Source organism: Pararge aegeria, chromosome 19 (assembly GCF_905163445.1).
Source record: "Pararge aegeria chromosome 19, ilParAegt1.1, whole genome shotgun sequence".
NCBI classification, from domain to species: domain Eukaryota; kingdom Metazoa; phylum Arthropoda; class Insecta; order Lepidoptera; family Nymphalidae; genus Pararge; species Pararge aegeria.
Genome location: NC_053198.1, coordinates 3,930,780 through 4,002,868, shown reverse-complemented (window position 1 = coordinate 4,002,868; position 72,089 = coordinate 3,930,780). Strand labels below are relative to the sequence as shown.

The 72,089-nt window shown below is 35.2% G+C and overlaps 4 protein-coding genes across 10 annotated transcripts; 2 read left to right on the top strand and 2 right to left on the bottom strand.

Annotated features, from left to right (window-relative positions):
- Positions 1 to 19,651: 19,651 nt before the first annotated feature.
- On the bottom strand, positions 19,652 to 31,660 carry LOC120632330. Its single transcript, XM_039902178.1, has 12 exons — positions 31,526 to 31,660; positions 31,116 to 31,230; positions 30,003 to 30,766; positions 28,965 to 29,186; positions 28,367 to 28,533; positions 27,539 to 27,651; positions 25,060 to 25,300; positions 24,653 to 24,821; positions 23,246 to 23,353; positions 22,419 to 22,508; positions 21,028 to 21,152; positions 19,652 to 20,209 (listed from the first exon to the last, which is right to left on the bottom strand). The coding sequence occupies exons 2-12, from the start codon at positions 31,145 to 31,147 to the stop codon at positions 20,156 to 20,158; spliced, it is 2,085 nt and encodes a 694-aa protein (XP_039758112.1). The 5' UTR covers positions 31,148 to 31,230; positions 31,526 to 31,660; the 3' UTR covers positions 19,652 to 20,155.
- Positions 31,661 to 32,528: 868 nt separating this feature from the next.
- LOC120632282 (serine/threonine-protein phosphatase 4 regulatory subunit 3) lies at positions 32,529 to 50,233 on the top strand. 7 transcript variants are annotated; one of them, XM_039902111.1, is made up of 10 exons: positions 32,529 to 32,572; positions 32,977 to 33,391; positions 34,194 to 35,129; positions 36,009 to 36,201; positions 36,897 to 37,039; positions 37,618 to 37,793; positions 38,326 to 38,516; positions 39,114 to 39,323; positions 39,919 to 40,043; positions 42,074 to 50,233. In XM_039902111.1, the coding sequence occupies exons 2-10, from the start codon at positions 33,095 to 33,097 to the stop codon at positions 42,191 to 42,193; spliced, it is 2,391 nt and encodes a 796-aa protein (XP_039758045.1). In that variant the 5' UTR covers positions 32,529 to 32,572; positions 32,977 to 33,094; the 3' UTR covers positions 42,194 to 50,233. The 7 variants fall into 7 exon arrangements, with proteins under 7 accessions (XP_039758045.1, XP_039758049.1, XP_039758047.1 ...); XM_039902115.1 differs by having other exon boundaries at positions 32,542 to 32,608; positions 39,129 to 39,323; positions 39,919 to 40,016; XM_039902113.1 differs by having other exon boundaries at positions 32,542 to 32,608; positions 39,129 to 39,323.
- A 1,078-nt stretch (positions 50,234 to 51,311) lies between these two features.
- Positions 51,312 to 56,185, bottom strand: LOC120632080 (cilia- and flagella-associated protein 36). Its single transcript, XM_039901858.1, has 7 exons — positions 55,988 to 56,185; positions 54,434 to 54,510; positions 53,803 to 54,006; positions 53,382 to 53,518; positions 52,782 to 52,968; positions 52,094 to 52,220; positions 51,312 to 51,472 (listed from the first exon to the last, which is right to left on the bottom strand). The coding sequence occupies exons 1-7, from the start codon at positions 56,094 to 56,096 to the stop codon at positions 51,312 to 51,314; spliced, it is 1,002 nt and encodes a 333-aa protein (XP_039757792.1). The 5' UTR covers positions 56,097 to 56,185.
- A 2,950-nt stretch (positions 56,186 to 59,135) lies between these two features.
- LOC120632079 lies at positions 59,136 to 68,129 on the top strand. Its single transcript, XM_039901857.1, has 4 exons — positions 59,136 to 59,489; positions 61,110 to 61,234; positions 64,446 to 64,532; positions 67,085 to 68,129. Exons 1-4 carry the CDS (start codon positions 59,213 to 59,215, stop codon positions 67,253 to 67,255), a joined length of 660 nt encoding a protein of 219 aa, XP_039757791.1. The 5' UTR covers positions 59,136 to 59,212; the 3' UTR covers positions 67,256 to 68,129.
- Positions 68,130 to 72,089: the final 3,960 nt, after the last annotated feature.

Genomic DNA, 72,089 nt, shown 5'->3' with positions numbered 1-72,089 from the left:
AAACAAAGGCCGAGGATCGAAACTGGGGCCTCCACTTATAAAGCCACAGTGTTCATCAGTCACCTTGTGGCCAGGGAGCATTTTCAGTTATTGCTGACTTCTGCAACGCTAATGTACGAGAGTGACATATTGTGAGTTATGGCTGCCTGGTACAAAGCCAAGAACTGCCGCCCCATTATTTTAAGAAGCTGTGACAAACAGATCAAAAGAGTTACATAAAAAGGTTTCTATTTCCTCATCGAATTTATGGAATACTTAAAATTAGTAAAATTTCGAGTAGGCTCTGAGCATTGAATTTACGGTAGTAAATTCTAACTTTCATTGTTTTCCGGACAGATTGCGGCCACGGAGGGTGTCAATTTGGAGGGTGATTTTCGACTACGCGGGAGATAGTGCAAAAGTGTGCGCAATCACAGGTGCACTCTCTATACCCTCACCCTCTTAGTCCGACGGGCTGGATGGACTGATCCGACACGGCCTGAAAAAGATCAGGCGTAGGATCGACGGCTTCAAGTGCTCACCGAGGCATGCGGGAAGTGGCGTGCATTTCATACACGTAAAATAAAAGCCGTAAAAAAAAAGTAAAATTGAAACATAGCCCGTATAAGAGGAGGATTTTTTTCCATTTTACGCAATTTTCCTGCTGTATGCATACCTTGGTAAGAAACCCAATGCACACCACTGCATGCGGGGGATCACTGCTAATTTACAAACTCCGGACTGTTACTTTCTAAGAGTTTCTTAGTATTATTGTGTTATTGGTAAATAACTAATTCCGATATACTGCCATGTTAAGCCTCGGGGTTGCAGCTCACCTACGCCGACTACATGTCACTGACTACATGACAAAGTGCATCTTAATATTTCGAGGAACAAGGTAGGTTTTGCCGTACATTAGGCTTTAGATTCACAGGAGTATATTAGGCTAGACTAGGCCAGCTAAACGACCTGGATGGTTAGCTCAACGATCAAGATTTGCTCGCTCGCAATCGAGACGTCGTTTCCGCACATCAAAGTATTATCGTCACAGTAAAATGTACCTAATTTTACGCGTTTTAGAGTCACAAATCTTGTTATTAAAACAAAAATCAAACATAAATGTTGAAACATAAATGGTTTACAATTAAACTCTTACTCTTACGCTGACAGGCATATTTTATTGTTATAAATAGTTTTTTTAAGTAAGACACAGGCTATCCTTTCATTACTTCTCTCATACTGTTTCCACTAAACACACTATTGCGTACGCAGTGGCGTGCATAAAAGGTATGCCAGGTAAGCGGATGATATAAAAGGAAAAAAATCTCCCGTACGAGTTATAAAAAACTCAAGGATATGCATTGTAAGATATATAAAAAGCCTACCCTTATGTATTTAGTACTAGTAAGTCGAGATTTTCTTAATTTTAATATCATCTGCATACCCTGTGCATACCCTCTATACACGTCGCTGTACGTATGGACTATGTATATAACATATAGCGTGACGATGCTTCATGTATCACCACGCCAACAATAAGGTTTACCCTCGCCTATAGATTTTTCACATAAAAAAAAAAATAAGGTTTGTTGCATGTTTTGTTTCACAAAATTTGTCATAAGACCAGGTAAAAAAATGTAGGCAATTTGAATTTTTGCTTTACTGCAATGCAAATTAGATCCGCTAGATGCATTTGAGTCCGTAGTTACGTATTTAGGAGTTACATAATTATTACTAAAACGACTTCACAATTTTGAGTTTTTAAATAATACCAATAAGATCCATTTCACTCCGATGTTCATGTAATACTCGAAAAGGGCCCCTGGATTGCCAGCTAGCAAATCTTGTACTAGGACTTCAGAGGTTATCCGAAGATTTCAAGAGAGAAGCTGTACAGGACGTCCGCACTGGCAGTGTGGTTAGCTGGTTGTTTAGTGCACCACAACAGCCAGTAACGGCACTGCCCCTGCGTACTCCTTTGATCCACTGAAGAACAGAAGACCGCACCTGAAGATTTACAAGATTAATATATAATGTGTTGTTTTTATCTCAGAACTTTGTTATTCATTACCAGACTAAATTTTTTTTTTTTTGTTTGATACGTTCTACTTCCCATGTGTATGTGATCCTGGAGAACTAGAGGAAATTCTTCTAATATTATAGACAAGTAACTTGTGCATTTTCTTTCGGAAAGCACCATTTAGTCAATTGAAGCTCATAATGAAAATCGGGCAGGATGATTACGCATCTCACGACAGGTTTGCGACAGGCGTTAAACTTACAATCTTTGCTGTCAAACGTCATTTTAGTATATTTTTTCGTATGCAACCGCCAGTCGCTAGCCTATCGTGAGTTGCGTACACCCTGCCGGATTTTCATTATCAGCTTCGCTTGACTAAATGGTGCTTTCTGAAAGAAGAATTTATACACGGGTTGCGAATCGATAATGAAATATTTTTGGTAAGCTATGTGATCACAATATAGGAGCTGATGGTAAAGTTCCACAAGAAATCCTCAACATTAACGCCTAATTAATTAGGTATTATATATAATATATATATATATTATCTTCTTTCTTAACTTCACTTTCTCTTAACTTATAAATATATATATTTCGTTAGGTGTAGTGCTTAAATTTTAAAAATAACTTAAAATTAAAGGTCCGATTAGATTGAAGTAAAAAGTACTACCGGTGCTACCAAATTAATACCCTTCATTATAAAACCATATATTTGAATAGGAATTATTACTGCGATACAAATGTAACCCACTTTTGTTACTACCGACTAATTCATCAAATTTTAGAACACAAGCTGCTATTGTGACTTAAATATGATAGTTAGATAGATCCTCGCGGACTACTCATGTGGTACATAATTTTTATATAACCAGTCGTTTTCTCAGTTCAATTTTCTTAAGGATCTCCAATTTTTGTTTCAATAAATTATAGCCTATGTTACTTCAAGGTAATTAAGCTTTCTTTTGTTGTAGAAATGGTACAAATCGGTCCAGAAATTTTGAACCGTATTATGTACTAACAAACAAAAAAATCTTGCCTCTTTATAATATAGAAATACCCACTAAATTACTTCTTAAAATAATACTTAATACCTTCCCGCGTGGTAACTTACTCGTACATCACAAGAAGCTCTGGTTACAGCCAATCTTTTATTTGGTCCTAAGTGTAACGCCAATTTCTAGTTCAGTATCAGCGGCTTACATAAACATACTGCCCATTTAGGTTTCTCTTCTGGTGAAAAATATGTATTAAATGAATAGGTATATATTATTTTATTGTATATATATAAATAATGTTGTTTTTAAAGTATGCGCTATGATATATGTATAGATTTAATTTTTTTCTTTTAGGTATGTTTATATAATATATACATTGTAAAACCTATTTATTTATTTATTATTTATGTACAATAAATTGTGATTGTGAACATATGATACATGAACTGTACAAAGGAAAGCTTATCTCTATATGAGATCTCTTCCAGCTACCCCAGGATGTGGGATGATTTTTAAACCTACCATGCATCTGAAGCATTTTCTGTTTAAGCGTTTTTGGTTGAGATCGCTCAGTAAGGATAAGGCCGCAAAATAATACCTTGTTAGTTATCGCTCTATTATATTAGAATTTTTGTAAAATTTGTACTGTTGTATACAATAAAAGTGTATTCATTAATTAATTCGTTCATTCTATTTATTAATTTGTTTATTCTTCCACAGAACATGGGTTATTATGTATATCTACGCGTCGCGAAGCTGAAGTGGCAAGGGCAAGGCGGAGAGATGTAAAACTCATGGGCGTTAGGGTTCCAAGGTGCTGAAATGGCGACCCCGCACTGAAAACCGCAGAAAGTTAAATGGACGACCTCGAGCAAGTCGCTGGGAGCCGCTGGAAACAGGCGGCCAAGGACCGTGGGTTTAAGAACGCCCTTCAAAAGACCTACGTCCAGCATCATGTATACTTTGGACTTTTACAAAGTAAAGCCTTCTACCCAATCCGAATCATAATATTATAATGACCTAGAATAAGACACGTAGACGAAAATAGCGTTAAATTAGCACGTAACACTCAGCCAGTAGTGCACTGAAATAAATGCACATCGCCTTCAGGTATACATTAGTGGGATGTTCGCCAAAGCGTGCCACCGACTGCTGACTACTGGCACGTGGGGTGACAGTTTAATTAGATACATCCTTATTTATGCACCGTGTCTTGACTCTTGTATGCTCCACATTAGCGCTGCACATACATTGTATTAACTTTTTTTAATTCTCGTGGGGAAATCTTCATGGATACTACTGCACCACAGAGGTGCAGTGTTGGACTCTTACCGACTAAAACCCCACGGTGTTTAGACTCGTCGCCTAGCGGCTGGATCACGGGAACGCTTCGCACACAACCTCAAGCCAACCAGTGGCGCCCACCGAGGCAGAGCCACCTCAGAGACCACTACAATATCCCTAAACACTGGCAGAAGGAGACCACTGCTTCCCAAGACCTGTCACTTTCTACCATGGCCTTAACCAAGGCTGGAAGGGAGAGGTGGTGCCTAACCGTAGCTACGAGTGCCTTGCTCCAAACATTACAGGCAGACCGTAATTAGCTTACGTATTCTGTTCCGTCTCCGTACCACGGCAAATACATTATAGTTCCTACATTAACGTTTAAGAAGTAATGAGCTTTTAGTGACAGAATTGCAGGGTGATTACGTGTGCCACAATAGGTATGCAACAGGCGATAATCTCGCGATCGCTGCTGTCAAAAGTTGCAGGTGAGATAGTTGCCGTTGAAGAATAATTGTGAAGGCTTTCACCGCCACAGATGTATGTAGTCATTAATCGAGGGCCACACCTTACCCTTAGCGAGGTTCCAGTTCGCGTCTTGCGTAAGACCAATCACAAGCCACGATCGAACACGCGCTTCCTGTGATTGGACTCTAGGCCAAGTGATACCTAGGGCAGCGAAACTCTGAGATCAAATTATACAAAAAAATACCGAGAGATAGGTTGAACTAGTGGTCGACTACGATTCCCTCTATGTTGGTCAATGACTAATGTAGTTACGCTTAAGTTTATAGTAAGTACTCGTTAAGTTATAGACTATAATCTTGATATTTTGAAAAGCACCTCATTGTATTATTCCAGACTATCTATGGTCAAAACTTTACTCCCTAAATCAGAGCCGTTTTACCATAGCGTGGATTATTTTATCATATTATGCATAGAATAATACTGTGGTCTTTAAACATGATGATCTGATAAACATATTCGGTCAGAACACGTTCACAAATTCGTGAATAACACCTAATTTACTCAAAAATAAACACCCTGTGCATCATGTATCTAACGACACGTATCGAGGATAATTTTTTCATTGACAGACTTTCGTTAATTTAAAATTTAGCCTAATTCCTGAGTGGTAAACTTCCATAGACCCAAGGCAGCCAGCGTATCCGCCCTAAGCACCCCATTGCCCCGGAATGCATGTTTAGCTCTCGGTCTCGGTTGGTTTATTTAAATATTGTCGTTATCGGTGTAGTCTTCTTTACATTTAAGCATCATCGAATGTCAAAGCTGTTATTTCCTCTCACTTATGAGACGACTGTGCTCAGCAGCGGAACAGGATAGGCTGAGGATGACTGATAGCCAGATTGTTCTTCAGGGTATGCTCTCGACCAATGGAGATCAGATGCCTATATCTTACGAGCTATTTTTTTATGTGTTATTGTAGTAGGTATAGCCGTGATAATTCTGAATTATTCCATCCCGATCCAATGGGCAGGCTGAAAACAGTGCTTCGCCTTTGGTGTACCTACAGATATACTGTGCCCCCTTTATCAGATGAGAACACCCGGAAACTATATGCCTGAGGGTCTTCCCAGGGCGATGTCACGCTAGACATATGTCTAGAGTGCCATCTTTCATAATGTGTTTCCGGTAGTTTCTCGTCTTGATGACTTTGTCCATAATTGCACACACAAAACCCTCGGTTTCCCCAAATAGGTCACCGAACTGCAACCAGGATACAGATGTGATTAGATCTACATCTATACCGCCTCACGATCTTTTTTATTTGTTATTGTAGTATAGCCGTGATGATTTGGAATTATTCCATTGATAAAAGGGCAGGCTGAAAACTAGTGCTTCGACATTAGTGTATTTGCAGCTGTACTGTGCTAGCTCATTTGTCGTTATTTTTTATATAATGAAACGGATGTCCAAGGCTTTTATTGTTTTTTTTCTTTTATAAAACAACTGGCAACCTCAATACCATTACTAAATATTAAAAAGATGTTACTGTATTTTATTGTATTTTGTGATATTCCTAGAATCTATATCAGTCATGGGACTCTATGTTTTTTCAGAGGATTTGAACTGTAATCATTACAATATATAAACGTATTTCTGTACAAAATGTGTTTTATTGAACTTAATTATAGAACTAAAGTATACATGCCCGTTTTCCTATACCTACTTGCTCTTCAACTACAGACTTAAGTAGGGAGGTACGTTTAACTTGCAAATTTTTAAATTAATAAACGTGATATTAAGGGTTTAATGTGAAAATTAATTGCGCGCGAATTATAATAAACGGAGGTAAAACGGCGGTGTTTTAGCAGGAGGACACGTTAATTTTATAATTTTTGTCTCCTGCCTTTGCTAGCCCTGCAGAGCAGAGACAATTCATAAATTATTTACCAAATTGCGCCTGCCGAGAACGTACAAAAGGCCTGCCACTTCCAAGACCAAAGCACTCGCCACTGAACCAGGGTGGTCATAAAACCGAACTACCCTGTCAATAAAGTTAGTAACAACATTAAAGTTAGTAAAGCCATCCTATGTGACATCCTGTTGGCTTTGTTAGTCGCCCGGAGAAGAGTCTACATACACTGCGTTTACCAGTGCAAGGTCGTCATTCCAGCACGTTGGGACCCAACGTCCATCGGTTCTCCTAACTCATTGCCTCTTTAGCAGCCCCTTGAGATATGTCAGTAACTCTAGTTCTTTTACGGAACAATTTTGCAATACCAATGCACAATTATTTTAAGGGTGTGTTTGATAAATTTCTTAAGGAACTTCCCAAATGGATCATTAAGCATGGTTTTGAAGACATTAATCAATTAAAATTGATTTAATGATGCATTCTTTATCATCATCATATCAACACACTACCGGCACACCACAGGGCACGGGTCTCCTCCCATAACGAGAAGGGGTTAGTCAAAGTCAAAGTCAAAAATATCTTAATTCAAGTAGGCCCATAGGTTGCACTTTTGATGCGTACATAAGAATTACACGGTAGTGAGATGATGGCGATATCCACATTCGTAAACTTAAAACTAAAGCTACGAGGGTTCCAAACGCGTCCTGGTCTAAGAAGAAGCCCACAGCAAACTTAGCCGGTTGTTTTTTTTTTTAAGGCCACCACGCTGGCCCAGTGCGGATTGTTCGCCACACACCTTTGAGAACAGGTCACACGATTAACTCTTGAACCTTAACCGTTGAAACAAGTAATACCTATTAATTGCTTAAAACTCACATAACTTAGAAAAGTTAGCGTTACGTGCTGGGATTCCAATTCAGACCCCCAAAAGTCGATATCCTACCTATTTTTTCAAAAATTTAAAAAAAAATGTACCTGTGTTTGTATCATTAAAGAATTATAAAAGGGAAAATCGGCACGTACCATGATTAACATTTTTTTTTTGTTTATTTCAAATTTCAACATCACTTTACAGTTCACACGCAATTATGGACACCGTTAACAAATATCAGGCATTTAAAGAGGTAGCAGTTTCCTATATTATCTCAATTTTTTTTTCATTACACTTTTCAGTATTTGTCAGATGGAAATGATTTCGCGAAAGTACTCAAACATTAAAATACATCGATGGTCGTAATATGACAGCGATCTCATTGCTGTCCGATTGGCTGAAACTGGAATAGTTTCTAATGGCTAAAATACGCAATTCGAGCGAGAGTATTACAATTTCAACCAATGACACCGACGATAATCGCAGTTAACGCCATCGACCCAATCGACACTGGTGTAATTATTTACTGGAATATTTAATTTCATTGTCCAATTAGGCACATTGATTATTTTAGTCAAGGTCAAATCAGTTGAGACATCAAATCATAAAGGCAGGTTAGCAGAGGCCGAATACGGTTAACAATTATAAAATAGTGAAAACCTCCGTTGTGCTTTCCCTAAACATCGCGGCATGTACAAGTCTTCCCCTCTCAGCCCGTAACGGAAAGAGGGCTTTCGCTTTAACAGTCTGTAAAATAAGTGGCGACGGGAACCATAAATCTATTCGGAAAATATGAGACCGTGGGACATTATATTTTTGAAGCGTAATCCCTGTATACTCTTCTTTCAGACCTGTCTGGTTATAGGATTTAACAATATGACAGCAGTTTTACAAGCAAGACTGAGAGGTATCGGGTTAAATAAAAAGTAATGCCTGCTTTAAGAACATAACTAATTTGTTGGATTGAGTATATGCTTCTATAATATGATTACTAAGGTAATTTTGGACCTACCAGATTCTATGTATAAACAATGTATCATTTATTACAGCGAAGTTTGGTTTTCCTCATCTCTTACGAAATGGAAAACGAATAAAAACAAATGATTTCTTACCGGCTTCGTTTCGGTAGAATATGCTCTCCGAACCGGTGGTAGAGTCACTGAAGACAGACAGACTTGACGTTTCCAAAGTGCTTATAGAGAAAGCCTTCTTGAAATAAATGAATTTTGTTTTATGCCAATTTATTTTAAGATCATTGGGCCACGGATGCCGGGAACTAGGGCCCGAGATAGGCTTTTAGTAATGCTACAATGATGTTCAACTTCCTAAACCAAGGAATACGTACAATATTTACTCTGCGTGATCTAGACTGTTGATGTGCCAAATATGAATCAAATGTCAGGTATAAGCATTACCTACCCTTAGTATTGTCGTTTTCGAATATCAATACAATAACCTCAAATTAAAATGGGCCTAATTTTAATTGATTTAAAGTCGCAAATTCTGTACTACAGACTTTTAATTCACAAACGTTCCGCTATTAGCGCTGGCTGAAATAGTATGGACGAATTTGATATTTCAAACAACATTGATACGTTCCATTTTAGTATCCCTCTATATTAATAGGTATAAGATTTCCTTCTTTGAAGATTGAAGTAAAATAGGGTTCATGATATTCGATTTAGTCTCGAATTCTATACTAGACTTATTTTACAAACGTTACGCCATGAGCACTGTCTATATATAGTAGTGTCGCCAAATTTGAGTTTTAAAACAAGATTTCAGTGTTTGCCGATGTCGATTCAACGATTGCAAAGTGCATAGCTCCGAGATTTATCGATCTTCTACTTATTCGATCTTCTATCTGAAGTACAGCATTGAAAGAGCGTCATCCAATGATAATATTGTTAACCTGTATTGTAAAAACATGGCGCTCTGTGGTTTCCATATAAATAGTAGTAACGTTCGTACAATCGAGTATGTAGAAAAACTTATAATTTTTAGCATATCAAACTATGTATTATCAGAGCGAAATGAACTTAATAACGTTAATTTTAGAGTCGAATATCTTGTACTTCTGATTTTTGTTTAACAAGCGTTCTGTCAAAAAACAGGGCTAAAGAATTCTAGGCAAACTTGAAGTTCAATCTAATTAGAATAAGATCCATTTTACTCCGACTTTCAAGTGATGCTACTGGTATCAAAACTTAGCGTTTGAACGTTTACGAGTTTCTTCATATCAGATTCACCGCAGTCAAATACTGAAAAGTAGTAACGCAACTCGACTAACATTTTAGGCGTCTTACACACCCTCAAACATTTCTAATACACCAACACACTACACAATTGCCACTAACCTTACAACATCATTGACAAAGAGCCCGCGGACCAAGTTACAATCTTGTATTTTTTTATTGCTAATAAATTTGGAAAGTTAACAACCTAAATGATAATAGCATAAGTATCAAATATTAAGATTAAATAAGGAAGACAGAATAATCGAAAAAGTATTGTTGCTACTAACTTTACAAATTAGACAAACCGACAATCCGTTTAAACATTAATTATTGTTTATATGTATAATGATTGCTAAAAAAATTTACAAGGTAAGTTACCTTTAATGATAAAAGAATAAATAAAAATTACTATTATACTAAAAAAACCATGTGTTAACCTTAGGTGATGTAAAAATATAAAAAATCTTATTGTAACTACTTTATGATTAAAGTTAAACGCACATTGCCGCAATAGCGGTAACGCAACGTATATTTCTATACCTACTGCAAATATGTGCTTGCGGTAAATGTGCCTTTAACTTTATAGAACGAAGTATGTAGTATCTTAAACCATATTCCAAATGGCAAAATAAATTGTTAAATCGCCCAGCCATGTTGCGCCCAGCCATATAGGATTTAGCACATCCATGTTGTACAAATATCGGTGTTATTAAATGCTAAAAAGCTAGTATGGGCGATGTGTATCAGTATGGATTTCATCCAAGCCCACAAAAACAAAAAATAGGAAAGTTCAAATAAAGAAAACGAAAAAAAAACTAAAGATTTAATAAAAGTAGTGTTTTAATTTTACGGCCCATTTTAACTACAGACATTTTAAAATGAGATTTTAAGCGCGAATCCGTTCTTGGACTCCGCTATTAGTCTTAACAGACGAACCGATTTGATTGGTCGGTCGGACGAAGTTGGATAGACTGTTAAGTTGAAGCAATGTTAAACGTCCATTAAACGAAGTTAACTCAGGCAGTAACTCCGGCAATATATACGCCACTTGAAGTTACAGAGTCAATAATCCCGCATCCAACCGAGTCGGTACCAACAAAATTGGGTAGTCTGTTAGCACTCCCAACCATTTTCTACTTATAAACCTTATTAAGCTAAAGGTGCAAAATGTTCACTTAAACTAGGATTTTTAATGTTAATCTCCCTCAACGCAGTCACATCGAATTCCTCTACAAAAGTACAAACAAAATAAATAACTAGCATGTTAAAATACTCAACGATAGTACATGTTTATGCCAATTACCTACAGACATCTATATAAGGATGATAAAAAAGCTTGGGTATGAATTGATCTAATTTCAGAGCTAAACATTAACTCGAATGTTAGATGGTGATAACAAAAAAAACTTGGCTAAGTTTGTTGTGGGCTCTTCTTAGACCAGGGCGCGTTTGGACCCCCCCCCCCTTAACTTTTGATGACATATAAAAGTTTTTTAACTTATTTTCTACAAAGTCCCCAATATGCCATAAGTTACAAAATTCACAATAGCAGATTAAAAGAGGCGGCCAATACTAATAATAACTACGTTACAAACTTTACGTTACGTGAGTGAAATCTTGGAAATTAGCTAATACTAATACTATACAAATTTTTGACATATGTCGATTACATTTGTATTTTTACACAAAACATCGTGCTTCCTTCACGTCCTGACAAAGCAACCAAACTACAGAAACAAATGTATTCTTTGTTAAATATTAATATTTGGACATATCATAATTCGAGGACTCTGTTATTAACTGGTCTATGTGGACAACTACAAGATATCTGACATTTGGATAGACTCGGTAGCGCAACTTAGGATTTAATTGTATACATGTCTAAACATGTACTATCGATATTAACATTATACACGTTTCTAACACTATTGCTATATGTTTATTGTTACAAATAATGAAGTACAGGTACTGCTTACGGAGAGTTTAGACTTATTCGGTATAATTAAAACATCTGTGGACGCATTATCATGTTAACCATTATGTTCGCACACGAATCAGTAATCTATTATCATTGTATCATGTACCACTTTGGGCACAGGCCTTCTCTTTTGGGTGAAGGGGAAAAAGCTTAGTCCCAACACGTTGCTACAAATACTGGCTTAGGCTAACGTACTGCAATTCTTAGTTGACGATTATTCCTAGGGACCTAAGTGCCCAAATTGTGCCACTGGTCGATCAATGACAAAAAGTACTAACGCAAAAATTAACTTTTATTAATAAACAATGTGATAATTAATACAATTTTCGTAGGTAAGCATATATCGCGGGTATTCAACTTATGTTTACTTGGTGACCGTAAACATTTTCACAATTAATTTTATTTAAGCAGAAAGCGTGCACAGATCTTCGTTAACATCCCGCAAACAAACAAAGTGATTTCAGATCAGACAGTTGTCACCACCTGTACTCTTCCGAATTGCAAAAGCAGACTTCGCCCAGGCGTTTAGTCATGCAGGCCAAAAATAATGGCTTTTTTAAGTTATAACATAGGTAGTTTTACCACCATGAATTTCCATTAATTTGTTTAAAATATACATGCTTATTTTATGGGTCAATAGTTTCCAGGGAAGTGACTGAGTTACTAAGATGGTGGCACAATTAAAGATATTACAAAATCATTGACAGTTTTTATTTTTACCTGTTACATCCTTATGCCTTGTAAATGGTTAAAAATCTCTCCGAGGCACGGAAAGGTACCTCTTAGGTGGCCAGACGTTGTCCAAAGAATTACAAGGAGTCGCTATCCACTAGCCAAGGCGGCAAAAGACTTTGGATTTTGGAAATCCCTACAAAAGAGCTGTGTCTAACAGTGGCCGTTCAGTTTATGTATACTACATACAAGCATGCGTACATAATGATTAATCAGATTTCGGCTCGAGTGTAAATTTTCGCGGGAATCTTTACGTTCTTAGTCAATTTTTTGTGGAATATAAATCAACAGCAGTTTGAACTACCACAGCTATATAAAAACTATACTGCGTAATATGAGCTATTGCAGAGCGCTATACGCAGGCTATATTATTCTTGAATGTCTTTAAGTTTAAAAAAAAAAACTTACTTTGAACCATAGTACTAAATTTGGACCCAAAAATTCACACTCGAGCTTCTATTGTTAAAATAATTAAATTAAAAATAATAAAGTTATTGAAATCCCTGTGAGAAAAGCAATAAACAGAAATTCGTAACTAGGTACCCAAACATTGTTACCAGGTAGAAAAAAAAATAACAAAAATATAACTTGTCGTTGGTCGTACAAGTAAACCAATTTAAAATTTTGGCGAAACTGCTTATATTAAATTTTCGTTTCATATATTGTCTATGTAGTTGTGTGTGCTATATGCATAAGTAATACAATCACAGAAATCTAAATAATACAAGGAGATTGAAATGCAAAATGAGAGATTTTTAACTAGAGTTGCCACGTACATACTTTTTTTTATTTCTTACTTATTTTATATTATTTATGTTTGTTATTGTTTTGGGGGTCACTCATTTTTTTTAATGCTTATAAATGACAGATCAAGATGGTTCACCTGACAGTTACTGGAAAACCATCGAATATGAACAGAGCAATACTTCGCAGGGCATGCAAGGAGTGTTCCTTGCAACTACCCATCCTACGTCCATCAACCTGAGATGTAGGTATTAAGCCTCATGTAATAACACGCCCTTAAGACACAAAATTGATGCAACATTGGCTGTACATCTGTTTGTTATAAGTATTTACGATCTATTATTCATAAAAATATTCATCAGTCATCTTAGTACCCATAACACAAGCTATTCTTACTATGGGGCTAGATGGCGATGTGTGCATTGTAGTATATTTATTATTTTTATTAAAATTTGCATTACTTTTTTGTTGTTCGACACAACAGTAGGTTTGCTGTTGTCGAATGTGCAATAAATAATTTAATATTCTAGTAAATATGTTTGGGAACTGTCGACTAAGACTTTAATGATAATTTAAACCCTTTTTTATTTAGATTTCTGTGAATACACTATATACTATACTAATCTATTTTATTATTTTATTATACAAAGGCGTTTAAAATCACTGTTTATTTATATTTTCCTCAATGTCCAGTACCATAAACCTACGGTAACACGGTTAGAACCAGTTGTTATTGGTCGATAACTCTGTTTCAACACAAAAATCTTTCGAACAACATAGTTCTTCCCCATCGACCAATAAAAACGGTCCGAAAAATATGGACATTCTTAGATCAGGCGATGTTATAATAAGAAATTCACTACACCTTGAATGCATTTCATACATATATAGGTTGTTTTACAGCATAATTTCCCCCAAGCGATAAATGATTGGCGTGCCTTTTTGAAATTACTCAAATGCAATTACAGCGACTGATGAAAGAGATTACCCGTTATTGCTTCCCTTTCATAAGAGATATATAAGGCTCACCGTGCCCTTTTTAGAAATTACCCGCATGCCAGGCGTGTTTCCTATCGACCAATAAAAAAGCGCATTTAGAGTATACAATGCAACTCGCAATATCGAAACCGTGTCACCGCGGCATTACAAATTCCAATACCAATTAATTTTAAATACACACTACCGACAAATTTGGGCAGACTAAGTCGTTCGTTTCGTTAACCCAAGAACGTTTACTATAGGAACACAAACATTTTTACAAAAATATGTATCATTTTTTTTTTCATTAGGTAATCATTTGGTTTTGTTTTAACTCTATTAATTGCCCATCAAGAATCAAAACGATGAATAAACCTCAGACAGCTAATAAGCTTTACTGAACTCTCACTTATTTTAAAGTGTCTTAAAACAACACAATCCCGAAGACTAACAATGTTCAAGAATTTAGGTCTCAACTGTGTAATAGTTTTGTTTATATTATGTAGCTGTAGGAGCAATCAATTCATACAAAGAGTTGTTTTTTGGTTAAAACGAAAATGTGCAAATAAAGGCACTTAAACGTGACCCTTTAAAGTACTTAATGGTGCAAACTTAGGTATTCCTAGATCTAAAAACAGTGCTTTCCTTTTTCATGGCTAATATTGTGAAAAGGACAGCAGTATATTAAGACCTGATTCCTCTGAATTGACCTGACCTTCCTCATTGAATTTCCTTTAGAGATTTGAACTTTATTTCTATAGGCATGGGGTTCAGATTAATTTAATATAACATTGTTTTACATTTTTATCCTGTGCAATAAACACGAAGCTCAATCGAATTTTGTTACGTAGTCATTTGTATAAGACCAAAAGTACTTTCTACCCACAAACATGTGTTAACTAAATTGTGAGGTTTAAAAACGTTTTGAATTCCCATGGACAAAGGGATATTTCTATTTTACAATATTTCAATATGTACTGTTAGTCTACGAATATATTTTACAATATGAAAGCAATAACATTTAAATGTTTATAAATAAAGATGGGAGTTTTTAAATTAATATTATTAGAAAAAAATCGTACGTACCACTTTAAATTTGCGACATCACTATTTAAGTCACGCTAATCACTGAAAACTAGTTATACTTATCTTATATATTTCTCTGTTTCGAACACTTACAAATGTAACGTATTGCTTTCTCGCTCGCACAAGGACTATGATATAAGCGCAGAGGGCACTCTTCATTAAAAATACATGTACAATAAATAGTTAAGGCTGAACTAAAAATACAACATTCAAATCAGGAGATCAGTGAAAAAGTGAACTTTTTAAGGTTTTTTTTTTAATTTGTGCTCAATAAAAATAAAAGAAAACCAACCAGAAGTTTATAGAGCGAAGCATCAAAGCCAATACATGTTTAATAATTTAAAGTTAAACCACTGTATATTGTTAAAAAAAAAAACTATCATAAGTCAATTACCTGACCAAGCTATCATTTCTATTACTTTTGTATTGACGTATGTTTCACCAGCCGGCTATTCTAGTCACGGAGTCCTTTCTCCGGGAATTCCCCGTGGCCTATCAACGGAGTAATTGACCAATGAAATAGGCACACTGCTGCCCCAGGAAGGTCATCAAACAGGGACAAACAAACTATACGGCTACCGCTTCCTTGGATCACTTTAGCACTGGCCTCAACTATACACTGCGAATCTTTTATCGTCTTACAACGGCACGACTTTTAAATAATAACAATTTTTAACCAAATAATTCGGTCCTTTAAGAAACACCCTAAATTAAGGGTGATCGAGGCGGCGCGAAGGCGTTATTTATCCCTGTTCCATGTACATATATATCCAGAGCAATCAAACAAATGATTCAGTATCTACTCGATCGATTCCATTAGATTAGTCTGCATTTATATATTATTTCAATAACTATGAGTAATAAAGGGAAAATTAATTAGATACCGTTTTTATTGGATAGACAGAATGAGGCATCGATGTGAGAACATAAAAAAAAACACCGTATTCAGAAGATAAAAAGCTTAGAGTTACAATGAAGGTACAAAAATATAAATAAAGATTAGCGGTCGTATAAATAAAAAATGCTCTTCACGTTCTAAATAAATCGTAGTTTTTTTTATGCGTAGCGTAAGCTTTTAATACGGAGTTCAAAAACCTCTTTATTCAGTGCTACATGGAGTTTCCAAATTCATGAATCTTATTTATCAAAATTAAGCAATACAGTCTTAAAGATTGGTGATTACCTACATGGTGAAGTTTATCTTTTCACTGTACATCTAATCACTGTTTCCTTACTTATGCATTTCTGCGAGTTCTTCTAGCTTGATTAAGAAAGAATTTTTATTCATACGAACCATAAGATAACACATGTTTTATAGGCGGCCTACATCTAGTTACTCAGTAATCGTGGAATATTTTAATACCATCAGACACCGTACAAACCTAGAGAACAGTTTAAAGCAAGCAGTTCCACTGTCTTACTTAATGTATACCAATCACAGAATGACACTACCGTGACATACTCCAAGCCAATAATGTATTGCGATCTATTGAACTACATGTAATATACAATTAATACAAGCTCGATTCTAATTATTAATAATATATTTGCTCGCGCGTATTCAAGAGCGTACAGACAAGTAATTTGTGCAGGCATGTTTCAAAGAAAAGATGGAAAATTGCAAAAGAATTTCCAAAAATTCCGAAATAATTTGGTTTTATAATTATTTAGTATTCTTTAACAGGGAAACAAATGTGAGGCCAGAAGCGACACCACTTTTGTTTTTTTTTATTACTTTTAAAATGGACGGTGTACTCACCGTCCATTTTAAAAGTCAAAGTATAAGTCTGTAAAGTAATAGAAAAATTGTATCTATTCGATAACAAATATGGATTTAGCAGGGCTTGCTTTATAAAGCAAAAAATAAATATATTACGACAATACAGATCGCCATCGAGCCCCAAAGTAAGCGTAGCTTGTGATATCGGTACTAGGATAACTGATGAATATCTATATATATAAAAGAGAAAGTATGTGGGTATGTTCCGTATAGGCTCCGAAACTGCAGGACCGATTTCAATGAAACTTTCAGGGAATCTCCGGATTGATCTGGCGAGTAATCCTGTAAAGTTTGGTTACGATCGGAGCACTCCTATTTTTGAACTGTCAAATACAGCTTTTATTTACTATGATTACATTCTTTTGTGGGGTGTACATGGGTGTAGATAATGATCTTCACCCGCTCGAGAAGAGAAAAGAAGAGAATGAACACGGAGAGAAAAAAATGATTTTAAATATTATGAGACTTAAATTGAAAATTTAATGAGTTTATTGTTTAAATAAAATAAAGCAAAATCTATCCCGAAGCGGGCTGGGTACGCTAGTTTTTTTATAAATAAATAATATGCATAAAAATGTACTTATATTGTAAACACCCAGACACTGAAAAACATTCATGTTCATCACACAAACATTTGTGCGAGTCGAACCGAATCCTTGGACAAAGAAAGCAGGGTCACTACCCAATGCGCCACTCGGCCGTCAAAAAAATTGTGTGGTGAATTTTATGTAACATTTTTTTTATAAAAAAACACCACACAGATCCTCCAAACCCACTATAAAGATACCAGCAGGGCTAACATAGGTAGGAGACAAAAAATATATCCCCCGATTATATCTGCTGACAAGGGCTACAATTAACTTGTCCACCTGCTTAAAGCACGGGAACATTGAATAAGAGAAGTTTACCCCGTTTATTATTACGCATATATTATTTGTATATTATTTGTATTTCCACTTGTGCGCCAATGATCTGAGGTTTGATAAAGCTGTGGGGGAAGATACATTTTTACCCCCCGGGGATATAAATGTCTCCTGCGCATGCTAGCCGTGGAGGACTATAAATACTGCATTAGGGATCAAATTGTGTGTGATCAAATAAAGGGTGGTGTAACTACGATGTTTACAAATCTAGATATAGGTTGTCATGTTAGTCAAAAGATAACACAATACATTATTGGTGCTTTTAGTCTTTGATACGATGAGCTCATGCACTTATAACAGGTACCGATTTTCTTGGCCGGTGTGAACACAGATAACTTACGGCACTTCACTGTCAGGTTTCTCGTTCACAGTGATCCGGAACGAAAAGTCCGGATCCTAATACAGTATAAAGATTACAGGAGTATTGTATGATAAGTAATGAAAAGTAAGTAAACCTAGTAACATGCAGGGGCGAACTTTATTAGTCCAGCGAGGCGAAAAAACGTAAAACGATATCAACAAACACATGGCATGCTTTTTGGAAAAAAAACAAAAACGTGCATAAGCTCATTCAGAATTCAGCTTACTAGAATAAGTGAGAACCGACAAATGTATTAAGAAAATGGGATTTAAAGAATTTCGCATTCTGTGTTCTTCTCACTACTGTATTTTTACATATTATCATACAGCAGTCATGTGGATCTGGAACGCAGAGTATACAGAGGAAGAGAACACGTGTGCGTTTGCATCATATCTGCAAAACCTCTAAATACCGAATTATTCTTACTTCCCATCCCAATTCTCATAAAAAGCTAATAAGTAGACGTTTTCGTTAATGACTTATGACATCAGATCATCATATTATTAATTATTTAAAAAAAAGTCTGAAGTTTATTAGTCATAAAAAATCGTTTTCATAGCTAATATTAATAAAGTATTAATATAAAAAAGTATGATATTAATACTGACAAAAAATAGTTTACTTTATAAAAAACTATGCACAATTTAAATGCCAATTTTTACATTCAAAGTTATACTAAAATCTCTACAAAAGTACTAATTTAATTGAAAAAAAAAGTGCGAGAAATTTTGATTATCTGATTCTGATGGTCTTAGTTTATTCAAAAAAACATTCTGCAAAAAGGAGTTGTGCTAGACGCACCAACTTTCCTTGCAATGTTTGTGCAAATGTATGTTTGTACAAAATATAAAATTATTATTATTAATTATGGTTATTATATAATTAATTAATAATTTAAAAAAGGTTTATTCTTTTTTTAACTGCTTCGCGCGCATTTCAAATCAAATGAAAATTACTTTACTGCAAACAATAATGAATAAAAAAAAAACAAAGATAATTTCAATTTGTTTAACTAAGGCGGCGCTATAGAGGAGCGCTTGACTGCAATCACACCTGATGGAGCGCGCTTGCCTAGAAGATGCCTATTCACTCTTGATTTGAAGGTACTCATATTGTAGGCACTGGGGAAAATGGAAGCTGGAAGAGCATTCCAGATCCCAGCGGTGCGGATTAGAAACGAAGATGCGAAGCGCTTCGTACGCGTCCGCGGTATATCGACCACGGAGGGATGCAAATAATTACGGTGCCTCGCGGTTCGATGGTAAAAAGGCGAGGGGGGAACTAGATCAAATAGTTCCGGAGCACACTCGACGAAATATATCCTATAGAATACCGAAAGGCAGGCAACCTTGAATGCGACCAAACTCTTAAGTTCTGCGCTATCACCGCTTCAAAAACATTGTCGCATCATTGCCTATGGGGAAATACAAAAATATTCTGATGTTTACTTAGACTAAGCCATTTCAAATTAGACTGTATCACTTACCGCAAGGAAATAAAAGAATCAAATTAGTACTAATGCAGAATTTACTTATACGAACACAAGGTTTTATCGATTTTCATATAGATTTTTATAAAAAAAAAACCTAAATTAATTTCCCAATTAATTTATCGGGGCTCCCTTATCAATTCGTTCTAAAAAAACTCGACATTTTAAACTTCTCTCACCAACATCCTACTTTATTAGACATGCACACGAAAACTTAAAGCATGAAGAAACTTGAGACTACGGATTAACGAATTTGTTCCTAAATTTATAGTACATAGGGTTCATTTTAACTTAGCATAAGACGTATGTGTTATTTTGTTATGAAGGCGCGCTAGACGATATCTCCATAGTGACCGCCGCCGGTACCTGCATCTGTAATAAATAGATGGTTGCTTCATATGAAACTATTTTTTTTTTACTGTCGACATTTGAAGCGTTTATTACGGTTTCTTTTACAAATCTCGTGGTAACCGTTTGTTTTTCAGACCGGAACACAGCATTGCAACAAGTATGGTACGAACCGCAAAACCGCAAGTTATTAAATATCACATCAAAGAGGTAATCGTTTGGTATTGCCAAATGTTCCATATTGAAATATACCATAACCATACCATAACATCAGCTGTGTTTACACAAAAGGTCAAACTGGACCTTTTGTATAAACACAGCTGATGTTATGGTTGTCACAACGTAATTTTTAATGAAAACTCCTTAAATTCTTTCTGCAAAAACATTGATGCCAGGAAAAATCTGTGCAACTTAAGTATTTCATTACCTTACTTATTCCCATTGAAATATTACCCCCCTTTTTTCCCTTGCATAGATTATGAACAATATTTAAGTATACTAAGTTTGAGTAGTGCCTAACCAACCCTGTTTTTTTTTCGTTATTGGAAGATCGGGTTATGTGGGATTTTTACCCGCTAAAACTCGGTGGCCACCCTCAGCACATATTTGGGAGGCTCCGGGATCTCCTGAGAACGCACCAGTGCCTCCCTTGCCTCCCGCCTAACCAACCCTACTCTTACCGCGGGTGTCGTACGAGACGACTAAGAAAATATAATGGATAATCTACTGCGATCACCAACCAGTCTTCCCAGTTGGGAGAACCCTCCCGTTGGATGATGCCTTTAGTCCTACAGCGGACTGTTATAGGTTAGTGTTGATTAATTTCGAGTTTACTGCTTTACCTTGGTCTTAGCTTGGACGTGCGACTGTGGGAACACGTCCACCATGTCGAGCGCTCGCTCGTCCAACACGGCCTCTAAAGCCGCTGCCAACTCCAGACCCTCGCCAAAAGTGCTTCCGCTTTCCTCTGATACAGAAAGAAAGAATAAGTCAAAGTCAAATATTTCTTTATTCAAATAGACACATAGATGGCACTTTTGATTAGTTGATTATATACAAAATGTGTACATAGCAGTGAGTAGTGATGGCGATAACTACAATCGTAAACTTAAAACTAAAGCTACGAGGGTTCCATACGCGCCCTGGTCTAAGAAGAAGCCCACAACAAACTTAGCCGGGTTTTCTTTTTCTTATCACCATCTCATATTGTCATTAGAAAATATTTAAGAAGCAACTTGGTTAGAGCAATTTTTCAGTTTATGTAATCCTTTATACTATAATAAGACTTTTCTTTAAGCTTTCGCTTAATACAAACTTTGAACTTTTTAGTGACATCCCAAGATATCAACCGGTAATTTGTTGTAAAATTGTAGTGTACTGCACTGCAAGTTTAATTTTGCTTCTAACGTTCAAATTATTGCAGTCACATTTACTTTTAAATTTTGATATATTTTTGTGAACATACATTAAATTTTAAATACATATTTGGCTATAGACTTTCATTATTTTAACATCTTTAAATTTATCTCTCAATGACTCTCTCCGACCCATTTTATAGATCGCACGAACAGCCTTCTTCTACAGCACGATAATAATAATGTAATATATATATAAATTAGTATATAGTAGTTTGATATGCGCCAACGACTCCTCGAATGCGAGCGAACAAGACTTGTACTAAGTGACTAAGACAACAGGTGACAAAAAACTTTTTTTTGCCATTGACTTTGTCTATGCCTAAGTGTCTTCTACAAGACTGTCACCACCAGTCCCGGAAATACCTTTTCAACAGCTCGAAGCCATGTTGAAACTTGACATCAAACAATAAAGAGAAAGATACAACTCATTGGTCTCGTTCATAAGTTTCCGAACTTAATACAATTCAAATATTGCTAAAACAAACTCTAGATCATCATATCTCCTCCCACAATGAGAAGGTGTTAAGGCCTTAGTCCACCACGCTGGCCCTTTGCGGATTGGTGGACTCGATACCTTTGAGAACATTATGTCGAAGCAAGTGATATTTTTCAAACACTTAAAACGCACATAACTTAGAAAAGTTAGATGTACGTGCTGGGATTCGAACCCGACCCCCCCGAAAGTAAAGTTAAGCTCCTACCCACTGTGCTATCACAGCTTCTTTAACTTTAGATTGGATAAAAAAAAATTATTAGATCGGTTGCCGATGTAAGATGATAAACAAATCACCGTATATACCTTCATATTAGGTTACCTTGATTAAAAAATTCCGTAAAAGCTTCATCTGGTATCTGATTCAGTACTGATGGATCCAGGATGTCGTCCGGGGGCACTTGACCCACCTCTGTTGAACAAGAAAAATAACTTCACACACATTATATATATATATTTTTTTTATTTGCCTAACAGCCCTGGATACATAGTCCTTAAAGCCAATTACAATTTCCATATTGTAGAAATAATAAATTTATAGAGAGGACAAAGGTTCTTATTTTTGTTTTTGTTCAATAAATGTTGCCAGGATAACAGTATTTGTCAGTCCGCGTGATAAAATAACACAACAAAAAAACAAAGGAAATGGCAGAATAAAAATGAAAGTAAAAATGTTTTCAGCTAACATTATCCCTACGAATAATATAAATGCGACAGTATGTTTGTTTGTTTGTCCTTCTTTCACGCACCAAGTAAGCTACAAATCGATTTGGGATTTGATTTTTGGCATAGAATTAGTTGAAAGGAACATAGGTAAAAATTTTGTATTTTATTATTATTGATTCTTATATGGAATAAATTGGTTGTAGGTTATTCGAATCCCCGTCGTTTCATTTTTATGGGATTCATATTATAGATAGGTGTAGACAAAGTCTTGTATGCAACTGTTATTAATTAGGTATTAAAACAATTATGTGATACTATTAGCAAACCCGGCTCCGTTTGTACCCCTTATTATACAACAGTTGCAAATAAACAGTTGCATAAATAACTATTAATGAATTATTGCACAGATATAAAATTGTGTTGTTACATTAATTTCCAAAAAAAAAAAAGTAAAGTTTATCTTAATCACTGGGCACGACATACCTAACCCATGCGAGTTGGTCGCAGTCATGTACTCGTTTTCACTGAAACCACCCATTGCGGTGTCCTCCGAACTATCATACGTTGAGGAGTTCGAACACACGTTGATTTCTGAAAATATAAAGCCAGTTCTAAACAAACCGTTTCCATTCCCACTTCGAGACAAATAGAGAGAACTAAAATGAGATGATGTGGAGAATAAAGAAACGTTCAAAACTAAGTTTAAATCATGAGCGTTGTAACGAGGAACATAAGTAAACAAACCAAATTGTATGCAGTTATTATTTTTATATTACATTACACCATAAAAACTCTTAAAACATCCATATTATTGTATAAATATGGAAAAGTCCACATATTACATTACGTCACGATAAAAAATTATTATTTTTTAACTCGATATGAATTCGTTTATAATGGTGCGAAACGTCCGAAAACGATTGAGCAATCGCTAAGACAGAAGATGTCAGAACTGCTTGGGTTAGGTTTTTGAAAAAGCGTTTATATCTTTTATTCAGTTAATATAACAATAGGGAATGGTTTGGGGATCACTTACGCACAAGACTCTGGTGTCCCTTATCGTTTTTGGCGTTACATCTCATTACCAAAAAAAATTCAAAATTTCAAAATTTCGTTAATTCAGGTCAGTCATTAAAACAGTGTCTACTCCGTATGGGCACTCATTGTAAAACGCTTATTATATGGGATGAGTTTTTACGCAGAAGTTGCTGTCCCTCGAGCAATATTGGGCTTGTTGTGTCTTTGAAACAGCTGTTTGTGTATTTTAATGAAATCAGTCAATCGTCTTCATACGGATAATGAATGAGTTTTTGGGCGATCGCTTCAAAGCCAATGAATGTACGAGTCATCCTAAAAAGATAAAATTTAAAATATTATCTTTTCAAGAGTTCAGTCATTCAGTCACACATTTTTCTTCTCAACGGATAATGATTGCAAGTGGTTGGGCGTTCGCATACTTTTATATTTTGTCTCTATCAGGATGACCTAAATAGACTTAGGTCAGGTATTCAGTCACAAAATAGTCTTCTCTCCGGATAGCGGTTACGAGTGATTGGGCGGTCGCTTGGGCACTAGTCTCCAGCGTCGCTTGGCTTGGCAATGCCTTTTGTATTTTATCTTTCAGGATGACTCGTTCATTTAGGTCAGTCATTCAGTCACACAATTTTCTTCAACGGATAATGATTGCTAGTGGTTGGGCATTCGCTTATTTTTATATTTTGTCACTATCAGGATGAGTTAGTGGTTTATTTTGGTCGGTCATTCAGTCACTCGATGGTATTCCCACCGGATAACTATTGCTAGTGGTTTCGCGGTCATTTACTTTTATATTTTGTCTCTATCAGATGAGTTGTTCATTTAGGTCATTCAGTCACAAAATGGGCTTCTCACCGGATAGCGATTGCGAGTGATTGGGCGGTCGCTTGGGCACTAGTCTCCGGCGTCGCTTGGCTCGTCGTGGTGTCCGCGGGGCCCTGGGCGCTCGGGCACTGGGCACCCAGGCTCGCTTGCGCACAGTCTTCACCGGCTTACTCTCACGGCTTAGGAGCTCGTAGTTATCCTGATAATAATACAGTCAAAACCGTTTATGGCGACATCGTTTAGAACAACAAACCGGTTAAATTGACCAAAATCAAAGGTCCTGGCTGAATGCTATATCGGAAAACATTGGTTTTTACGACATTGTTTACTACGACATACCGCATTAAGCGACCACATTTGGTTAATGTTTTCGGAAATTATATTGGAAAGTTTTATAGGATTTGAATTTAGAATTGTTTTAGTTGTGACTAACTCACCCGCTTCCAGGCATGCTCGGTGCAGAGTGGGGTCTGCTCTTGTAGCGGCAGTAACGGCTGTTTGCAACGCTCGCCACCCGCAAACACGGCCGCACACGCCGCGTACAGCCGCTGCTCTGGCGCGAGTGTCACGTGGGACAAGCAGTACCGCGCGCACGGCAACGGAGTTTGCGTGCATCGCTCGTCTGCGCACGTGTTCGATTCCGGCCGCACGCTTTCGCCGCCCGACCAACCGCTTTGTCTGCGGCAATATAAGTTGCTTTTATTCCGACTCATAATAACATTATATAGTTTAACTTATGGCGCACTGGTATTACGAAACCAACGATAATATATTGCATTTTGTTTGCGTACCAGTCAGTACCTTTTCGTGCAGGGAAGATATTTATTTTTGGTTTTAAAGTCAAAAACTTATTTCGAGTACACAACTATGAAAACAATAATTACTTTAAATATTAAAAATCGAACTGTCTCTGAAGATATTATAAATAAAATAAAATAAATAAAATATTATTCCTATAGACCTTATAGTTTCAACAATTAATTCTTAAATGTATTACATTTATATTTGTGTCTATTTGTATGCATGGTTATTATACTAGCGTGGGCTTTTTATAATATTTTTTATACTATGTGTTGCAAGTTGTACTCCTTTCGTGAAAATTAAGCCTAATTTGCTATACTCCGCGAAAAGCAGGAGAATCTGTATGGTGTCTTAACAATTATTCATTGTAAAGTCAACATTTCCTGAGGATGCTCCGGTTGCAGCGAAACGTGCGTAGAGGGTACATTGCCGAAGATCTGTTTGGTATGGAGTATAAGGATTGAAGAAATTATAAATAACACATACACAACACATACACACACAACATTAAATTTATATGCTAAAGCCCAAGTCTTTACAGTCCGGCAACTGTACATCTTACGTCTTATATTGAAACAACACTGCTCCTTAGAGCAAATTGTCCCTGACCGTCATACTAAACGATGCAATTTTAGGATAATACTCCACGTTTTCGAACTGTGTATGCACAGAAATTTAAGTGCTATTTAGGTAAGACTTTACAACAAATTAAATAAAACGCTTTCCATACATAAAATGAATAAATTTAATTGCAAAAAAGTGGTCACTAATTATTTACAAAGCTTAAACTAAGTTGAAACAGAGGACTTACTGAAGCGTATTCACTGAATAATGTTGTTGGATTCATATTAAGGCAATCACACACACACACACGCCACACACACACATACGTCACACACACTCTCCACGCTCACATACTCGCACTCACGCAATCACACACACACACACATAAAGTAAATTAGTTAATTAAGAATGCACTGATTTTGTTATTTTAGTACTTAATCAATATTAAGGAGGGTAGGTCGCTGATGCCTATAGCACAGGGTTACCTAAATTAGGCAGCAGAGACCGTCCATACTTTTTGTTTGTGTATTACTAAATGTAATGATGTTGCCACAATAAATAATTTTTCATTTTCATTTTCATTTTCACATTTATGGCAAAACATGTTTGAATCAATTTTATTTTGTACCTATTTACCATATATAAGATATGTAACCCATGTTTAATGCAAATAAATGAAATTATTATTATTATTATTGCCGAAGATCTGTTTGGTGTGGAGTATAAGGATTGAAGAAATTATAAATAACACCATATAGATTCCCCTGAAGTCCTGCTGAAAAACGTTCGCACCAGGCGACAATACGGCTTTCTGTAGGAGTTTATATGCAGAATTATGTATATTTATTGTTTTTTAACCTTATTATTGTATAGATGGGATAATTATTTCCGTGGCGTCACCTGGCTTGGGGCTCCAGCTGAAAATCAGCGGTTCATTCTTAGCAATGTAGGAAAATGCTGAGCTGAAACCTCTTAATAGATTGTGCCACACGTGACAAGCATTATTCTGGCATTTCTACTAGTCGAACATTGAGTTGTCCATTAGCGGAGGCGCTATGTGGCATTTTGGTTGCATAGCGTTAAAATGACATTCTTCTCCAAACTTTCAGAATAAAATTAAAGCACTGGCTGATGGAAAAAAGTTTCTATGATATAAATGAATTTAAAGTGTACCAAAAATTAATAAAATTACAATATTATTACATTAAAATATTTTTTACTTTACTTTATAATTTGACGTGCACATATATTATACATAAATTATATAAAATCGACGAGTGTCATTGCGGATTGCCTTAGTTTTGTATAATCGTTTAGTTTATATGTTAGCAAATATGTATGAAAGCTTCATAAGTGCCTGTGATAGGCCTACATGAATAAAGAAATTTTGAATTTGAATTTAATTTGAATCTTTTGAATTTTTGCATATTGTTAAGTTAGTTGAGTGTTTGGGAGTCAAAAATAATTATTGTAACACCAAAACATGTACCACATTCTAGCAAATAAAGTAATCCAATTCTATTCTATTCTATTAATTGCTAAAACTCTTACCTTAATTTCCTCCGTTCTTCTAATGACAATACAGAAGACATCCCTCGCATAGCCAGCAAGTGATTCAAAGTCTGTGGCGGAATACGACAGGAACTTTGACCGCTCAGTTGTTTCTGTAGCAAGGAAAATGTGTTGAATGTTACAATTATATCATCTTCATCATGTCAACCATAGGTCATCTGGTTGGTTGATCATCGCAGAGCTAGACTGTTGACACTGGTGCAGTGTTGTTGCTGCCCGACATCGGTATGTGCCATTAGTACAGTCTAACCAGTTACCTCGTTGGTTAGGTCTTTTGTAGGGAGGTCCAAATACCTCCTTCCCATTTAAGTTTTGCCCAATATCATTATTGGGCAAAACACACTGGGCAGGCCTATTGGGCATCGCAGAGCTAGACTGTTGCCACTGGTGCAGTGTCGTTGCTGCCCGACATTGGTCTGTGCCATTAGTACAGTCTAGCCAGTGACCTCGTTGGTTAGACGGCAGTGTGTACAAGCCTCCTCCTTAAACCCCCACATTGTTTAAAATAAGATGCCTGTATAATTTACATATTAAATATTTGTTCATTTTTTAACTTGCTCCAAAAGAAGAGAAAGTATAAGTAAGCAACTCCATAAAGGGGAGTAAACTCCATGCTGGGGAGTCTTAAACACTAACCTGCCGCAGCTAATGTATAGGTACTACAAGCAAATACCACCGACCTAGCCACGCCCCCAATCAGGAGGACAAAAATTAAAAAGTCAACTTGACTTTGACGCACACAACCTTCCTTTCCAATGCTTCCTTTTCAAGGCAAGATCTAAATTATGGCAAACTTATAATTATCACCTTGATGAGAGAAGCCAATGCTTTATGTTCTTTATGATCCTTAGCGAGTTGCAGCGACGTCGCAGCCCTGACCACGTGTCGTCTCAATGCAGCCCGACGCAAAGCCAACCTAGCTCCGCGAGTCTCCGCTGCACTTTCCTCCACACAAATCGGCCCGACACCTAAATCTGGGAATAGTTATTACAGATTTTATTGAAAGACAAGCTCAAAGTCTAGTAATAAATTGAGATATGAAACGTATATACTATATAGTACTTGAAGGTATCAAGGTTTGGAGGATAGTATACAATATAAAATGTTTTTCTCCAAAATCAAAAAATATATTATAGACAAAAGAAAAAATGGTTTACAGTGGAAATTATTGGTCTTTATCGAACCGATAAACTTCTAAAGCAGTGAGTCATAAATTTTAGAGATTTCTGTCCATCATCATTCTTGTCACCATTGTAGTATATCTTACACATATCAGGAGAGTTACAGGCAGAAGTACACTGAGACAGTGTTCTTCTGCGTGTAACTCTCCCGATATGTGACTTTTTTTTTTTATTATAATATGATACTTACAATAAGCGCATCATAAAAATCGCAGTCTATTTACCGATTTCCGGCATATTATCGTCATCGCTACTGCTACTATCGAGTTGGCGAAAGGCATTGGGTTTCTTGTCGTCCAAAGGGCCACATTGAAACATCTCTTCTCCTGGAGTGTGCCATGTTAAGTTGGGCAAGGCCAATGCTCGCGGTTGATTCGGTATCCGCTGTAAAGCCTCGTGTACCGTCGGCCCGCGACCTTTGCGTGGTTTCGGTTGGGATGTTTTGGCTAGAACAAACATAATATGAAGAAGTTTGGATGTTTGTTATGCAATTGTGGATTAACTGCCAAAAAAAACAATAAGGTACAGCTATAGTCTGTAGTTTCCTTAAGAAGCTGAGTATGGTTCGAATACCATAGTAATTCATTATAAAAATTTCTGACTAAATGGTTACGATGTACACAATGAAGAAATAAAAAAATCAACAAAAAAATTAAAAATTACTCTTAACACAAATTCGCAATCAGGTTTTCTTATTCATTTATGAAACTTTTAGGATTTTGGGATATGAAGTACTGTATAATTATGGATGTATTAGTGATTATTTTGGCTATGTTTTTTACTTTAGTTAGGTAAAAATATTAGAATTAATAAATTCAAATTCAAATTCAAAATTCATTTATTTCAAGTAGGCCTAATATAAGCACTTTTGAAACGTCAAGTCTGTCTGTTTGTAGTGATTCTACCACCGGTTCGGAAGGCAGATTCTACCGAGAAGAAGCCGGCAAGAAACTCAGCAGTTGCTCTTTTCCAACATCAACAATTTACATTTTGTATTTTAACATTCATTTTTCTATCTTGTGAGAGCTGAAAGCGGAGCCGGATGCTTCCAAGCAACCTTGTCATTAAAAAATTCATCAATTGTATAGTAACCTCGCTCTAATAAATGTGTTTTAACAAATTCTTTAAACTTGTGCATTGGCAGGTCCAAAATCACCTTAGGAATCATATTATAAAAGCGTATACTCAATCCCACAAATGATCCCTGTACCTTACGCAGACGATATGCAGATGACACTAATTTATGAATAGGTATACTTTACCTGCTGCAGGCTTTTTAGGAGGTTTGATAGGAGCAGTAACTGTACTAGCAGTGTTTGGTTCTGTTTTAACTGTCACAGCATTTTCCGTGAGCCCTTGTTCTCTTTTAAATACGTCCAAAAATGTTTCAGAATTACTTTTTTTTCCTGATGCTTTCTCGCTTGTTGAATTAGTATTTGATGTACAGGTTGAAGTTATATTTGATGTTGAAACAGAATGACCTAAATTTTGTGAACTTAAATTTTGAGTGCTGGGAATACTAGCACGACGAACTTCAGTCAGCTTTGGATTGGCATTAGTCTTCCCTTTCTGAACTTTAGCATTTGCAGTTTTTGTTTCCACGTGATTAAGTGTTACACTTTCCAAAACTGGGGAATAATGACCATTCAAAACCTCTTTACTTTCCGTTTTGATTATCCCATTAGTTAAATGAGGTGTATTAAAGGATTCAGTTTGTTTGGGACTGTCTTCCTGTTTTATTTTAATATCAATACTATTGTCCGGAAAAATGAAATTATCTTCTGTATGACTGACAGTGATCTCATTAGCAATAACATCGGAATCATGAAATGTGTACAATTCACTAGGATCTATTTTAAATTTGGTATGGAAGAAGTTTTCCGCTATATGCGGTATGTACTGTTCACTGTCTGAGTCATGAATGTACATTACTTCACCACCGCAGCCCCCCGACACACTCTCAACTGCCATCTTGTATTGCGTTGCGCAACTGCCATCTGATATATTTTGGGTAATACCACTGAAACTGTAAAGCCTATTAATTTTAGGAATTCATCAATAAACTAAAATGTTAACTTCATATTTTTAATATTTGTAATTTTTACTGTGATGTCTATTAAGTTTTACGGCAGAAGAGTTCTGCAAATAATAGAAAATAAGATTGTTACCGCTCACAAAAAAGATATGCAAGTAAAAAAGGACAGGAAGAAATCAAGTCTTAAAAGTTACTTAAGAGTTATGCGATAGTTTTTGGCTTTAAAATCACTAAAACTCTACACATATCCTACAACTGTTATCTGGAGGTGTATTTGTAGAAAATTATAGAACAACAACGCAGTTTATACAGACAGAATATAGTTAAAACAAGTCCTTACCCCACATTTTCTGAAGCACTCAAATAAGACATACTGTGTTCATTTTACCATCTAACAATAAAAACAATTTGTGTTGTGAATCACGAAGCTATTTAATTGGTCCCTTTGCTTCATACTGAAATAAGAAAGTTTCCTTTAATGCATAATGAGCGTATATTGTTTGTATTTGATGCGAAATACGTATTATTTTGCTTTTGGAGATAAGAATTCTAGGCAATGACAATTACAATGACATCTGTCAAACTAATTATTCCTATTATTTTCCCAGAAAAATCATTTATAAACATAAATCACAATTTATTCCAATATGACAACATGCTTATGAGGAATTATAATAAATATTAGTGCATGAATTAACACAAATTAGGACAATAAAGTTTTTTTTTTACAATATCAGGTATAACTCTCACATTATAATCTAAACGATTCGTGGAAGATTTCCTGCATTCATAACTTTGTAAACTAGAATAAACGCGCTAAAACAATTAGTTTTTTACAGTAATTAACGCAAACTTGTTTAAAAATGAGAGGCTTTTCCAAAAAAAACTCAAACTTCTATTCAATAACATCAAACATCAAGTTTGACAGATGAAAGCAAATGGCATCCTAAACGACGTTGCGTTCAGTATAAAAATTAAATTAGCTTAAGTTAAACTTCACATAAAGTTAGCTAATGCTAATGCGTTAACCATTTTATCAAGCGTAGGCGTAAGGCGTAGACTTGTTATAATTTTTTCTCAATACAAATTGAGCAAGATTAATTACAAAGTTATATCCTCTTTGAGCTTTGATGATTAATTAAACTTGCAGTCCAATGTCGGGTGCACATTCACACGTAAAGCTAGCCGCATACACTTGTTTTCCATATTTCAAATACGTAATTTCGATTTGGTTTTCCGTTAGACTAACGTAGACTTAGGTATTGGGTTTATGCATTATATTTGCAGAGAATTTACAAGAGAGTTTGGAATAAAAGTATTAGTAATCATTCAACTTACAACCTTCCCCCAATATACGACAATTTAATGTATTTCACAGCCATAATGATTTTAATGGAACCTGTAACAATCGTTGCTCTAATCCCACGGAAAATTCAAGTTACGTAAGTCGGTCAGTCGGGTAGTCGGTAGATTCCGGTAGCTTTCACTTATCTATATTTTTATCAAAGAGCATACAAGCACATGATTGCATAAAAAATATTTTAATTTTAATTTTAACGAGATTCGGTTTGTTTGCTAATATTAGTCTGCTTAGGATCTTTATTCTACGGTTTTAGGCGCATTTTGATACATTTTCTAAAGCTTAATCAATAAAAAGATATGACGAAACATAATTCGCAAAGTACGAATGTTTAAATTTACCGCTTTTATGTACTAAAATTTGATTTGAGAACCCCCTTATTCGAAGCGTTGTTGTGAATCCAATATGGCGTTATCTGATGTTTTAATATTTTGAAGGTACGTCAATTTGACGATTCTATAATGTGTAATCCGGTAAATATCTTGTTTTTAGAAAGTTTTTACCATGAGGGTGTTATTTACGTTCAACATTGTGTATTTAAATAAGTTTATAAAGTGTAGTGAAAGGCTTACAGATTGTATTGTTTTGTTTGTGATTTCCGATAATTTAGCGATCCATTGTCATTTAAAAAAATAATTTTAATAATAATGAACTGTTCCACACCGAATTAATGAGTGAGTAAAGTAAAATAGCAGTGTATTTCTAAATTCATTGATGGATTTGATGGATGCGAGAAGTAAGGCATCTACCAGTTCTAATTACAGTAATTAAAAGGGCCTATGGTGATTATTTTGAGTGGCGAGATTTATTATTTTTAATAATATATGATGTATTGTTGCAGAAGTGTATAAGTTTTAATACAAATGGGAGTGATATAAACAAATAAGCCGGTGCATAGGATAAGCGCCCGAAAATCTGATTGATTTTTTGAGTATACATTAACAATTGCGTTGGCTAACATGACAGATACAAGACGAAGAGTCAAACTTTACGCTCTGAACGCAGACCGACAGTGGGATGACAGAGGAACGGGCCATGTGTCGTCATGCTATGTGGAAAGGCTAAAAGGAACATCATTGCTGGTCAGGGCAGAGTCTGATGGTACACTCTTGCTGGAAAGTAAGATACAGCCTGACACAGCCTACCAAAAACAGCAGGACACTTTGATAGTATGGTCTGAGGGTGACAATTTTGACTTAGCATTAAGTTTTCAAGAAAAAGCTGGCTGCGATGAGATATGGGAGAAAATATGTCAGGTAATATTTTTTTTATTAATATTTTTAATAATTGGTGTGGTTAAATAATAATTGCATTTTAACTTAGGTCTGTAACAAAGTTATGAATTACTGTACATTTGTATTGTTTCTTTTTATTTATGAATAAATAGAACCTTTTATACATCTAAGATTTTTTAGTGGAAAGTGTTGCTTCCAATTTAAAATTGAATATCAGCTGAAATAAAAGTTAATAACAACATACATCTCTGATTTTGCTGACATTTCTGATGTTGCTGTTAAAGCCAAATGAATGGGTGGGCCGCTTAAAATTAATTCTCAATATAAGTACCCTAAACATAAGTAAGGTTTAGAAGAAAAGCTTGAGAAAGGGCCCTGAAATTTGATGATCATATTCCTTAAAGAGAAGCAAAATGGGGATTGAAACTTGTACACAGTTAGTGTTTTTATTTCATCTAAAAGCATGTTATTATGTTACTTTGGTGTACAAATAATTAAAATATTTCATAAATACAAAATTTGATTTTTTTATAAAATTCAGCACTGCAATTTAAATTTTCCAAATTGCTTACAGGTTATTTTTAATCTGGGTAATTGTTTTAGTTATCCACATTGAATTATAGTCGCAGGCATCAGCTAATGAACCTAAGATAAAAGAAACTAACAGTCCTCATCCTTCACAATGAGGAATATTAGGGTGCTTTCTCCTTTCAGATACTGGACTGAAAGGAGAACAGCAGTAGAATTCTTTATCTAATAAAACTTAATTTGAAACATTACATAATCTATGCAACATGCTATATGAGCTGCTTTTTTGTAATAGGTACAAGGCAAAGATCCATCAGTTGAAATAACACAAGATATAGTTGAGGAGTCTGAAGATGAACGCTTTGATGAGATGTCAGATAGTGTTCAGCCTGTGGAACTACCAGCATGTGAAATGGGAAGATTAGAGGACATAAGTGAACTAGTGAACAGCTGTCTTGTCTCACCAAACAGGAAAGACAAGCTAGCCGCAGCCCTAGAGACCCAGCACTATATAAAGAAACTGCTTAACCTCTTCCATATGTGTGAGGATGTTGAAAATGTTGAGGGTTTACATCATCTCTATGAGATATTTAAAAGTATATTCCTCTTGAACAAAAACACTCTTTTTGACACAATGTTTGCGGATGACACAATATTTGATGTTGTTGGTTGTTTAGAGTATGACCCCAGTTTACCACAGCCCAAAAAGCACAGAGAGTACCTTAGGGAGCTAGCAAAATTCAGAGAGGCCATTCCTATAAAGAATAAAGATTTGCTAGCAAAAATACATCAGACATACAGAGTACAATATATACAAGAGATTGTTTTACCGACCCCCACAGTTTTCGAGGACAATCTCCTAAGCACATTGTCCAGTTTTATATTTTTTAATAAAGTAGAAATAGTGAAACTTATAGAGGAGGATGAGAAATTTCTAACAGATCTATTCAAAATGCTTATGGACGAAAAAACCGGAGACACTAAGAGGCGAGATTTGGTTCTATTTTTAAAAGAGTTTTGTAATTTTTCACAAAATCTGCAACCACAAGATAAAGATGCTTTTTACAAGACACTAGTTTCACTGAGGATCCTGCCAGCTTTAGAGATAACACTAAGCATAGATGATCAGAAAACCAAGACTGCATCTATAGATATTTTGACGTACATAGTTGAGTTTTCACCATCTGTTGTCAGAGACTATACATTACAACAGGCTAACAATACAGAAGAGGTTAGTACATTTCTTATATTTTACTAAAGTTCTCTTGATGCAAGACCGTAGGTTTGCTTGTCTTGTAATGTAAATGCACGCAGCCATAGATTTGTTTGTTTCATCACCATCTTCAAACTACTGCATATTTTTTTATAAATTCTTTCACAATTAGAAAGCTTTTTTATTTTGAAATAAACTTATTACATATCACTAACAATAAGATTTCAGTCTGAAATAATGGTATTGGTCTTAGTCACCAGTTGTACAGATATACCATGTTGTACAAAACTACCAGAGTAAGTAAGTAGATTTTAAAAAGTCCAAAATGTCACATATTACTGGAGAACTAGTATTTAATAAAATGTGAATGCTGTTTGCATGTGCACTGTGCATTTTCATTTCAGTTAATAAAATTTTAATCAATATTAATAACTTTATTACTTGAAGATGACATGGAAATCATAAGTAAACTCATGCAATCTTTAATCCAGCAACAAATGTCCTTTAACATATTATCATGTGAATATTAATTACCACACAAAATTATCATCATGGCTCATCTTTTGCCCTATGTTAGTTATCAATCTAATCCAAAATATTCAGATTGATGATTAAATATATTCATGCTACCTTTTTCCTTATGACCACTTTTTACAAAGATGGGTCTACCATCTGCACTCCTCAGTCTGTATAAAACAGTTACTGATTATTTAAATTCATTATTGGGCATAATTTGTTGATTACAAATAGTAAGGGTGTAATTGCAGTTACATTATGAAAATAATATTGAACAAAGTGTTGTTCGTAGTACATATGGGGCCCTTTATACAAATTACAAGTAGGTAGTCTATGTGCTACTTATTTATAAAAGTACATTTTCTTATTTGTCTTTTTCAGGAACAAATGTTATTAAATATTGTGATAGAACAGATGCTTAGGGATCAGGACCCTGAGCTGGGTGGTGCAGTACAGCTAATGGGTGTCCTACGTATCTTACTTGATCCAGAAAGTATGCTCGCATCAGTAAATAAGAGTGAAAAGGCAGACTTCCTTAATTTCTTCTACAAACATAGCATACAGACGCTTATAGGTATGTATAAGCCTGTACTATTAGTATCAATCAAATGTTATAATTTTTCGAAATTAGTGTGCTTCAATGCGCAGCATTCTATAAGTTAAATAGTATTAACTTAATTATAAGTTACTCTGTATGTAAGTCTGTTTTTGTTGTTCTTGTAAATAAATATATTCTATTCTCTTCAAAATTCTCTACAATATTCTCGCCTATATTTTCGTAAAGTGTTATACATACTTACTACATTGTATCTGACGGAAGATTGGCGCAGTGGGCAGCGACCCTGCTTTCTGAGTGTCGTGCCGGCCGTGGGTTCGATTCCCATTCCCTGGATAATATTTGTGTAATGAACATGAATGTTTTTCAGTGTCTGGGTGTTTTTCTATATATTATAAGTATTTATGTATATTATTCATCAAAAATATTCATCAGTTATCTTAGTACCCCACAAGCTACGCTTACTTTGGGAATAGATGGCGATGTGTGTATTGTCGTAGTATATTATATTTATTATGTATATAACAAAACAAAACAACCCGCTTTTGAACAAATCCAAATTGTCCTACACTACATCCAATTTGTTCAAAAGCGGGTAAACTTCATGTAACGAGAGAGTTGGATAGTAAAAGTGAATACTTATCAAGAAGTGTTAACTTATCAAGTCAACTTATACTTGAAACTCTAATTACTGATTGTAATTTATGTTTTAGCACCATTACTTGAGAACACAAGTGGGGAAAAGCCATTAAAAGAGGACTATCACACAGTACAGCTTTTGGGCCTGGTGCTCGAACTACTATCATTCTGTGTAGAACATCACACTTATCATATCAAAACGTGCATATTAAATAAGGTAAGCAGCAGTTTTACTAACATCTAAAAACATGCAGTTTCAGTTCTGGATTATGTAGCTAATACATTTCACAAATTTTAGCAACAGATGTTACCTGCAGTATGCAGCTTCAGCTTAGGTGTGTTGCTAGTTATTTGTCTTTGCAATGAATTAAAGTATTTCAATAATTATAATTAAAAAAAAAATATATATTAATTTGGTGCAATAACAAATGTCCTATTCAGAGAATATGCGACTTGAGGTGGTATCTATATCACAAGCTACGCTTACTTTGCGGCTAGATGGCAATGTGTGTATTGTCATAGTATATTTAACTTATTTGTTTATTAAGTGATTGAAGCAAACATTGGTAACAAACTCTATCACATTTATAATATTTTAGTATGGATATCATGCCTGAAAGAGATTTCTACTAAGCGATAAGGCTGCCTTTTTGTGGTGTACAAAAAATGTGTATAAATAAATAAATAAAGAAAATCACGCGTATACTATCGCATTTATAATATTATAGTATAGATATCACACATATCCACAAGATGAGTATCCCTTTATGTTAAACCTACTTACTCTAATTCCAGGACCTCCTGCGTCGCATACTTGTGCTTATGAGATCGACCCACACATTTTTAGTCCTCGGCGCACTAAGGTTTATGAGGAAAATAATTGCACTAAAAGATGAATATTACAACCGATACATTATAAAGGGAAATCTATTCGCACCAGTCATTGACGCTTTCCTTAGAAATAATGGCAGGTAGGTACTTGTTTTTTTAAATTCTATTCTAATTCTAAAGAGAAGGATCCAATCCACACATTAAAAAAAAAAATGAAATGAAACAAAGAAAAAGAATTTTGAAGTATTTTGGAGACAATTAAAACAAATAAATTACGTAATAGCTATGCAGTTTATTTCACTTCAACACTTCACACACTTCACCTGATAGCACCCTTCAAATATCAGATGCATGAATGAATGAATTTATATATTTATATGAAAGTTGCAATAGTAGTTCATGCATTGCGCATGAAATACTATTCCAACTATTCTGACTTTATGCAACATTTATTCGTGACTGAAAACTCAAAAGAGAATTTAAAATTGTGTTAAATTTATGCGTTTACATGACGTAACGTGATTTTGTAGTAAATCTGTTTACTTATCACTTCTCTTCGTTTTCTAGAGTTAGTTCTATGGAGTTGTTATCAGATTCCACTAGAGACAACTTCTTTAGTCTTTATTTATATTATTAATCTCATGAAATCTAAAATAATTTAATTATTTTCAGGTATAATTTATTAGATTCTGCCATACTAGAGTTATTTGAGTTTATAAAGTTGGAGGATATCAAATCGCTGTGTTCGCATGTTGTGGAAAACTATGGCAAGATCTTAGAGGATGTTGAATATGTACAAACGTTTAAGGCTTTAAAGACGCGATATGAACAGCATCAGGACAAATTAAAAGAAAGGGAGAGAGGTGAGTTCAACTTTATAATACTTATTTTTAACGATTTTTTGAGAAAGATAATTGATTTAAAATTTGAATTGATTAAGCTTCCAACTTCTAAACATATTTATTAAATATGATGAACTTGCCTTCAATCATAACTTGGTCCTATTTTTGTTTCTTTTGAAATTTGTTTTTGTTTCTACTTTTTAAATCTTGCTGGGATTTAATTTTCCTGGAATAAAAAGTTCTGTCCTATCTTCAAGATGCCAGCGATCACAATGCAAAATTTCGTCGAGCCCGATTTCTTTGATAACTCTCAGGTGTGTAGGTTTCGTCGTGATGTTTTCCTTAACTGTTAAAGCAAACGATATTTAAAAACGCTCATAACTCAAAAAATATAGGTGCATGCTCGGGAGCGAACACCACCAGGCTATCAATGCTTTGCCAATATCAAATTCAACATCCTAATATAGTGATTGTTGATAATGGCCGTATTTTTAAAAAGTATCGGGTAATTGCAGTGATGCAGTCAGTTGAAGATAGGCGCAAACAAATATACAGACTAATTTTTGCATTTATAATTATAGTATTGCTGGATTCTAAGACCGTAGAGATGAATTCCAGAATACAATGTTCCAGTGAGTGGCAGCGTGGCAGTAACGGAAGCGGTAGTGCCATCGCTGCTGCGCACGCGCTACAGACGGGAAGCACGGCAACCTGATGAGGAAGAGGAGATGTGGTTCAACGATGATGACGAGTTAGAGGACGAAGCGCCGCTGGACTCCGCGCAGCCACACACTCACACGCACACGCATCACGCGCTAGACGCTATCGGTAAATATTACACAGTTCACAGTTTTCTGACCTATTTCAGCCACGGCGGTCAATCTCCAGAGAATTTTTCAAACTAGGCGGCTGATATTATTGTGCACAAGTTTGTGCGTGAACACAGTTTCGCTCTATTCCGTCCGATCGGTAGATGGGTCGGGATGGGATAAAAGTATGTTTGTTACGAAATCACATTACATTTGAATTTATTTGCTTTCGTATACTATCTCATGCATGTTTACAACATATAAATAATCCTTCCTCTTAAATCCCCAATCACTATGTATTGCTGAAAACTGTATTAAAATACGTTGCGTAGTTCAAACGCTCTAACAGTACAAAACAGCAGACTGTTTGGTAATTTGTACAGATTTCTATGGCTGTATGCCATAAAGGACATAAAAAAATATATATCGGTGGTTTTATATAATCACATTAAGCAGTATCGGAAAGCCACCCTATGATCAACAACATGGCGGCCACCGACTATGCCTTTTTAAAAACATTGTTATAAAATAATTTTAAAACGTGGCCTTTAAATTTCTCTTTAGTCAGGCTTTTGAACTTTTAATTTATCTAGCATGTGTTTTTTATTTTCCAGGCAAAATAGTGGAAAAGAAGGTGTGCTCTAGCACCGAGAGTGCTAACGGCCCACGCGTGCTGCTGGGCGCGGCCAAACCGCCGCACACCGACGCTCAGGTATCCGCGCCCAGATTACTGAATAAGGTAAACCATACCTTAATATCAGACTATAAGTTGGTCGCAGATTGCCGTGCGAGCCGCACACAACACATTTATCAGTATTGAAAAACCCTTGGCGCGTTTAATGCCATCGAGTCGTGTTTACTGCCGTCATTTACTGTATACTGATAAATGCGTCGAGCTCAGGTATCCGCGCCCAGATTATTCAATAAGATAAAATACACCTTCATGCGAGACACTATAAGCTGGTCGCAGACTACCGGGCGAGCCGCACACAACACATTTATCAGTACTTAAAGCTCTTGACGCGTTTTTTGCCATCGAGTCGAACTTACTCGTGTCATTCACATTGTGTATATTGATAAATGCGTCAAGCTCATGTATCCGCGCCCAGATTATTCAATAAGATAAAATACACCTTCATACCAGACACTATAAGCTGGTCGCAGACTGCCGGGCGAGCCGCACGCAACACATTTATCAGTAGTCAAAGCTCTTGACGCGTTTTTTGCCATCGAATTATGCTTACTCGTGTCATTCACATTGTGTATATTGATAAATGCGTCAAGCTCATGTATCCGCGCCCAGATTATTCAATAAGATAAAATACACCTTCATACCAGACACTATAAGCTGGTCGCAGACTGCCGGGCGAGCCGCACGCAACACATTTATCAGTAGTCAAAGCTCTTGACGCGTTTTTTGCCATCGAATTATGCTTACTCGTGTCATTCACATTGTGTATATTGATAAATGCGTCAAGCTCATGTATCCGCGCCCAGATTATTCAATAAGATAAAATACACCTTCATACCAGACACTATAAGCTGGTCGCAGACTGCCGGGGAGCCGCACGCAACACATTTATCAGTAGTCAAAGCTCTTGACGCGTTTTTTGCCATCGAGTTGTGCTTACACGTGTCATTCACATTGTGTATACTGATAAATGCGTTGAGCTCAGATATCCGCACCCAGATTATAAAATAAGATAAAAGACACCTTTATACCAGATCTCATAAATTGGTCACTGGCGGCCGTTCCGAAATCAATGATGCCTTTGTATTGGCCTCATATAAACTGATTCTCAAGCCTTTCCTAACAGGAGGGTTAGCCCATGATCACGTTGGGCAGACGGGTTTGTAATCGCAGTAGATAATAGTTTTGGCATAGAGAACGCTCGCTGCTGATTTTCCACCTTTAGACGGCTCGTACGACACCTGCGTGAAGAGCAGGGGTGGTGACAACAGTTTTCTAAACTGCCATCACCACACTGCACTGCCGTCATCGGTACTGCTTAAAGCAGTATTATATTAACATTGTTGACACATTTGGGACTAAAGTACATTCTTATTTTAAGTACCTCAAATTATGTCATAAAAATCTGTACTTTTAAAAGAATACTGCTGCCAATGATGGTAGTAAGCACACTGGAAATGCAATTTACTCTTCTTTCGTTTTAAGTTGACGAATTTAGTTTTCGCCATCAACTCACTTCTATGTTATATTTTACATGTAATGTACGCATCAAAAGTGCCATATATGTGTCTATCAGAATAAAGAAATGTTTGACTTTGACTTAGACTTCTATATGCAATGATGAAAAACATGAGTCATCGGGGCTGTGCTTTCACTAGATAGAATAATAAAATTTGTTACATTGTATATAGTGTTGATGTTGAAAAAGAGCAACTGCTGAGTTTTTGCCAGCTTCTCGGTAGAATCGATCTTTAAAAACCGGTGGTTAAGTTACTGCAAACACCAAATTGACTATTCAAAACGCTCATTCTTGAAATAAATAAATTTTGTTCTTTTAAATTGTTTACATTTACATAAATACCTACAGATTTTAGATATTTCCTTAGAATAATCCACAAGCCAGTCTCTTGTCTTTAAATTCGCCCACGTTCACGCAGAAACTTTTCTCATTTATAAAGGGTTATGCATTACATTGGACACATGGACGAAAGCTTTTGGCAAGATCTAGTCAAGAATATTTGTAAGATAAATATCCATTTAAAATCAATATAAGCTAACACTATATTATAAATATGCAGGGTCTGGTTGACTACGACGGCGATTCAGATGAAGAAGAAGAGGGTGGCGCGTCTAGTGGCAACCCTAGCAGCTCCAGTTCGACGGAAGAGCGCGACGCGAAACGACCGCGCCTCGCGTAGTGTCAGACCATTCCACCCCTGAACGTTTCAAGGAATATAACCCACAGTCTCGCCCCACTGTGCAGAGGAGTGCCGTGAGATTACATACTATTTATTACCGAGAGAACGGACGTGAATGTCCTTGTAGTACATATTATATTTTTTGGTATCCATCGTCTAGGAGCAGATTTAGTAGCGTCGCGGAAGTTAATTTTATGAATTAAAACCTAAAGGGATGGTTAAAATCTGTACGGGATAATATAAGATCAAATTAAGGAGGCTTTAGATTGGCTTGAAATGACTATCCCACTTCTGATGTCTAAATATTCTGAATTATGTACATATGTACCTTTTTTTGGTAGCCATCTTGTAGCAGATTTAACAGAGGTGAGTTCAAAGGAAAGGACAGTAAGTTTACTGTTTAATATGTAGTATAAAAGAAACTGATTAAGTCAAAACACAAAGTTACCATCTCATCGTAACTGAGAATTTTGGTACTGTACATTATTGGTAACAATCGTCTAGGAGCAGACTTTCTAGCATTGCGATAGTCGTATTAATTGTTTATTTATCGTATGTAAAGAAACAATGAAATGCTTTGCGTTACAAAATCAAACGCACCTAGCGTGACCATCCCACTTCTGAAATGGGACAGACAAAATAAAACTTATTCAAGGAATACTCCATATTGTATGATATAATATGGCTAGAGTGGTGGCTAGGCTAGGCTGCATTGGTTTTTGGGTACTCCATCTTCCGTGCGCCGGTAAATATAATAGCCCAGAAAAAGGACACAAAATTAGATTTAGAGTTTATATTATATTACAGTCTCGTATTGGTTAGTTCGACTGCTGATTGCAGGGACATAGTTTTAAGGGGATGCGCAAACCTAGTCACATTTTTTCACCGATATGGGATTAGTACACAGGAAATAGAATGCAGTGTCTGGTCACTGTAACTGGCCCCCATTCACAAACAAATGTTATGTTTAAGTTTTCCCAAGCTGTTTGATATAGAGTTCTTAAATTTATTTGTTTCGAAACTGGTGTAACCTAAATAGGAAACCAAATCCTGTACTCTATACTGATCCTATGGGCGGTTTCTGCGTATGAAGCATTGAATACATACTATATACGCAACCGTGTCTAAAAGTGTCTACTACACGTTTGCGCAGCGCCTTAAGTTTGTTACGGCCACTATAAAATGTAAATACAAATAAAGTGACTCGATTTCACTTGTAGTGTTTGAAGAGGTTTTATATGTTATTTTAGTGTATTATGGTCTGAGAGCTGGTGAAAGGTTTGTTAGAAGCGCATTTGCAAATGCGATTTCTTGACATTTAGTGCTATAAGTTCATCATCTCGAACGTCCAGCATATTCGTTTATACTTGGACAAAGTTGGTGTACCCATAGCGACAGTCACAGACTTGCATAAGCATAAACTTGGAAAGCTACATTATTTTACAGGCCGTCAATACATACAATTTCTTCATTATTACCATCCTCAGTCTATTAATGTCAATGGCATGGTACGAATCAAATTTTATGACTTCTGGAACTACTTGCGTTTCGATGCGCAGAGTTTAAAATAAAGTTAGAATCGAACTACAATGGAACATGTCTTCTCCGTCACAGGAGAAGGATTTTGAGCATTACATATAAACGTGGAATAACTTGGTACTTTTATTCATTGTTTTGTCACACTAACTGATGCCAAGCTACAAATGTCAGAGCTTGACAAATCACTGAATAACTGCTATTCCGACGTCATTCCATGTTTTATACAGTTGAAACCCTCGAAGCTGTTCCCGTGCATGTTTGACGGTCTTCAACAATTGCAAACAAATCGTTCACCACCTCTCCACCTGTAGTGATAATTGTAATCAGACGAAAAAAGTAGACTTACGATCGCTTGTATAGAAAAGAAATGTGAGATAATTTCAACGTTTAGTTTACGATTATTCATCCCTAGTGTGAGTTTTTAAAGTGACCTAGGGCTGATTTTTCAATCATTCATTTACCGGTTTTAGTTATAAATTTTATAGATTTCCTAGTAAAATTATTCCTTAGTAAAGTTCATGTGGCGATTGAAAAATATGCCCTAAAAATGGTCAAACTTTAGCGTCCAATCTCGTCTGCGGTGGCATGATTTCAAGGAAGAGTGGCATATTACAAGAGTTGATAAGACCGGCGCTGTCTGATTGAACGTAAACGCAATTTTGCACGCAATCTCGGACGCAGGTTTGAAGCCTTAGTAAGTTAGGTCCCAGCTTAGCGCGAGTTTAAGAGTTATAGTTAACGTATATATGACACTTTGTGTGGACGACCATAGACACTATCAAAGTAATTTGCCAACACTATACTAAGCTTAAAAATTATCAATGCCTCGTATGTTAACTTATTAACTTATACTAGGGGCACTAACGGTTTTTAGCTGTTGTGAGATGTTATTACCTCCTCTAAAAACGGTTTAATCTGACTGGTGTTCATAATATTTATGGAAAAGCATATAGCTGATTCGTGCATAAAATCCGTGCTTTATGATTGGCTAAAATATGTTCGTCAACCAAGTACTATGACATCTTACATATTATTTGGTCGGCCCGAAGTTTGCTCTTTAATATCATTGAATTCGAACTCGATGGCACTCACCGAAATTATTTGGTTTGCAAACTTTGCTTACTTTTGTTGCGCCAGCGTATGCCACGCAAGCACATTCTTTTGCGAAACCAAAAATTCTATCTATATAAGCACATTTTAGGAATTCGTTTTTACGTCGTCAACAATTTTTGTTTGCAAACAAATGCGCGTGCGTAACGAACTATCGCGCACGTAAATTAGCATAAAGCGTATTTCTTGAGAAAATTTCTCTTAAAAACATTATTTTTGCAGCCCATCGTTACTTTGAGTCAGGTCAACTTAGTCCGCTTTTACCATTGATGTAAATTAAAAAAATTGTATTACTTTTACTTCGAGGATATTTACGTATTTTACCTCGGAGGTAATAACCTCGCACTAAAATGTAGTGACTAAAAGTACAAAAGGGTTCAGGATAATGGGATTTGTGTTTAATTCTATTAGAAATATCGGTCTCCGTGAGTTATAAATTATTAAATGTATATACTAAACTATGTGCTTGTTTGACACAACAAAAACAGAATTGTTCTAAAGCTGATCTCAACATGACTTCATTTGTCTCGAAAGTATCTCGTAGTCAAGTGTGATCGGTGTGTGCTATGGCGTCATTTTATTTTTTGGTTATGTTAAAGAGACATTCCCAATGTACTTCTAACGTTATACCTGTCTCACATATGTTTATCTATTTTTTAGTCATCTTTAATTTAATTTAATTTAAAATTTTTGTCCAGAGCTTATCCTTAGATCTCGTTTCTGATTCCTGTCATCTTTTCTACTACTGTCTTACACTGCTCGCCCAGGAGTGTTGTTCTTTAATTTAAAAACCCCACCGCATTGGTTAACATTGCAACTTATACCGTGGGTACTGATATTCTATGACATTCAATTCTTTACTTCACACTTGCAAAAGAATGAAGTACGTACGTCAGAGATATGATGACTTCATTATAATGACTTCAAAGTGATTTATAACTGTTATTTTTAACGTTAAACAATGCATAAAATTTGTTTATTCTACGCATTACCAGTTTTAGAATGATTCTGTTATATTATAATGCTGGATATCGTCAATGTTTACAAGTATTTATCTCTCCGCAATATTCGCTACGCATATATGCCTCTGTTTGGATCAATATTATCAGATTTGGTTTACGTGGTTCATTTGGCGATAATTAGATAGCACTGACCGAGATGTATACAAATACATAATGAATGATCTGTTCACATCTCTGAGCAAGTTTATTGAACATTAATGGAAAATACGTAAGTCCTGGATAGACCTAAAATTGAATACTATTAGAAGAAAAATGAAGGATTGCAATAATAATGGTTTTCCCAGGGGTGGGTACATTTTCATTATTTGATAACTCTGTCGAAATTTCGCATACGTAAAATGCCCGCAGATAGTGATGATTCGTATACGTAGCGCGTGGGTATTCCGCACAGGCGGGGTAGCGACCAATGTAATTAAGCGGACAACGTTACGACAAATGAAAATGCTCCCAGTATTCATTTAATACTGAAGTAGATAGAACATCGTTTCTTTTATTATATTACGCATTTTTTATGTAATGTATGTGATAAAAGATATCTGATTGAGAACGGTTTATTTTATTACAAGATTAACATAGTTTTATCAATATTATTACACTGTAAATAACAATATTATAGATTCTTTTTTATATCATAGTTTATGGCGATCCATTCAGACATGCGCTGGTGTCAAGTCGTTCTCTACGCAAACAAGGACCAGTTTAGGTTCCACCAATTTTATAGTTGAAAGATGGTATGACACATCAACTATGAGACAATAAAACATTGTATGATATTTACACGCTCGTGATCTTAGAGTACTATTTTTTTATTGTCAGAACTCCTAATTAACCTTGTTTTTGAAGCCGTAATGGAGTCCAATTTTATGCCAGAGTATGTAAATCGCTGGTACATAAAGTGTGACCTTGAAATGAGAAATTTTTGGTTAATTTTAGTTTTGAAGCGTGCAAATTTCATACTCATCTCTAAGAGTTGGTGGAATCTACAGTGAAGATTGTGATGTACCATAGTCTATGTCCGTTTTCACAAATATTGCAATGTAATAAAAAAAAAAACATAAAATCCCCCCCCCCAGTTGGCAGGATTGAGTGTACTCTAGTAACATGCCAGAACCGTGTTCAAAACATAAAGCTTTCATCAAGCATCCTCTCAAAATTTGCCAGAATCTGACCAGCTATAATATCATATCAAGCACAGTCGGCAACATGATAAGGAATGTAAACAAACTTTGATGTCAACTGCGTGCGGGAGAAAGGGACATTTGGTATCTCTAACGTTTTATCGCATCGTTAACATTATGTATCTCTTCTGGCTGGTAGTGCTAAAGCTATTCAAGTGAAATTGTTTTACCAGATATTTTGTTTGAGAACATTTTATAAGTGATGACAATTTTACATACATAACTAAATGTTCAACAGCGAGAAATGTTACGCACTAAAAGCAATTTCGATGCGCACCAAAATAAACGAATTATTGACCATTTAGACACCACGTATTAACGGTCAATAATTCGTTATTCGCTTTTAATTGAACATCTACTTGCGAAATTTCGAACGAAGCGTAGACAATTGTCTGGGAGTGGGCTAACAAAAATTATACTGTATCCGTTTCATCATGGGAAGATAAAGTAGAAATAAGTAATTTTCCACTCTTAACTTTTTAACGCAAACTAATCGCGCGATGTCAAATCAATTTTCATAGCCAATTATAATCAGTCTTTTGATCTTAGTCCTAATAATATCTTTAGTTTAAATTTAATTTTATATGGTTCCAGTGATAGTGAATTATGCGAGTGAATTATGAAATTGCTTTGCCTGATGAGTCTTAATTTTGCACGTTGCGTGCGATGGAATAGAGCAGTTGAAATCTCCGTCCTTTAATCTCGAACGCAATAGCGTCGATATTTGTTTTCATACTATGATATGATATGAGATGTTATATTGTTTGCCTTGCTGTAGTGAAACGACAATGTCTTCTGTTGTCAATTGTCTGGACGGTCGCCATTAAAATGGTCTGATATGCCATCGCTTTACACAACATCCACACGTGTGCCACTAATTTCTCATTATAATAGAGCGTGTTTATATATTGACCGATAATTTTAACACGCGGCTGTACTAAATAGGGATCTTATATCTATAAGCACTAAACAAGAAAAACAGAGTTTTTTGGTATCCCTTAGTGTAAGATTTGTAGTCTAATTCACTATAACGTCAGATAAAAATGGTACTTATTTACCTGGCTGCAATGCTCAAATTCGTCCACACGGCTATAGTCAGTGCGGAACATACTATGTAAAGTAAAAATTGCAAGCACAGAATTTTCGGCTCTAAAACGACCAAAATTAAGCCCATTTTACTTTAACGTTGTAGTGTGTTGTGCAAATCATACTAAGGGCATAATACGTAACGTTTTAAATCTTTGATAAAATATAATAGTAGGCCTACTGATGATATATTTACAGAGCACTCATTATGTAATGCACATTGCTCTTGTATTATTCATGAATGTGTAGTTATTAAGGCCTCCTACGTGAGCGATTTACAATGAAAAATAGTAAAATGAATCTAACACTCCTTGTTTTGAAACTTTTAACAAGGACAATTACGTTCATTCTATCTTGACCTTATATTGCACCGATACTCGATAAATACGAATGCTTGAGAAGTGTGTAATCGTGTAATCGTGTAATCTCTTGAGTTTTAAACGTTTACCGGTATTTCTTCACTTGTGCAGTAACGTTTTTCTTGAAATAACTTTATTCCTAAACTTCATCGTTTTTCAGAACACCTCCGTAATCGCATTTAAGTATCGATATTGTTTTTATAGATAATGGAAATTAACTGCCAATTTTATTTCACATATGCATTCTTTAACTGTCCTAAAGAACTTGCTGAAATAACCAAAAATGTTCATATAAATTCAGTCATTTAATAGTGACTTTTATGATATCCTACTGCTGGGCAGAAGCCCTTCTCTATTATTGAAAAGGGATAAATAGGTCCGACCCTCCTTTGTGGGTTGGTGGGCTTCAAAAATTGCCAAGGTGCCAAGTTGGTGTCAAGACTGTTGTACAAAAATCTCTAAAAGAAGCTAAAATAACATGTCTAAAAGAAATGCTATCCTTTTCCACAAAGAGTAGAGATGAGACTGGTGCAAATTGTGTTGAATACAAAACTAAATTTAATGGACAGGTATAAAAATAGCCCTTATATTGTGTTGTACACGTTAAAGGATAGTACTATTTTTAGACTGGTCAATTAAGTTAAGAGATTTGTGTGCAACAGATCTCACATTACCTTTAGACCTGTCAATTTCGTTTCGGTACGAATGATTATGCATCATTGTCTCACAAATTCCATCGCGTTTTGTAGCATAGTATATCGCTCCCATAGGACTAAGCTTTGATCGCTTGAAAATCTAATGCATGTTTAGAAATCATATAATTTATTTGGTGTGTAATTTTAACTGTAATATACGTGATATATTTGTGTGATTTTTTTTATACTCATCGGCTATTTGTGGAAGACCTAACCGCTACAATGCTGTATTGTATTTTTTTTTGTATTAAAATAGCATGTGTATCTGCCCTAGAAATACATATCAATTTTATATATTTGACGAAGATATATTGATCTCTGTATTGATTACGACTATCATTTATATGTTAAATTAAACAGTGGACGGAAGTGATTAACATAATATTTGGTCAGGTATCACTTTTGTTTTATTACATATTAAAGCTGATATAATGCAATATGTTTTATACGATAAATGAACAGTAATATTTGAATTTGGACTTTTTTACTTACATAATAAGGTTGTTAGTTATACTGATTAGTAAAAGAGGACAAACGTTTATACAAAAAAGAGAAACAGTGAACAAAAAAGAGAAACAGTTATGATACCTGTCCAAAAAATTGAACCATATTTTCCTTTATATTGATCTTCCAATTATTTATAATTCATTTCGATTGAAATTAAAATAAAATAAGCATTGATGTACCATGCACAGTATATGCGAGACTAAAATTTATTATTACATACGTGGTATGGGTGTGTCAGAAAAAATTGTAAATAGACGTTTTATGGTAATACATTATTTTAAAGAAATCTGTCGAAACATCCACGTGTATAATAGCGTCTAGCTGTCAATTAGATTTATACCAATCTTATATTCCTTGAAATAATTTTCCGTATAATAATTATAATAATTAAAAAAAAAATGGATTTCTAGATGAAAGTAGACTGTAACAACTATTTTTTATCTGTCTAGGTGGATGACCATCATAAACTAATTTATACACAGAATAAAATAAATAGATTTACCTATTGGCAAGTTGTGTAAAATAAATAAGCTTACTATAATGCTAATATAGCAATATAAATATAAGGAAATACGATACGACAGTGTTTATTTTATTTGAAAATACCCCAGTCCAAATTAAATAGTTACTTGGTGGTACTAAAGGTAATTATGTAGCCCTTAAACTAAACGTAATAAACAGATAAAAAAATAGTGATATCCTTTTCCACATGATATAGTGTGAAAAGCACAGCTTTATTTTTAGACCCGTCAATTTCGCTTAGTTTCGAGATTTGTGTACAAAAGATTTTGCACTGCTATATTTAATTATTATAAATCAAATATGAATTTTGTAAAAGGTTCTCATCGAAGAGAGGTTTAAGAGCATAGACCTACCACGCTGCTGCGGGTAGTGGGTTTTAACAATTATTGTTATTAGTGATAATAACTGGGATCGATAGCTGAACGTGCTCTTCGTTTTATTTATATACAGAAAATCCATCGTACCTGTTATTATTATTATTATTATTATTATTATTTATTAGAATGGCGGTTGTATGATTTCTGAATAGAAAGATTTAGTACAATAACGTACCATTTGTCCAGTTTAGTTTCAAAATATAACTTCTTAAATTTGAACAGAAGAATTATTTATAAAAAGCAGATTATTTAGGATTAATTGAAGCTTAATATTTAACTTGGCTAGTTTGACTAGTCTTGAAAAGTTGACGACTAGATCGATATAAAATAACTTAAATGCGAAACTAGCAAATTCAAATATTGAGCTTCAATTTAATATAAATAGTATGGTTTCTGTGAATAATTCTTTTGTGCAAATTCAAGAAGTTACATTTTTAAATAGCAAACATTGTTGTAGCAGAGATTGTGTTTTGAATTAAAATTATTAAAATGTGTCTTGTAATAAATAATTGACGGATCTAAAAGCAGTGTCTTTCGCCAAAAAATACTTAAGTATAGAACCGCTTTAGGACCTGTTTAGTTTAAGGTTATCGTTAAAGAAAAGTATTCGTATAAAATGAAATGTTGCCATAATAAAAAAAATATTTATTAATAAATTAAATAATATACATAGGTACTTAACCTATCTTATAAATAAGAAATAATTATTAATAATAGATAGTATTATTGCTTAATATCGACAACCTCAGTCTTCAGTTTGGAAGCCAGTGCCCTCCTCAGCTGCATTGCATCCGGCGGTGGTGGAGGAGCGGTTCCAGCGAGTGCCGCTTGAGCTGTTCGTGCCGATTTCGGTCTTGGTGCGTATTGACGAGAACCTTCTCCTCCTAATATTGTAGATATTGTGAGGTTAGTGAAAAATGTAAAAAAAAATAATGAACGACCATAGACGATATCTTCGCGCCACTTTATTGGTGTCAATCTGTTGAACTAAACAAAACTAAATTAGCAGTTCTACAAGTAATGCTAAACTTTTCACCATGTTTCTTATGAAAAGGGTTTGCACTATTTTATGTTGTATCACAGAATTGGCACCATTGTTATTGTCTGTGGTTATTGTACAGCGATAAGTATATTTTTTAAAGTAGCAATACAGATTGTATAAAAAAACACTACCCAGTCCCCACGCAATTCGCTCTTGATACCGAAGCAACCTAAGCTGATTTACAACGAAAAATTACAGAAGTAAAATCATGGTACCGACACAAATCGCGGATTACCGCAAACTATGCTTTATTACCATTCTATTTCTTTTTTGTATATCACAGACTTCCGTAATAAGCCACAACTGTAGCCCACCACACTAAACCAGAAACAATTTTAAAATTATAAATTCAGAAAGTTAGTGATCCCGGGCACTGAAAACATATTTACCTACAGCGTTCACGACGTACAGCACAAAGAGTGTCGACAAATGAGTTTATCAAGTATCAAGCTATTATACTTACCTCCTACTTCTGTGTCATTTTGAGCTGCATCTAGCCTCTTCTCTCTGACTTGTTTCTTAAGTGCAAGAAGTTTGTCACGTTGCTGCTTTAAATATTCCTGGCGAGCTTGAATTTCCTCTGCACTCACCTAGGATGGAACGGTAAGGAAAAGGATTTTTTATGATGCTTGCTTCCTTAATAAAGCAATAAAGTATATATACAAAATTCTGCTGACAAAAGACTGCGAAATCGACATGTTTAGTCCACTCGGTAGGTACCTTTAGTTGCTTAGAGATTTCTATTGGTACAACATAATTCGCACAGATCTCTAAATAAAATAAAATTGTCAATTCTACAAATAATGCTTCTTTTTCACAAAAAAGCCTGTCGAAAAGTATAGTACTAAATTTGGACCTCTACATAAGGAAATTAGTAGCCTAAAATTATTTCAGTAAAATCGGTGGTCTACCCGTGAAATTGTTGCCACTAATTTCGTAATGTCAATCCGACTTAATGATCTGAACCCGCGTTGCATGCACATTTAAAAATCAAAAGTAGAATAAGATCCTAAAATGAAATACATTTCTAGGTAGGTAGACTACTTGTATAATAAATATTTCTGGAAAGCTCTGCTTTTCCGGAATTACATAAACTTTGACAAATAACTTAATAAATAGGTAATGTAAAATAAAAGTAGTGTAACATCTACCTCCACTTTCTTAGGGTATACCACGACTGGTTCATCTTTTAGATTCAGACTGTCTAGTTTGGTTTCTATTTTCTCTTCATTCATCTCGATGTGCTGCAATTTGGACAGCAATGTTTGTTTTTCAGCTACAACTTCCTCTGGGGCAACTGGGCTTTCGTCCTTTACAGGGAAATCGTCATACTGCAATCTAATTTTTGTTTAAATTAATAATGGTGCCAATTCTGTGTTACACAAATCTCTAAACATATTTCTCTATTTAGAAAAGAATTGCCCTTTGCAAAAACGACGGGGTGATATAAGCTAGACGTCGGGTGATAGAAGGTGAATCAGTCTGGCGTGATTTTTTTGCTGTTTTATGAACCGATTCAAGATGGCCGCTGCCACACAACTGCGAATTAAATTTTTTTGTAGTTTTAAATAAGTATATGTCTCTTAATTGACTAAAGGAATAATGTACACTATATTGAAAGTGACTTATTTAGTGGCTGGGGTTTATTTTAATTTTTAATTCATATACGTGTAAGTTAAGTTAGGAGATTTATATTCGCATTAATATCATAGGTTATTAAACGAAAACGAATACTGAATAATTTTGTATACTTCTTGATCTCCGTCATGACGTCATCGTTGTCCGGCCAACCGGGACTACCGTCACTTTGCGAGGAATCCAAATCCTCAGGATCAGCAGTAAAAAGATTAGGCATTGTTCCAAAACGCTTTTCAATCAGCTCTAATGCCTGAAATGTAAAAAGTTTATCAAGTTAACCATTTCCAGTTTCTACTGTCATTTCAAGGGTTTTGAGGTAAGCACAGGAAATACAAGGATCTACGTGCTTATATTTTACTATGCTGAATATCTATTCTAACGTCTATCTGGAGGATTTGACAGTTTTAACGTCTATACTTACTATAGTTAAAACGTATAAATACTATATAATAGCTTTTTACGGAGCATTTACATACTTTTTGTATAAAATTATATTACTAATAAATATTCTAAAAGGCTAAGAGATATCTTTACCTGTAACTGCAGCTCGACATTTTTATGGGTCATCATTTTGACGAACATGTCATAATCGTTAGCAGCCCAGATTTGTTCAAACAGTCGTTTGTGAAAGTAAGCAGGTAGACCTGCGAGGTCGGTAGCGGACAAACGGCATGCTGCTTCGAACTGATCAGCTGTTATGCCAATGTCTTCCATGAAGGAACCCAGCATTACGTCTACCTAAAGATTTAGTAATATCAAGTCATCGTCCCCGCAAGATGTACTTATCTCCCGACAGGCGTAAATTTTGCAATCACTGCTGTCAAACGTCACTTTTCCAGACAATAAATAACCAAAAGTGATTTTATAAAGTGATATACTGTCGCGAGATACGTAATCACCCTGCGGAATAAAATGTACATATTATTTTAGAGTATATATCTTTGTGGAATAGCATGGCAGTGAGAATACAAACCATTATAGATATAATGAAATCATGCATTAAAATAATTTTTTCTGGTTTTAAATGGATAGTTGTCAGATGTGTTCGATTTTAATGAATTAAATCAAATTAATATCCTCGACTTCCGACTCCGTAATCTTACACTTACTAGCTAAAGCAAATTCATAGTTAAAAGAACAGAAGCTTGGTGTTTTAGCAGCTTACCAAGTTACGATACTCGTTATGTATCTTTTTATATTCTGGCCGGTCTAGAACATCTCCGTTTTCAGACGGCTCGAAGGCTAAGGCAAACAGAAAACATTACTTTTTATCTGCTGATCGTAGTAGGTTGGTACACATTACAAAGAGATCGTTGGCTCAGCGGGTTTAATTTCAACGTTCTATTTGTAATGTAATATCATAATGGTGCCAATTGCATCTCTTAACCAAATTGCCTGATGTCCATTACATCTCTTAACCAAATTGACAGGTATAAAAACAGTGCTATCCTTGACAACGGGAAATACCTGCTGTGATAAGGGCAACACTACGATTAGACCTGTCAATTTAGTAAGGTATCGTACTAGGCGACAATAAAAGAAAAGGATATAACGGAGAACGGCGAGCAACGTCCACCGTGCTACTAATATCATCTACTGCGAATAGTAGTAATTATGGGTAAATTCCCTCGTTGGAAGAGGCCTTTAGTCCAGCAGCGGACTTTTGTACCCTAATGAGACAGAATTGCCAAGGAGTTATTAAGCATATTAAGGAAATAAATATTTCAATGAACAAATTACTGTATTTACTGCTTCTGCACATCTAGGTAAGATAGTGATAGTTTTTGTAGCAATAGTACAATATTCCGCGATATCACTTGAATTTTGGTCAAAGTAAAATGCCATTGTAAGCTATCAATAAAATGGGTCTCTAAATTATAAAATACCTTAGTCTTCAATCCTTCCATGTTCGATAAAAACAGTCAGGGATTTGAAGAGTATTAATATTTGATAAGAAGCCACGAAGGTTGAAAGGACTAAAGCGACGTGGGGGAAAAAAAAGAAGAGGGGGAAAAAAGATGGCGCGAGAAGAGACAGCGGGCGTTTGGGATTATTTTGCGATATTTTAAAAGAGAGAAGGAAATAGTAGGAAAATCCTAAAGTGCACGCCTCATAATCTCATTCATTACAATAAAATTGAGATTATTTGTAAATTTGTTAAAGTATTTATTAAATAATAATTAAACTACATCTAATCATACCTTGAAAAGTAATAGGCTTCTATTCCTATCAAAATACTGAAGCCTATAAAAAAAAACCGACTCGATAAGTGATACGGGATCCGCACATACAGACACACGGACGTCCAAGACAGAACTTTTTTAAACAATTTTTTAATTCGTTTAAATAATAAAAAGAGATTTAAAAATATCATGAGTGTTAAAAAAGGTTTTTTTCCTCAACATTTGTCTATTTATATTCACTTATAAAAGCAATAAACAATAAAAAAAGTTACATTTTAAGTTGGAGAATTACTCGGTGTGCGTAACCTGACAGTAATACCCACCTTGCGACGTGCAAAAGGGAAAGGATTAGTAAAAGAGTAATTATTTTATGAGTTTATCGTGGAAGTATATTGTTAGTGTAATCGACAAAATATATGTTGGTGTATGATTCTGAAATTGGTTTATTATTTGGACTGGAGTAATTTTACACACGAGAATAATTAAAAATCAATTGTGTCCTTGAAGCCAATTATATTACTAAATGTTATACTTACGCAAAGATTTCTCTTCAATAAATGTTTGCAATGGTATATTCCATACTGGACCATGTAAGAATCCAACAAGGGAATCGAATACCCAAGCATTATTTTCTAAGTTTTCCATTGTAGAGTAGGTACAGTATCACTGAATTGGTTGGCACTGCAGTTAACTGCACTGCGATTGGCAACCTAAGCCAAACCTAAACGATACTGACTCTTTAAGCACCTACGCAATAACTAAATTTACGCTATTTGTAAATTGTAATTAGTTACCTTGACATTTAAACTGTATTTGTATTTTTGTTGTTATGGTTACCGTGTTTTGAAGTGACCGATGACTTAATACGAAGAGATATTTTACTGAATGAGTAGGTACCTATACAAAACCAGCGTTAAATATCGATTTAGAACCCAAAACATGCTTCTGTTTATTTTGTGTCTTACTGTCTGTCTGTATGTTCGTGCATCACGCAGAAAACACTGCACAAATACTATTTTGCACAAATAGTAAAGACAGTGATGCAAGTTTATAATCGGCTAAGGTTTGCGGAAATGATATACCTATGGGCAGTGGCGTGCACGAAGTTTCTTACCAGGATATGCATACAGCAGGAAAATTGCATAAAATGACAAAAATCCTCCTGCTATACGAGATAGGTATATATCAATTTTAGGGTAGACAGTGCTTTTTTGCATGTCACCCAACTTCATATTAGCAGCTTCGGCAAATAAACATTGATGCAGACAAATAATCGTCCCGGATATCTCGGGTACAACTGCAGTTTTACCTTCTTTTTATACAGAAAAAATGTCTGACGTAGGTATACCAATAAAAACACTTACATATGTTTTTTTTTTAATTTTAATTTATTTAAGTTTTTAATGTTACCTTATATAATGTGAGCCAAATTAAGTAAATGTATGTACCCCTGAATGTCAAATGTTTTATCACCCTTTTCGGGTCAGGATAAACCAAATTTAAAGGCACATATCACCATTTTCATAGCTTTATCAATATATTTATACCAATGAGCTACAATTAAATCAATAATAATCAATTATAATACAAATAAATCGATATATATAACCTTATAAAGTTACTTCTAAAATAACTACGAGCTTTACGCTATTGACATAATAAATTAATGTAAAAAAACGAGATTCTCAATTTCGAGTATTTATGTGTACTAAATAAATGATCGGTACTAGTGATAAAACTGTTTTAATCCACTTGAAGCAAATTGGCAAGGTGAAAAAGCTTGAAAGGCGGGTACCTCATGAATTAAATACAACAAACCGACAAACGTGCGTCGCCTGTTGTGTTACATTACTCAACCGGCACAATAATGAAAGAATTTCAAATCAAATCTTTAACTGTGATGATTAGTGGATCCTGCGCGATAATCGGAAACACTCATCGCAATGGTTGACCGCTGGCGAACGAGCCAAATCCTGCCGCAAGCGAAAATTTACTCAAAAAAAATACTTGTAAGCGTTTGGTGTACTTTTGCCGAAGTTGTTCTCTAAAGCTTTTTTTAAATCTGGCCAGACGATTCCAGCGGGTTTCTACTGTCAGCAACTGCAAACCATGATGGAAAAGCTAGCTGCTAAACAATCGAGGTTGGTCAATCGCTCGAGGTCAGTGCTGTTTCAGGACAACGCTAGACCACACACTGCCACAACAGACACCTACCAAATTATAGGAGCTTCAATTGTAATTAAAATGTATAAGTACCAGCGGACCCTCTCTACACCAAATAGATCTTCGGCAATGTTACAAACGTTTCGCTCCGACACGGAACATCATCAGGAGATATAACAGTTCAAAAATCCTCCACAATGGCGCTGGTGGATGCACAAGATATGGTATGAATGTAGCAATCGTAGATGAATTGAAGTATGCCGAGTTAAAAAATTTAATGTCATTATCGACTAAAGTAGTTAATTATTGAGAATTTCAACAACTTACGTTGTACAAAATATTGTGGTAAATATAACCTTACTTCCTTGTATCTCCATACTTCCTTGTTTATTTTTCAAGCCTACTCTAACAATATTTATATTTGGCGCTTCTTTTAAGAGTTACCCTGATGCAAATGTGGCGCCATCCTAATTTAATACATTTTGACGACACTTTTTCATATACACAGATGACTCTCCTTACCTCTACCCTCCATAGTAAAAAAGAATAGGCCCGTTTTGACATTTGTCATCGCTACGTAACTAGTTATGGAACCATAAGACTCGATACTCACGATAAATCAATTCAAGTTTGTATCAGTACTTGATTGATATGATTATGTATTGTAAAGTGTTCGTTCGTTCAAAGTATTCCTTTAACTTCACAACCAATTCGCGTGACTGGCTGTTGATTATACGTCCACTTTTCAACATGTTGAAATAGAGTTCGTACTATTTAAAAACAAACATAAAAATCGAGTCAAATCACTATGTTTAAATCAATGTCCAAAGTAGAAGAGCCAAAGTTAACGTAATAGTAAACAATATATATCAAACTTAAGCGAGCGCACAGTCACCTTTACAAGATGGGGAACGAAAAACTGCGCAGTGCGCGCGGGAACGTTTCAGTCATGTGCCGCTTGGTCAGATACATCAACTCAGACTCATTATTTAGAACCCAGTGTCGTCAATTCCAAATTTTATTTGCGGCTTTGAGTACCAAGACATTCTTTGCAGTTAAGATTACTACACAATATTTAATTTTGTTATTCAGTAAAAAAAGGGGTAACAACTCTAGAATAAAAAAAAGACTAAGAACGTAACTGTTTTCGAAATGTTTCGCAACAATTATAAATTGCATGCTACTATAAAGTAGGCGCAAAATGATTACTCGCAATATATTTTTTCATATTATTTAACGTCCCAAAAAAATTACGTTTTTTTTAAAACACTTAAATGATTTTTATTTTATTGTTTCTTTTAGTTTTGTTCCAAGTTACATTCTATGGTCTTGCACAAATGTCAAAACGGGCCTATTACATTTTTACGACTATAGTCTATTTCGTCAGTAGTATCACGGGTGAAGACTCTGTCTGTGGTATCCATAGTAATCTGTGACTCTCATCGACTTTGCTGTCAAGTGTCAACTGTCATGAAAACTATAGAAAAAAAGTGTCATCTGTCATTCTAAATTTGTGCTGAATATATTTTCGAAATTAGTCGCCGGAACATTGTAAATAAAACTTTGCTGGCTGAAATTCAATCTATAACTTGAAAAAAATGACAAAAAAGTACCGAATAATACACCACGAAAATGTTGACGGCGCAGAAATTGGCCTTAGAGTGGATTATCAGAACTCGCCTTATTCTCAACGATATACAATATATTACAGAAACGGCGAAAGGAATTCCATTTTGCCGTACCCGATTTTTATGCTTGGTCTAATGAATGCGGTCATATTCATTTGCGGTTGTTGTTGTCCGGAGGTTAATTTCGTGATATTTTCATTATTTCTCTTCATAATTCTCATTTGGTTAACACATACCGCTCATACAGGTTTGTAATGGTATTCTGCAAACTTTTAGCTAATACTGGTTGGCTTGTTGCCTTCTAAGCTAACTATTATTATGATTCCCCAACTTTGCACAAGTAAAAATCAAAAAAAAAAGTTAAGTCATGGTCACTTTTTGGCACCCTGCAGGGCTAGCATGGGCGGGAGATAAAAATTAAATTATATTATTATTATATTAATTCCCCTGAAAAGGGATATAGTTAACGTCCCCATCTGCTTAATCACTGGAACATGGAATAGGAGAAGTTTACCCCTGTTTATTATTACACATATATTATTTGGATATTATTTCCACTTGTGCACCAGTGCTCTGAGAGTTGATAAAGCTGTGGTAGAAGATAAATTTATATCATTTCCCAGGGGATATCATTATCTCCTTCCCATGCTAGCCATGCTGCATATGCATTGTTTTATAAATGGACTTTTAATTCCTAGGATCTGAGAAAAAATGATCAAATTTCCACTTTCTTTTACTACTTAATATAGAGAAAAACAAAGTCAAAAATATTAACATATCCATCAAATCATATTATCATCAAATATAATCCTGGGAATCCAATGTTTCCCGGGATTGTGAATGGATATTTTTGCGGGAATTCCTAGGATCCGGAACCCAGGACCGTAAGAACGGAAGGTTGTGATAAAAATGCAATGTGTGTGCAAAGCAATGGGTTTGAAGCTAGGCAAATTCACAAGCTTGTCATTTGCAGTATATGAACATGTTTATGAATTATTGTTTCAAAATTATTTAGTCTTTATAAGCATTTTGCTAATGCTGTAGTAATCCCTGAAGCCATTTTACCTTAAATATCAGTGTGAAGTTATGATTGTCAAGTATGGCTGTATATTTTTATGAAAACTTTGCAAAATTTGGTTATTATTATGAATATTGTTATACTCAATTTTAGAATTTAAACCTTTTCATTTAATCAATCAGTTGCTTTAACAGTGTAGGAAAACATCGTACAGAAACCAGCATGCCTGAAAATTCTCTATAACAGGGTTTCAGTGGCATGCATAGAGGGTATGCACAGGCTATGCAGATGATATAAAATGAAGAAAATCTCCAGTACTTGTTATAAATACTTAAGTGTAGGCTTTTTATAACTCTTACAAAGCCTATCCCTATGGTTTTTATAACTTGTTATAACTGGAGATTTCTTCATTTTATATCATCTGCATACCCTGTGCATACCCTCTATGCAGGCCACTGCAGGGGTTCCCAACCTTATTAAGCCAGCAGTGCACTTACAAGTTAAGAATTTTGCACAGCGTCCCCACCCCAACCTAGCTAGTTAAAATAGAAAGGTACCTGTGAGTTAGGTAGATTATTATATGAGAAAGAATTAAGAAAACTAAAACTACCCCATAAATGGGATATCTGTAGTGCTGCACAAAGAGTAGAGTGCCAGGCTAGGAAGCCCTGCTGTATGAAGTTCTCAAAGGTGTGTGAAGTTGACCGAAGCAACCTTTCTCAGCTTGTTATGCCCTTATCTTTATGAGGGGAGACCCAGGTCCAGTAGTGGGCTGATAATAGGTTGATAATGATACCTTTAATTAATTACCATTGGCTTTGCACTTATTAATATTTGTATTTCTTACAGAAACTGTTTTGGTCATTCCAACAGTTGGTATTCAATGTTCGGTGGAGTACATGATGGGGACGAAAACCAATTTTGTGCCCTGGTCAAGCATTGAGGATGTGATAGTAAATGAAGTTATCAAATTGGTAATTAATTTATTATATTTATACTAGCTGTTGCCCGCGACTTCGTCCGCTTTTGTTTTTGTTTTTCGAAAGACGTGCCTCATAAATGTAGCAGCACTTTAGGATAGCTAAGCCCGGTGTAAAATTGTCAAACACTTTCATCCCCTCACCCGACAGAACTGAGCTTAATTTCGGGATAAAAAGCATCCTATATTACTTCTAATACCTTCAGGAATATACATATGTACAAAATTTCGTGATGATCGGGTTAGTAGTTTTTGCGTGAAAGCGTAACAAACAAACTTACATTAATATTTATAATATATTTAATATTTAATATTTACTATATTTATATAAATACGACAAGTTAGCCCTTGACTGCAATCTCACTTGGTAGTAAGTGATGATGCAATCTAAGATGGTAGCGGGCTAACCTGTGAGGTAGTATGGTAGTCATGCCCCTAATTGATTTTTGGACGATACATCGCACTGGAACGCTAAATAGCTTAGCGGCACATATTTGTCGGTAGGGTGGTAACTTGCCACCGCCAAAGCCCCCCACCAGACCAGACCAGAGAAAATTCTGAAATTATGAATTCCCAAAGTGTCCCTGCCGGGAATCAGATCCGGGGACTCCTACTTAAATTCAAAATACGCCAGGGGAGGTCGTAAAAATATACTAAAAATAAATAAATTAAATAGTTCAAACAAACTAAAAAACACGCTTGGTATAAAAAACTAAACTAATTTCTTTCTTTTAGTTTATTCATAATAGCGATTTTTTTTAGTTTTTCTTGATCTATTATTTTTATTAGAGCAAAATTAATCGGTAACCCATCCACCATTAAAGAGATAAAATATAGATATAATATTTTTTTTTTTATTCAGTGTGCCCGTCTCTCGAAATGCAAGTTCTGATTATTATTTAAAACAGGCCATTAAATAGTAATAGCTAACGCCCTCTACCATCTAGTAGCTTAATGTTTTCTGTGGAATTTGTTAGGTACGCGAACGCCATAGGTTTTTTACATTTGGGTCTAGATGGCGCTGTAGTAATTAGTAAAAAATCTTATTTTTTATAGTGAAAATTGGAATAATCTTTTCAGATTAGTGTATTGTCATCGGTCCTCGATATTTCTACAAAGTTTGAAAGAAATCTGACCGTTTAAAGTGGGTCTAAATCGCGCCCAAAGAAGTCAGTTACAAAAATACTTACAAGTGAAGCTAATATAAAGCGTGTAATTTATTAAAGTGGGATAAAATAGATGCAATTTGCTAAAAGTAAGGCTTATCTTAGAACATCGCGAGCTCCCTTAATCTATCCAATCTACTGTAGCAGTAGCAATATCCAAAATAATTGAAGTTTATTAAAGCAGTAAGATATCAAAACATGAAATTCGGCATTCAGAAATTTGGGAGTAGCTAATTGAGTTATAGTAATATTTTTGACGTCACGCCACCTTCCGGGTCCAATTGTGTCCAATTGTGTCAAAACAAAATTTCATCAAACCGGTCCATAGATGCTTAAGAGGAAGTTAGTGACAAACACACGTACCACAGAAATATATTATGTAACTACATGTTATTGTCGTTTTTAGTATTTATTTTACCGTTTAAACCTTCTGTAGATTTCCGCTAATGTTTCAAGGGCTAAATAAGAGAAAAAGGTCCAGCCGTTCAAGAGGTTCATATAAATCTATATAAATGGAATATATAAAACCAATTTTTCATATCAAGCACAACATCGGCTATATTAAAATGTTATTGCTTTAAACTATGGTAGCAACGTCCACCAACGTCAACAATCCGCGATGGGCCAGCGTGGTGGACTACGGCATTAACGCCTTGTCATTGTGGGAGGAGACCCTAACCCTGACAGTAGTGCGTCGGTAATAGGTTTATATGATAACACGATGATAACAACTACGCAGTGGCGTGCACTTCATATATACACAAAAGCTCTGCATACCCAAAATTTTTTGTATAACTCATTAACACGCAGGATTGTTCTATTTTATGGCATCATCCTTCTTTATGCATACCCTGGTCAAAAACCCTGTACAAGCCACTGCAACTGCGGGAGGCTTCATTTTCAGGGGGCAGAGTTCGAATCCTAGCACGCACCTCTAACTTTTCTAAGATCTTCTCTAATTTATGTGCTTTGTAAGCAACTATAATATGACTTGTTTCAACAGTGAAACCTGCATGCCTGAGAGTCCACCAATCCGCACATGGCCAGCGTGGTATCATCATCATATCAACCCATTACCGAGCACAGGTATCCTCCCACAATGAGAAGGGGTTAAGGCAGTAGTCCACCACGCTGGCCCAGTACGGATTGGTGGACTGCACACACAGTAACACAGAGAACATTATGTAGAACTCTCGGCATGCAGGTTTCCTAGCAAGGTTTTCCTTTACCGTTGAAGCAAGCGATATTTTAATAACTTCAAACTCTGGGATTCGAACTCGGCCCCCCGAAAGTGAACTCCAGCTACTACCCACTGGGCTATCACCGCTTTGCTGCGTAGTATACAACAGCCTAAACCATTCTCACTCTGAGCGGAGACACTGAAGAAAGTCTGTGACTCCTCTCATAGTGACCTGAACCGCACCAATCACTCCCTCAGCGGCATATCGTACTGGCCGAAGCAAGGTCTTAGTGATTAACACGCCATGCCGAAAATACGCGTCCGAAGTTCCGTGGATGATTTTATGTTCCGACGCATTCGGCTGATATGACACGATAATAGCCTATTTTTTTTAATTCAGGGTCTCGAGCGTGTTATCTACACAGTACGCAAAACAAAGCGATCTTGTTAGGGTTTCGTTGTTACTTGAAACCCAAAAATAGACTGATTTACAGTAATAGCATTTGCTGAGGCTTTACAAGAAGACAAATACAGGAAAGAATATTGATGGTGCAACCATTGAATTCTACGGTCGCGTATAATGTGCTGTGCAAAACATTGCCGCCGAATCGGTGCCGAACTTACGCTCGACCGTTTTTCGGCTGTATGCATAACGCGACGTAATTTCGGTTTGGTGTGTCATCGGTAATAAAATAAATTTCAGGCGTAGTCACGCCTAACTTCGGTCGCCAATTTTCGGTATAGTTTGTTAATTAAACACTTAAAGTCGAGTATTTTTTAACTTCTCTAAGATAAGATCCTGCATCTTAGATGGAAATTATTCGTGACTATCTAACATTATTTTATTTTGTTCATTACAGAATCAAGTTATTTGCTTTTTGACTATAGTGCTCAAACCGTCGGGAAATAATCGGACGCAGTCAAGGAAATTGATACCATTATTTAAGGTTTGTTTTAAAAAAATTAATTAATTTTATTTGTGTTGTTCAAATTCAAAATTCATGTAGGCCTAGTTTATAAGCACTTTTGAAACGGCAAGTCAGTCTGTTTGTAGTGACTCTACCACCGGTTCGGAAGGCAGATTCCACTGAGAAGAGCCGGCAAGAAACTCAGCAGATTGCTCGTTTCCAACATCATTTTTTTAGTTTAACAATCTTTAGAATTTTTCTGTTTTGTAAGAGATGAGAGCGGAGTGGCCTGCTTCACCTTGTCGTGGTGTAGTAACCACGATTGGTTAAATGTGTTTTAATATATAGTTGTAGCTAGAAAGTCAAATTATTGAAGTCAGTCACGAATACCTGATAGGTATTTAAAGGCGGGCGGCTTCCTAGGAATCGGATGGCAACTCTTGTCCACTCTTCGACTATGAAATTATGATAATTCAGTATAAAAACAATAGAATTTATAATTTCATAATTTTTTTAGTGTTTTTAACTAAATTTGGAGGATATGTTAATTTTATAAGATTTTTAAAATGCATGTAAAAATTTCGGAGCAGACAGGAGTTGAACCTGCGACTCTCTGGCAATCGCGGCCTGAGCGCTTTAACCACTAAGCTACGGCTATACTACCGTCGATGCCGAAATTAGTATATATGATTTATTTGAGTCTTATAACGACTGTGGTGCCATCTAGTAGGAAACATTACAGTTTCTACTTTTCAAAAGTCCATATTACAATGAGACACGTACTCTTTTATAACTACTAGATGGCACTACACGTCTTTTCGGTAGTGTAGAAACCAGCCACAAACGAATCCTCCTACCAGACCAGATCCTATAACCTTCCACTCAAAACAACAGCGCAGGCAAGTAAAACATCGTGTGGATACCTGCATGGCTGAGTATGGATGGCTGCATACCACACGGTAGTGGTTCGGAATTATGATGTTTAAATTTGTTGAAAGAGCAAGACGATATTTTTTTATTTATTTATTTGCTTCAGGCAACTAGGCCTATATAAAAAACACAAAATAATACCTATACAAAAATTAAAAAACAATTTACAACGCAAAAAGGTGTTGGAATGGCGACCTCGCACTGGTAAACGCAGCGTTCGTAGACTCGCGATGAAATGGACAGATGGCATCAAGCGAGTCGTAGGGAGCCGCTGGACCCAAGCGGCACAAGATCTCTTTTTGGAGATTCTCTATTTGGAACTCCCTAGAAAAGTCCTATGTCCAGCAGCGGACGTCCATTGGTTGAAATAATGATGACTATACAAAAATAAAAATAAAATTGAAAAAGACGTTATACCTTGTTTTTATATTTATGAAGTTCTGGTATTTATCAAAGAGAACAAACACTTATATAGTGATAGCGAACGCAGGAAAAATAAATTATGGTTTAAGCCACATTCTACAGCGTTATACGAGAATAGTATTTTCATTATGGAGCCTAAAATATACAACAAATCGCCAGCGTCGCTAGCCGACAGACACATATATCTTGTAGATTTTAAGAATAAGATTTAAAAATTGCTTATTGGGAAATGTTATTATACTCCAAGAATATATAGTACTAGCTGTTGCCCGCGACTTCGTCTGCGTTTAATTTTGTTTTTTGATGTAAATTAAAGTAAGCGATACTGACTTTTAGATTTAAAAGCGCTAAGCCTTAAATGAGGGGTTTGCTGCTGTCCGCTGAGGAAATCTGTCCTCTGTCTCCAACCACAGTTTGGGCAACATTAAACACATATTATAACCTGTATAAAACAAAAATAATTATTTATATCGGTTATAATTTGTCGGAGTTATGGTGTAAAATCCTCAAACACTCATCCCCTCTCCCAAAGGAACCGAGCTCAATGTCGGGATAAAAAGTATCCTATATTACTTCTAACACTTCCAAGATTATGTGTACAAAGTTTTATGAGGATCGGTTAAGTAGTTTTTGCGTGAATGCATAACAAACAAACTTACATTGACATTTATAATATTAAGTAGGATTAAGTAGAATGATAATTTGACATGATTGGGTATTTGTAATGTTGATGTCAGTCTTAAATTTGTGTCTTATTTTAATAATGCCGATTGATTTAATAGTATATTGTGCAACAAGTGAGGAATCGACAACATCGCACGGGTTGTAGATACTATTTTTTATTACAAATGCGATATATGTGGGCACAAAATCCCAAGTCCCAACAAACGGATGAAAAGTTTTAAAAAAAGAAACAAATATACTTCAAACAATAAATACAAATTAATTAATATTAATTAACAAAATATAATAAATTTATTTGGAACAATCAATGCGTAGAATTATACAGCTCAATATTTATTAATTATTTTTAATTTCGTTCAAATAAATTGTCACATTTGTAATAAAAAATAGTTTTATTATAGAAATTAGGAATTAGTGTAAGAACATATATTTCTGCATGCCGTTCGTCCTTATATTTTATCTACCAAAATGGTAAAACCAATCGGCAAATAAACTAATTGAATTGCAAAATTGAATTGCATTGCGAAGGCTGATGGCCCCTTTTCTCATTTCAGATCACAAAACCTAGGGCACTTATACTGGAAACATTGTATTTGGAGTTGCAAACAATGTTGATGACACCAGAGTGCACGGATCCCGACAACGCGATTGCTCGTTTGAATCATCGATTTAAAATTCGTCACGCACTTTTCCTACTGAAGCGGAGTAAGGGTGCTGAGAAGTAAGAGAATTGATTAAATTTTTTTTCTTATTGTCACAAATCGAAGAAATATTTACTATAGTGTCCTACCTCACATTCATCCTGTTGCTACTCGTAACTCCCAACCGCCCTTATTGTTACAAATCGAATAAATATTTACTATAGTGTCCTACCTCTCACATTCATCCTGTTGCTAACTCCTAACCGCTATACCCCTAACAGATTAGCCCGCTACCATATTGGATAGAAGCAAGCGTTTCTTTGCGGATTTTTTGGCAATTTAACAATTATTCATCTCCTGAGGTCATTTTTAGATGGGTACTATGGGTTATGTAATCCCCTCCCAATATGAGAAGGGGTTAAGGCCGCAGTCCACCACTTTAGCCAAGTGCGTATTGGTGGACACACACCTTTGTGTATATCACGATGTTTTTTTGTATCAATATCAACAACCTGTCATCGAAAGTGTATAGGAAAAAGTAGTTCCATTTTTATCCGCAATATGGCGACGATTCAAGATCCAACCTACAAATTAAGCAGGCCACCTACACTACATTCAAAGTCAAATTCAAAGTCAAATATTTCTTTATCCAAATAGGCAAATAGATGGCACTTTTGATGCGTTGATAAAATTCTAGTCTTTAAACAGCCCGCTATCACTTTTGATTATTCTTGACTTACCTTGGTGAGATAGTTAAGGGATAACTTGTAGTGGATAAAAAAAAAATCAATCGACAAATCACAAACCAACGGAGATTATATTTCATTCCTATATAAGCGATATAAATGTTAATGGATGTTAATTAAAATGTTATTAGTAAAGAATCATAAATTCTGTAGTAGAATTTTGTTAGTAATTAGATATATTGCGTATTTTTGTTAGTTATCATTTAGTATATTGCACCTTTATTTGACCTGTACCACAATTTAATTATTTTACTCACAATCTGGGATATCTGGAAGAGATCTCTTATAGAGATAAGCTTTCCTTTGTACACTTCATGTATATATGTTAACAATCACAATTTATGGTACATAAATAATAAAAAAAAAATGAATGAACACCCAACCTATGTATAAAGTATGTATATAGTAATATATGTATATATATATATATATAATATTATATATATATAATATAATTGAGACTGTAAGAAAGCCCCTACTTTATACATAGGTTGGGTGTTTTTTTTTTTTTAATTATTTATGTACCATAAATTGTGATTGTTAATATATATTATTTATATATATATTTTAAAAATTTATAGAAATTATAATTTCTTAGTATACTATTTCCTATTTCTTAGTATACTATACTATACTATACTATATAGTAGTCAGAATGAAATAAAAATTCAATTGCCAAATTATATACCAACGCAGATAATATTTTATTCATTTTAATATAGCTAGTGTAAAACGTTAAAAATGTTAATGGATGTTAAATAAAATATAATTAGTTAAGAAATATAAATCAATATCTACCTATGGCTGAATGGCGCATTGGGCAGCGAACCTGCGAGTCCAAGGCTGTGCGTTCGATTCCCACAACTGGAAAATGAACGTTTTTCAGTGGCCGGGTATTTATAAGAATTTATGTATATTATTCTTGAAAATATTCATCAGTCATCTTAGTACACATAACAAGGGGCTAGATGGCGATGTGTGTATTGTCGTAATATATTTATATTTATTTATTTATACAAACAAACTACCTATATATTATCATATTACGTCACCAACTTGCATTAAAGCAGTGTTGTGGGACATTGCTCTTAATCCAATGAATGATGAAAAATAGGTATCTAACCCACCTACTAGGTAACCATAAAAAGTGTCATTTATAATTTGCTAATACTCGATACAAAATGATACTCATTCCAAATAATATGTTTCAGTTTTTCATTTAAAAAAGTAACGTAAAAAGGAATTTTATAACCCTAATTACGGCCGACTGGCGCAGTGGGCAGCGACCCTGCTTTTTGAATCCATGGCCGTGGGTTCGATTCCCAATACTGGTAAATGTGTGTGTGATGAGCATGAATGTTTTTCAGTGTCTGGGTGTTTATATGTATATTCTAAGTATTTATGTGAATTATTTATAAAAAAAAATTCAGTCATCTGAGTACCCATAACACAAGCTACGCTTACTTTGGGGCTGGATTGCGAAGTGTGTATTGTCGTAGTATTTTATTTATTATTTATTTAATTCACTTCAATGACTTAACACCACATTTATATGTGTATAAGTGTGTGTGTGTGTGTGTGTGTGTGTGTGAATTATTGTTTTAATATTATTTAATTATAACCTTTTTGCTGTAACCAAAGTAAACCGTGAAGCTATTTGACACAGATGATATTTTTTTATGATAACTTTGTACTGATATTTGTCTAAAAGTTTTGATCCCAGGCAAAAGTTGTGGAACATAGGTTATCACTTGTAATTTGACTTCTACTCCACATCTAACATGCCTTGTATTAAAAAAAAAAAAATTGTAAAAAGCAATCTATGATATTCTCAGTGGCGTGCACTTCATACATGCACAAAAGCACTGCATACCCTAAAATTTATATATATCTCATAAACCGGGAGGATTTTTGCCGTTTTATGCAATTTTCCTGCTATATGCATAACCTGGTAAGAAACTAAGTGCACGCCACTGGATATTCTAGATCACTTCTTAAGTAATATTTAAGATTTGTATTAGATAAGATTGTGAAAATAGTTGTACTTGATAGACTTAGAAGGTACTCCCTTTCAAACAAGCCTTTTATTAAAAACCATGTACAAAGTCTATCTATAATACTACAAGTCTATCTATAATACACATCTTTAGTATTATTTTTGATTTGGGTTAGATCAGATTATGAATTCTGTTTTACCTCCATTTCTAACAAGCGTTATATTAAAAAAAAAGTATGATATAAAGGATGTCACATTCCATAATACTAGCTCATTTCGTTAGTAATATTTTAGATTTATGTTAGATGCGATTATGAATATTGTAGGTACTCCAATTCCAACAAGTCTTGTATTATAAAAAAAAATGTAGATAGTCTTACCTACGCAATTCTCCATATTATATTTTAGATTTACTGGGCATAGAACTACATTTTGAACAAGCGTTGTTTAAAAATAAATATTTTATGTTGAATTTCACAAACCATAATATTTTATACAACTTTTAAAGTATTATTTTAGATTTATTTTAGAATTATTTTTAAGACTGTTATTTAATTTATAAAAGAGTTTTGTTTAAAATGTTGTTATTGTTTTCTCTTAGTTTTTATCAAAAAATTATCGCATTGTGATGTTTTCTACTGTATATCTACTAGTTGTGACTTTATTTTTTAAATCAATATAGATACAACTATTTTGTGCTGCATTTATATAAAACGTAGACGAATAATTATTAATAAATAATCAAATATAATGAAAACTGACTTTTATTTTATACTGTAATAATAAAACTGTAACTTGACGATTCCTGTGTTCCTATGTGCTGCATTTATGTAAACGTAAATGACAAATTATTAATTAGTAATCAAATATAATTATATCTGGCTTTTATTTAATAATTTAATAATAGAACTGTAACTTGACGGTTCCTGTGTTCCTATGGTTAAATCAACATTATGATCATCATATCAACCTATTACCGGCCCACCACAGGGCACGTGTTTACTCCCACAATAAGAAGGGGTTAAGGCCGTAGTCCACAACGCTGGCTCAATGCGGATTGGTGGACTTCACACACCTTTGAGAACATTATAGAGAACTCTCAGGTATGCAGGTTCCCTCACGCTGTTTTCCTTAACCGTTGAAGCAAGTTATATTTTTATTGCTTAAAACGCACTTAACTTAGAAAAGTGAGAGGTGCGTGCTGGGATTCGAACTCGCCCTCCCGAAAGATGATATACATGAACGTATAAGTGCCAGTGATAGGCCTAAATAAATAAAATTTGAATTCGAACGCAGCAGAAGTCTCGGGCAACAGCTGTTATAAAATAGGTATAAATTACATATATATAGGTATTACGCTACGGATTTTTTAAAATAAATTTTGTACCTACCTATTTATTACATTCTACTCTGAAAATCATTAATAACCAATTTTTAAGCACGTAAGAGTCTCACATCCCTTTGGTATATAGAGCGCAAACTAATTGTGATCGCGCAAGCACCTAAGCGCACTACCTTTTTTTTTTTTTTTAATTTCATTTTTTTTTTTTTTTTTATTAATTTATTAAGCACCTAAGTCACAGATAAGACTGGTATAGCAGGTACCTCTCTCTAGGAGGCGAGTACGGGAGGTTTAGTGTACAGTGGCGTGCACTCCATACATGCACAAAAGCACTGCATTCCCTAACATTGGTACAGGATGGTAACTCGTATAGGATGAGAATTTGTGCCGTTTTATGCAATTTTCCAGGTGTATGCAAACCCAGGTAAGATACTCAGTGCACGCCACTGGTAGTTTCGGTATAGTTTTAAGCCTCCACTCCAGGTAGGTAAGTATAATTAGGAGTAATCTTTACCACGGTGTTGTAATATAAACGACGATATCTTGATTAGACTAATCAGTTTAATTAATAAATAAATCTCGAAATCAATGCAGAACCGCACTAAAACCATTAATGGATTCGACGGTGCATTTCTATTTATTCCCGATGGGAATTCCCGCATGTATTCAGGTTGAAGCTCCGAGTAATTCGAGCAATCAACTCCCCCCTCCGACGCCTCCTGGATCCGAAAAGCGACGTTGCATCCGCCTAAATCAAATTAGGTAATTGAAATCATTTGACGGAGCGCGCCGCGTTCTGCGGAAGATGCCGCCTGCGACGTCAATTAGTTCGTT

Coding starts and splice junctions, on each gene's coding strand:
- LOC120632330 (XM_039902178.1), bottom strand. CDS start 31,147: ATGTCTTATTTGAGTGCTTCAGAAAATGTGGG. Junction 21,153..22,418: donor TACGGAATTTTTTAATCAAG/GTAACCTAATAT, acceptor TTTCTGTATCAG/AGGAAAGCGGAAGCACTTTT. Junction 20,210..21,027: donor ACGTCCAAGCTAAGACCAAG/GTAAAGCAGTAA, acceptor TATTTATTACAG/ATGCAGGTACCGGCGGCGGT.
- LOC120632282 (XM_039902111.1), top strand. CDS start 33,095: ATGACAGATACAAGACGAAGAGTCAAACTTTACGCTCTGAACGCAGAC. Junction 37,794..38,325: donor TTCCTTAGAAATAATGGCAG/GTAGGTACTTGT, acceptor AATTATTTTCAG/GTATAATTTATTAGATTCTG. Junction 38,517..39,113: donor ATTAAAAGAAAGGGAGAGAG/GTGAGTTCAACT, acceptor GATGAATTCCAG/AATACAATGTTCCAGTGAGT.
- LOC120632080 (XM_039901858.1), bottom strand. CDS start 56,096: ATGGAAAACTTAGAAAATAATGCTTGGGTATTCGATTCCCTTGTTGGA. Junction 54,511..55,987: donor TATTGAAGAGAAATCTTTGC/GTAAGTATAACA, acceptor TGTTTGCCTTAG/CCTTCGAGCCGTCTGAAAAC. Junction 54,007..54,433: donor ATAACGAGTATCGTAACTTG/GTAAGCTGCTAA, acceptor CTAAATCTTTAG/GTAGACGTAATGCTGGGTTC.
- LOC120632079 (XM_039901857.1), top strand. CDS start 59,213: ATGACAAAAAAGTACCGAATAATACACCACGAAAATGTTGACGGCGCA. Junction 59,490..61,109: donor AACACATACCGCTCATACAG/GTTTGTAATGGT, acceptor TATTTCTTACAG/AAACTGTTTTGGTCATTCCA. Junction 61,235..64,445: donor TAAATGAAGTTATCAAATTG/GTAATTAATTTA, acceptor TGTTCATTACAG/AATCAAGTTATTTGCTTTTT.